The 69,064-nt window shown below is 49.2% G+C and overlaps 1 protein-coding gene across 1 annotated transcript; it reads left to right on the forward strand.

Annotated features, from left to right (window-relative positions):
* Positions 1–684: 684 nt before the first annotated feature.
* On the forward strand, positions 685–46,166 carry Vav1 (vav guanine nucleotide exchange factor 1). Its single transcript, XM_041669123.1, has 27 exons — positions 685–956; positions 18,335–18,451; positions 18,906–18,964; positions 19,055–19,123; positions 19,435–19,543; positions 19,632–19,727; positions 20,980–21,048; positions 21,210–21,313; positions 21,890–21,989; positions 23,904–23,999; positions 24,590–24,658; positions 24,777–24,863; positions 24,947–25,032; positions 25,796–25,928; positions 28,670–28,779; positions 29,459–29,560; positions 29,916–30,013; positions 30,098–30,120; positions 30,289–30,334; positions 31,001–31,137; positions 31,472–31,537; positions 33,141–33,172; positions 35,418–35,534; positions 37,347–37,434; positions 39,433–39,547; positions 42,213–42,364; positions 45,876–46,166. Exons 1-27 carry the CDS (start codon positions 753–755, stop codon positions 45,927–45,929), a joined length of 2,538 nt encoding a protein of 845 aa, XP_041525057.1. The 5' UTR covers positions 685–752; the 3' UTR covers positions 45,930–46,166.
* Positions 46,167–69,064: the final 22,898 nt, after the last annotated feature.

The following is a 69,064-nucleotide window of genomic DNA, read 5'->3' on the forward strand; positions in this document are numbered from 1 at the left end:
TCTCTGTCTCACTCTGCAGCTCTCACAAGCTTTCCGTCCCTTCGCCCTTGATCCTTGGGTTGGCAGTGGTATAGATGCTCTCTCTGGAGCTGAGCACTTACTAGTCAAGAAGTAGCATCAGCGAGCGATGTAGTCAGTCATTAACTTATATCAGCCGGTGGGCACAGTGGAAGCCGTCTGAGGCAGGATGGAGGTCTGCGTGGCTGGGGCACAGGGAGTGAAGGACACAGAGGACACAGAGGCTGGAAGGGGTGGGGGCAGGGTAGCAGGGCCTTGTGGGGTGCAGAGAGGACTTGGGTTTTGATCCTGTGGAAGAAGGCAGTTAGAGCCATAAGGGGCTATGGGCAAAGGAGGAGTGCCCTTTGGAGAAGGTGCCCTTGGGGGCTGCAGCGGGGACAGACTGTGAGAGACCGGGGTCTTACACAGGGGACCTGGAGGAGCTAGAGTAGGTGACAGCTTAAGTGCCAATAGGCGAGATGAGGCAGTGGCTGATTAGTCCTGCAGGTGCCCAGGTCCACTCAGTGTGGGTGGAGAAAGGGGAGGTCACACCAGTGCGTGGAAGGCGTGGGGGCGGAACTGCAGGTGCTCCCCTCCGCCCCACAGCTCCTCCCCACCCCCAGCCCCAGGGCGACAGTTACAGTCACAGAAGAGGAAGTGGTGTTGTAGTTGTCCCCACTGGGGCAGGCAGCGGCAGCGGTGGTGGAGGCGCGAGGGTGCACGGGGCCTCCCCGAGGGGGAGGCAGGCAGCCACCATGGAGCTTTGGCGACAGTGCACCCACTGGCTGATCCAGTGTCGGGTGCTGCCTCCCAGCCACCGAGTGACCTGGGAGGGGGCCCAGGTGTGTGAGCTGGCACAGGCTCTGCGAGATGGTGTGCTCTTGTGTCAACTGCTTAACAATCTGCTTCCCCAAGCCATCAACCTGCGGGAGGTCAACCTGCGGCCCCAGATGTCCCAGGTGAGCCTGCTGGGTGATGCCAGGGCAGGGCTGGGTTGGAGGGGAGCACTTTATTAGGTCTGGGTCTGGCTAAGTGGAGGTGCTGAGCAGAACAGGGCCCTGCGTGGGTTTACAGACTCTAGGTCGGCTTGCATCTGTGTTGACTAACAAGGGGGAAATCCCTCCAACTATAGGCTAACTGTTGAGACCCACATAGAGGGGCCCTGGGGTACCCGGGAGCCTTGTGGATAGCCAAAAGTGTGCATGAGGTTGGAGCCACCAGACTCAGGCATTGAAGAGAGAGGTCGTCAGTTGCTTCTCCCCGACCTGTGGCTCCTCCTCTTCCGTCTCTTCTGATCTCCCCCCCCCTTCCTCCTCACATCTTCCTTCACCTCCATTTCCTGCCAGGGCTCTGGGCTGTGTTTCATGGGGGGGGGGGCTGCATTTTTATCCCCTGTGGCTTCCTAGCTCTGCCCATCCTACAAAGGGCCCGCTAAATGCAGGGCCCAGGCCTGGGTTCCCAAAAAAGGTCCCTGGCGACCCTGAGACCTTTTCTGCCCTCCCCACCCTTCAAGGGGAGGCATGCTCAGAAGTGCCCTGGCGAGTTTAGGAAATGTATTCAAATCCTTATTTGAATGTGGCTGGGGTGACGGCGAAACGTGACTGGTGGCTTTGTGCTCTTTTCCCTGCTTTCCCAAGGATGCTGGGTTTGGGTGGGGGGCTGAGAGCATTACAAAAGGAAGATATAGGTTCAGGTCAGAGGGGTACATAGCCTTATCATGGGAGCAGAGGAACACTCACTGTACCCAAGGGAACATGGCTTTGCCCTAGGGTCTGAAGGACACAGCCCTGATGTAGGGACATCTACCATCTTGCCCTCAGTCTCTAAGGCCAGCACATCCAGTTCCTCCAAGTCCCAGGAGGCTGCCGCTGGAATGATGAGCTGCGGTTGGCTGGGACTGGTCTCTTTCCTCTTGTGAGGGGTCCCATGTGGTTGAAGAAGGAAATCGCTTTGAGAAATGAACTGCTGGGGTCTCTAGAATGTCCCCTGGGGTTGTCGGTAGTGAAGCAGTGGCCCCTGGAGCCATCACAAGTTCCCTGAAGGGAGCAGGAAGCACAGCACCCACTCACTGCCCTCCATGGACATCCCTCTGGCTGGCTACAGGCCATCAGAGATTTGACTATATTTGCTTGAACTCCAGTAGCTTTAAGGGCTTGAGGAAGTAGCCATGGGACATGTAGGGCCCCAGCTCTGGCAGGACTCGGGGTGCCCTGTGATGTGGCAATCGCAGCTGTTGGGAAAACAGTTGAGTTAAGGATGAACTTTCACCCCTGAGCATCATAGCTAAGGCTGATTTTCTGAAGGGCCAGTGTGAATGGTGTTAATCCCCAGAGGACCGGCTATGTTCCCGCAATAGTCCTAATATGTACCAGACAATGCTGGGAACTTGGCTCTAGCCCCCAAAGAGTTCTTAAACACAAGGAGACAGAAAAAGATAGTCTCGGGCCTGTGTGTTCTAGGGATGTGGGCAGGACACTGCCTGAGAGAATTAGGACTTATATAAGAGGGATATTTAGGCTGGGTTTTGAAGAGTCAGTATGAGTTTACCCATTGCTCTGTTGTATGAAGCCCCAGGCTGGGCTGGGGTTCACCCTGACCCTCCCTATCTGTCTTCTCAGCGGTTTCTAGCCTTGCTTTTCTCTGCCTTCCTTAGAAATTCTGTGTCTGGTGGAGATGTGTGTGAGAACCAATGGGCTATGCTCAATATGCCAGAGGGAAGTACCCAGAGAGGCTGCCTTTGGGTCTCTGGGACACTGTTTAACAGAATGAAGCCAGGGACAGAGTGACCCATGGGATGTGGAAGGCAGAAGGAAAATGAGAAGGAGTGGCTGATAGAAACAGCAGAAAGCAAGGTGTGGAGGTTGGAATAAAAAGACTACTCAGTTCCTCCATTTCTTCATCACTCTCCTTTGTCCAGCAAGAAGGGAAGAAATAATATATACACCATCTATCCATCTACCAACCCACCCATCCACCCATCATCCACCCATCCATCCACCCATCTATCCACCCATCCACCCATCATCCATGCACCCATCCATCCATGCACCCATCCATCCATGCACCCATCCATCCATCCACCCATCCATCCATCCACCCATCCATCCATCTATCCATCCATCATCCATCCATTATCCATCCATCCACACATCCATCCGTCCATCCATCCACCCATCCATCCACCCATCCATCCATCCATCCACCCATCCATCCACCATCCATCATCCACCCATCCATCATCCACCCATCCATCCATCCACCCATCCATCCATCCATCATCCATCCATTACCCATCCATCCATCCACCCATCCATCCATCCATCCATCATCCACCCATCCATCCATCCATCCATCCACCCACCCATCCACCCATCCATCCATCCATCCATCCACCCATCCATCCATCCATCCATCCATCATCCACCCATCCATCCATCCATCCATCCACCCATCCATCCTTCCACCAGTTCATTCATTCACCTGTTCTCCTATCCATTCACCCATCCACTTACCCACCCACCCTCCACCTATACATCAAGCAGGTACTGTGCAGGGCAGGCCCCTCCCTTGGCGCTGGAGACTATGGAAGTGGGACACATATGCTCATGTTCTAACACACCTATTCTGAAGGAGGGAAATGAATCAAAGAGAAAACACGGACAGGTGTACATTTTAAGTGGCTAATACTTTGAAGAAAGTTATGCTTGGAAAGCTATTCTGGGCGGCACTTTTGAGTAGAGAGTCTGGAGAATCTCCATAGAGCAGAAGCCTGGGGGCAGGGAAAGATGAACCCTGTGGATATGGGGATGGGGACCCCAGCAGGGGATGCTGTCTGTGCTCAGGGTGGTGGCTGTCCCAGCGTTGCTGGTGGAGGTCAGATTGGAGCATTTTCAGACTGGCTGGTGCCCATGTGGCCTAAGACCCACAGAAAGGATGACAATGTCTTGTTTAGAAACAGAGGCCCAGATATCACAAGCGTTCACTCCTCTGTGGGAGTGTGTAATCCTTCCACGCAGATCTTTGAGGTTGGAGGCCTGAAGAGAAAGAGGTGGTTTGGGGAAAGATCCTTCATGGCGTGAAGCTCGTTAGACTGCAGGAGAATCAGGAGTTGGGGTAGAAGGCATTGAGAAGCCCTCAGTCCTAGCAAACCATTCAGATGGTGTGTACCCATGTACACTGGCAGAGCCCTTGGGCGGCATACCTGAACTGGAAGTAAAAGATAACAGGGTGATTGGCTTGGACTTAGTGGCTTGGGTACAGCATTTGCTGTGCAAATGCGAGGGTCTGCAGGCACATTGAAAAGCCAGGCATGACTGTGGGCACTTTCCTGTGAGCCCAGTGCTGTGGGCTGGCTGGCTACCGGCCTAGCTCCAATAGCGACTCCAATAGAGACTGACCCAATCAGGTGGGTAGTGATAGCGCAGCCATCTGCCCTCTGATGCATGCACAGGTGTACATGCGCACACACAGCTGAAAGCGGACCGTGGAAACACACGTGCACAGTGTAGCACGGAGAGAGTGCGGTGCTGTCTTTTGTGTGGCAGTCAGGGTCCGGAGGTCAGTGAGCACAGCAGGACCTTCCAGGCGTTTGTGTGATTGAAATAGTGTAATGATGCGTGGGAACAAAACGTAACTCCCAGATTTCAGTGCAGCTCAATGGAGAACCGCAGTGTGGGGCCCTGACATTGGTGGTCTGAGTTCCATTTCCAGCCGCTGGATTTTGGGGAAGTGTTTTATTTACTCTCCTATTGCCAGGATCAAACACCATCACCAAGGCAGACTATGGAAGAATTGATTTGGGTTTACGGTTCAGAGGGATAAGAGTCCACACGATCGAGGAGGGAGTCATGTTGCAGGAAAAGGGGCCTCCTGCCTCCTACAGCAAGCAGGAAGCAGAGAGAGCCATCCCTGGTGAGATACTTTCTCTAACGGGACCAGACCTCTTAAACCTTGCCAGACAATGCCGTCAGTTGAGGAGCACGTGTTCAGATGTCACAGACAGGAAAGGAGGGCTGTCCAGGCGCAGAGTCTCAGGGTACAGATGATATGGCAGGGAAGGCCTGGTGGCAGGGAAGGCACTGCTGGTCACAAGCCATCTACAGTCAGAGGCAGAGACACGGTCTGGTGTTTGCATTCTCCCAGCCCAGGGGATGTTGCAACTGCCCCAACCTAGACAACCCCCCACAGACAGGCACAGAGGTAAAGTGAGCTCTCATAGGTGTGTTTGGAGGCTTGACTCCTACCTAACCCTGTATCCAGACAAGTTGATGACATTAAACATTACAGGAAGTTACTGAAAATCTCCATGACTCAGTTCCCTATTTCTGTTTCTCTTTCTCAGCTGCAAGGGAACTTAGGACTTCCTGAGCTAGACCAGTGCTCCACCCCTGACCACGCCCCCAGCTCATCACTGGGGGATTCTGTATGGGGCTCCACCCATGACCACGCCCCCAGCTCCTCACTGGGGGACTCTAGGTGGGCTTCACCCTGACCACGCCCCCAGTTCCTCACCGGTTGTTGATTTCATCTCAAGGTCAAATGTCAAGTTTGGGTGCTGTGGTGACTGTCACAAGCATTGTGTTTGGGTCACAGACCCTAGTTTTGGTTCCTCAGACACCTGGTTCCGTCTTCCTTCCACCTTCCTCAGACAGTCTGCTCCAGCCACAGGCCTGTTAGCCTTTCCTCTAAGGCATCAGGCAATGCGTCTCGCCTCAGGTGTTCGGTGCAGAGTGTTTCCTGTCTGGAACACTGTCCGTGCTACTATCCACCTGGCTTCCCCCTCACCTCCTTCAAGCCTTTGCTTAAACGTCTTTCAACAAGGCTTCCAACACGTCACTAAAATCCCACCTTTCCTGGCACTGTGCAGCCCACTGTCATTTTCCTTGTGTCTGTGCCCTTGTGTGTATGCCCATCCGTGTGCAGTCTGGTACGTATGTCTGTGGGGGCACAGTGTCTTCCCCAAGTGCTCTTCTTCCTTCTGCCTTCAAAGATCTCTTTTAAAGGTTTTCAGTTGTGAGTAAGTCTCTGCGGGAACATGCGCATTCCTATGCAGGAGCTGTAAAGCCTGAGGCACTGCATCCCCGCCCCCCCCAGCTGGAGTTCCTGGCAGCTGACTTGGGTCCTCTAAAGAAACATGCTTTTAGCCATTTTGCCATCTCTCCAGCGCCGCCATCATTTTTGAGACTGGCCTGTGATGGCTGGGATCCTCCCGTCTCTATCGTCCAGTGCTGGGACTACAGGCATCCCCACCACACCCAGCTCTCACGCTGGTGCTTTGGATTTGAACTCATATCTTCATGCTTGCACCACGAATGCTTTACCCAGAGTCATTGCCCTAACCCCACCCCCTAGTTTTCTCCTGTAGTGCTGCCCACCATCTTCTGATAAGCCATATGTAGTCCCTTGGTACACAAGAGACTAGCTTTTTTCATGGAGTCCAAAATCAACCTGTGATTTAATCTCCTGCAGAAAATGCTGTGCCATTTTGATAGAAGCTGCTTGTGCCCTCCTTTGGCGTTGGCACCGTCTATAGGTGCCTGTCCTGAGCTGTTAGAAGGCACATGCCATGGAACCAGCCACTCTATTGTTTAGGGAGTGGTGATGAGAGCAACCATTCTGTGAGCTGAGTATAGCACAATTTATTAAAAATAAAAAAAAAACCAAACCCTGTGTTTATAAAAAATAGAGTCTCATGTATCCTGGGTTGCTCTCAAATTCACTGTGTAGCCAAGGATGTTTTAATTTTTATTCTATTTTATTTTGTTTTATTTTATATTGTTTTGGTTTTCTTTTCTTTTTTTCTGAAGCATTGTCAGTAGAATTGCTTTGGCTTTCAAGACAGGGTTTTTCTGTGTAATAGCTCTGGCTGTCCTGAAGCTCCCTTTGTAGATTAAGCTGGCCTTGAACTCAGAGAGATCATTCTGCCTCTGTCTCTTTAGTTCTGGGATTAAAGGCATGTGCTGCCATGCCTGCCTTTTTTTTTTTTTAATTAAAAATAAGATGGGAAGCAACCAAAGAAAGGTGACTTCTTTTGGCCTACACACATGCACGGGTGCACACCCCCCCCCCACATGCATGGATGCACTTACACACATGCATGTGTGCACACAATACACTCATGTGCACACATGCACGTGCTCGTACTGTACACATGCATGCCTACATGCACACTGACACACTACACACCACCCCCACGGATTAAATTTGATTTAAAAAGAAAGCGGAAGAAAGGAAGAAGGCAGGAAGGAAGTAGCTGCTGTCTGCTCAGCTCTCTCCTAAAAGAGCGAGGGTTCTACAGGAACAAGGGTGGGGATGGGGCAATGAGGGGGAATGAAGCTGCCATTAGTGAGCTTGCGAAGCACTCTGTTTGTTCATACTTCCCAAACCGGAGGGGAATCTGTACAGCTATGCAAATCAACCATTTGTAGGGTCAAAGGGGCTGCAGAACCGCTCCTGGCTGGGAAGAGCATGTAGCAGGCTCCTGCTGGGCCAGACAGCCCTCCACTGACGCTAACAAACATTCTCGAGTGCATTCCAGGTCTGGGTGCCGAGTAGCAGCTGGAAGAAAAAGATGAATGCATCAGTGCCCTCAAGAGGGTGACACTGTGCTAAGAAAGAGTTAAAAACATCTGAGGGCCAGTGAGATGGCTCAGTGGGTAAAGGCACTTGCCGCCAAACCTGACCACCTCAGTTTGATCCCTGAGTCCCATATGACCTCCATGCACGCAAATGACATGTACAATGAATGAATGATTCTTTTCGTCCCCCATATCTGACTGTGCTGTGTCTGTGAGCTTAACCAGCCATGGCTCAGAGACATCCACATTTTAAGAGTGTGGCTGGGGAGACCTAGTATCCAAGTTTGAATTCCCAGCACCCAGGAAGAAAGCTAGACCTTGTGTCCACCTCTTAACTCAGCACTGAGGAGACGAAGACAGTGATCTTGTGGTTCACTGCTCAGCAACCTAACAGAGTCCATGAGGTTCAGCCAATGAGAGACTCTGTCTCAAAAAAAAAAAAAAAGGTGAACTGGGCCTGAGGAAGGACTTGCAAGCTTGGCCTCTGGCCTCTGCATGTACAGCCAACTGGATGGAAGAATGGGATGAGCATCCTGCCTGTGTTCGTCACCATGACTGTCTGGCTTGCAGTCCCCTCAGCTCTCTCCACAGCTGAGATAAGTCACGACAGGAGGGTGCACAGGTTCGATGCGGAGAAGGGTCGAGAAGGAATGGGGGCCCCTGTGTGCTTTCATGCCTGGGGAGACATGGTCCTGGAGACAGCCCACGTGCATGTACAGAGGACCAGTGGTAGCTGCCCTTTTAAAAACAGGGGTGTGGGGGCTAGCAGGAGGCTCAGGGTGTGAAGTGCTTGCCACGCAACCGCGAGGACCTGAGTGGACTAGGCGTGACGGGGTGTGTCTGCAATCCTCGTATTGGGAAGGTTGAGATAATAGGATTGCTGGGGTTCTCTGACCAACCGGAACAGCCTAGTGGGCCAGCTCCAGGTTGAGAAAGAGACTGTCCCCCCAAAATAAGGTGGGGGATGAAGAGATGGCTCAAGAGTTGAGAGCACTGACTGCTCTTGCAGAGGACCCAAGTTCAGTTCCCAGCACCCACATCAGGGAGCTCACAACCACTTGTACCTCCAACTTCAGGGCATACAGCACCCTGTTCGGCCTTTTCTGGCGCCTGCAGTCACGTGGACGTATCCACACACAACCCTTCACTGGGGAAACCTAGGCAGGGGCTCCGCTCCTGACCATGCCACCAGCCCCTCGCTGGAGGATTCTAGGCGGGTGTTCTACCACCAGCCTTTCATTGGGGGATTCTCCAGCCCCTAGACGTTTTTATGTTTTGAGCAGAGTTCGTCAGGAGTACAGGCTGCACCACGGCGTGTGTCTTGCTGGAGAAGTTGGACGATTCTTTAAAGTTGATGCGCTTATGCGGTTGAAGGTCATGCTGTTGAGCGTTCTAACCTCAGCGTCCATCCCCTTCTGTCTTGCTGTGGTTGCTGGCCGAGCCCTGCCTTCCCCCCCACTACCCCAATGCTGTACACTTGCCCGGTCTTGTAACTTAATGCCTCAGCTGACTGTACTTCCGACCACACACTCACCAGGGTTGTCACCAACCCGTATCCGGATTGCTTTTGTGAGAGCCCCTCCTGTTGCAAGCGCTGTGGCATCAGGGCCTATTTTCCTTGTCCACTACTGGGTCTCTGTGCTGGGTAAACAGTAAACAATGTATGCTTGCTGAGTCAACTAACGACTGCGTTTTGCGGGTTGGGCTTTGTGTTAGTTCTCAGTTCTAGAGCAGAGAGGAGGTTCTCTCCTTTCTCTCTTACTCATCTCTCTCCTCTCTTTTCCTCCTTCCCTTTCTCTGTTCTCCCAATCCCTTCATCTTCACTTGTCTCCTCCTCTTTCCATTCCCTTCCCTTTGTTGTGTGACACTCTTCCGGGGGAGACACGAACACATGTCCCCATACCCCAGCCAGGGAGCTGACAATAGGAAAAAGCAAGGATACCACCAAAGTCCATCTTGGTGAACTGTGAATGTTCCTGGGGCTGCTTACAGGAATGCGAGTGAGGGGGTCACTCACAGGAGCAGAAATGACTCAGAGACAGTTGCCTCACTGAGGCCCGGCATGGACGGTGCTTGCTGGAAACCTGGAGGGCACCGCACAGCCCACAAGCAGGGCAGTCTCTTTCAGTTGCCCTGTCCTGTCTGAACTTCTGCGCAGTTCAGCCTTATGCAGTCCTTATAGCTTGGCCTTGGGAAGGGAGGGACTTAGAGAATCTTGTCTGTTTTAGGAACTTCCTGTTGTTTATTCCTGAGCTTAACGTGTTTCTCTGGAGGATGGAGTGTATCACCTCCTCTTAGGGCATCCTGTGTCTTAATGAGCTTCCTTTCAACGTGGAAGGTTTCATCTTAGAGGAAATTGCTACACAAACACCCTCTTCTCTCCTCCTTTCCCCTCTCTCCCCTCTTCCCTCCCTTCTCTCCTATCTTTCTCTCCTCTCCCATCTTCCTATCTCCTCCTCTGTCCTTCCCTCCCCCCCCTTTGCCTTGTTTCCACCCATTTTTGACACAGGGTCTCTATGTGTAACCCTGGCCAATCTCGAACTATGTAGCCCAAGCTTATCTCACTTAAAGCCACCCCTCTGCCTCAGTTTCATGAGGTTGAGATTACAGGTATATGCCACCATACTGCGATTTTATTCCTGGTTTCAGTTGGGGAACTCAAATAATGAAGATTAATATGACCTGCCCAAGGCCCCCTGCTTACCTACGTTAACCAAACACTCCCTCTGGGTGGAGACTAAGGGCTTGCTGGGGTATGCGGGGGGGGGGGGGGGGGGCGAAGACGAGAGGCAGCCTCACTCTTTAGTCCGTGTTGAGGGTGCACCACCAGCCCCTCCACTTCAAAGCTCTGGACAGGATACACAGCGTGGCCACCCTCTCAGGCAGCCATGTGGCTGTCTCAGTGATCCAGACAGAGCCTGGAAGATGCCATCCAGCTACCCTTTTCTATCTTCCCCAGCTGGGCTTGGTAAGGCATTTCCTGTTTCCCGTGGTCTCCCTGGGTTGGGGTTGTGGGTGTGGAAAGCATAGAAGACAGAATTTGTGTTTAGCCTGGGTGGCTTTTCCCAGCCCCCAGAAGAGGCCCCTAGCCCCCACTGCTACTTCCTTGAACAGAATTATCTCTATTTTGGGCAGAGGCACCGGAGAGCCAACTTCCGACTTGACAATGCCTGGTTGCTGATTTGCCTAAGGCCTTGTTGCCCCCACTCCCCCAACCACCATGGCTCTCTTTCATCCTGAAGAAAGAGGGAAGCTGAGGGGTTGTCCCACAAGACAGGGAAGAGCCTTCCACATGCCTCCTGCAGTGAGCGAGCGACTGGCTTCTTGGCCTCCTCTCACCTTCTCACATGGGAAGTTCTTCTCGTGGCCTAACCACAGTCACTGGTGCCTTCTGAAGGAACCCTGCTCTCTCACTAGCCACTCTGAAGCCCTGGAAGGGGCGATGAATCATACCCACTTTGGAGGGGTCATGTGACTGGAGGGAAGGCAGTCTCAGAGCTCAGCTGATCCTCTGAGGTTAGGAGGGGGTTTCCTGTTTTAGGCCAGCCAGACACCTCTCACCCCTGGTGGCCTGCTGGCTGTCTGGGGTTAGCCCCAGGGCCCACAGGACTTCTGGTGTGTATAACTTCTGTGCTCCTCTGGCCTCTTGGATGTCCCTGTGAGGGCTTGGCTTTCATGCCCTATCGTGTCCTCCACACTGGTCACAGGTGTGACTCTGGGCACATGACGTCCCTTGGCGGGACGCAGCTTCATTCAGCAATTTTCATCTTTGGTGCGTGTGCCTGTGTTTGTACATATTTGTGCATGTGTTTGTGTTTCCATGTACCCGTGAAGGTGTGTGTGGAGGCTGGAGGACAGCCATGATGTCTTCCTGAGTCAGTCTTCATGGTGTACTTTAAAAAAAAAGAAAGATTTAACCCTATTATCACTATTATTTTTTTAATATATGCATTTGTGTGCCCGTGTGTGAGTGTGCGTCTTCATGAGTGTTCATGGGTGCAGATGCCTGAGAAGGCCAGAAGAGGGTGTCAGATCCTCCAGAGCCGGAGTCATTAGTGGTTGTGATATGGGCTAGGAACCAAACTTGGGTCCTCGGAAGACAGTCTCAGCTGTGGAACCTTTCCCCAGCTGCCCTCTCCCCCCATTCTATTCAGCACAGACACTCTTATCAACTCAGCAAGGCTGGGAGCCTCCTGTCTCCACCTGCCCAGTGCTGGGATTACTAGAGTCTCAGCGCATTCTGGGTTTTGGGCATCGGACCCAGATCCTTGCTTTACCAACTGAGCCAACTCCCAGATTTCCTTCAGTGACTTGGAAATGAAGATGTCGTCTTTGACGGTTTGATATGTGCACACAAGTAGATGTGATCTGTCTCTTAGATCCTTCTTTTTCAACCAGTCCTGCTTATACTTTGAAATCTTTTGTTTTTAGTGGCCCAGGGAGTTGTGTCAGTGTTTCTGACAGGAGTTGGGGGTGAGGGCCACATCCCCACCAGCTGAAGAAAATTCCTCTCTCTTCCTCAGAAGCCATTAGCTCCCCAGGGAGGTAGGGTAGGGTCCTCAGGAGACCCTCCCCCTCCTTTAACATAACTTCTCTTGAGCCCCACCCCCAGTCCCAGGTCTTTAAATAGTTTTCCAAATCTAAGAGTGAGTCCTTGAGTGACTCCGTGGATTGAACACTTCTCCGGCATGCATGGGAGTCTTGGGTACCACTCACAGCACTACGAAAACCTAACCTGGGGGTGCACTCCCTTATCCCCAGCATGCCAAGAGGTGGAGGCAAGATGATTAGGACCACATCCTCATCCTTGGCTATACAGTGAATTTGCGGCCATCCTGGGCTACATGAGAACCTGTCTCACAAACAGGAAGAAGGGCTCACGGAGGAAAGCAGTTACCAAGGAAGTGTGCAGGCTGGAGCCTGCTTCCTAGAACCCAGTGGAAAGTCAAAAGGATGTGAGGCAGCCCTGGGGTGAGATGGGAGGTGGAAACAGGGGAGACCCTGGAGGCTCGCAGACACGGAACAACAGAGAAACCCTGGCTCAAGCACGGTATACGTCAAGCAGCAACACTGAGGTTGTCTTCCAACTTCCAGACATGCATACCTGAACCAACACACACGCATGCAAGCAAATACATGCACACATGCAAATTCTAAACAAAGGAGATTTTAGACTTCGCTAGGCAAAGAACAACTGGGTTTTGCTTCACTAGTTACTCAGTAGGTTTGCAGTGAGTTAATGACCCACATCCATTCCTGCTGTCATTTTACACTGATGCCACACGGGCCAGGAGCTGGGGAGCAACGGTTGCTGAGGCCTGAACTCTGCCCTCATGACAAATGGTGCATTTTACTGAGATTCCACCATCAGGGCAGACCAGTGTGGCATGATGTGACCAATACCATGTGTCCATTAGTAGAGACAGTAGGCTGATGGTGGCAGAGCTGTGCACACCAATCATGGTGATGTTTGTGATGATGATGATAGAAATGGTGACAGTGTTGGTGATAGCAAACAACGGTGGTAATGATGATGGTGATGGTGGCGCTGGTATTGATGGTGATGGTGGTGGTGATGATGATGGTGATGATGGCGCTGGTTTTGATGGTGATGGTGGTGGTGATGGCCATGGATGATGCTGATGATAGTGATAGTGAAGATGGTAATGATGATGGTGATGGTGGTGGTGATGGTGGTGGTGGTTATGGTGCTGGTTTTGATGGTGATGGTGGTGGTGATGGCCATGGATGATGCTGATGATAGTGATAGTGATGATGGTAATGATGATGGTGATGGTGGTGGTGGTTATGGTGCTGGTTTTGATGCTGCTGATGGTGGTGGTGATTATAGTGCTGGTTTTGATGGTGATGATGATGGTGATTATGGTGCTGGTTTTGATGGTGATGGTGGTGGTGATGGCTATGGCTGATGCTGATGATAATGATTGGTAATGGTGATGGTGGTGATGATGGTAATGATGATGGTGATGGTGGTGGTGATGATGGTGGTGATGTTCCTGACTGTGATGACAATGACAATAATTTCCTGATGCTGCGGGCTCACCCTCGGTCAAGCTCTTCGCCTGGTCTATCACCGAGTCACAAGATGCCGTAGACATAGCTCTCACCTGCACACGCCTCATCTCCACTTACCTGCTTATCTGTGTGCGGCAATTACTTCCACAGCTTGATAGTACGGTTCTCGTAGGCTCTTTGGGTCAGGAGTTCTGAAGTGGCTCTGCTGGGCAGTTCACCCTTGAGGTTTCTTGTGAGGCCACAGTCAAATGTCGACTGAGACACTGTCATCTAACGGTCCACTTCCCAGGTGGCGCAGCCATGTAGAACCTCAGATCTCCTCCACAGCACTGATTGAGTAGCCTTTCAACATGGTTGTGGTCAAATGATGCAAGAAGTCAAAGAGAACCCACAAGGCCACCATGCCCACTCTTGAAGAGTCCCTTATCGCTATGTTCACTAATACTCTTAGACACACAAGGCCATCTGCTTCAGCATGGCAGGGGATCACAGGAGGGATTACTGCAGTTTCTATGATCACTTGGAGCTGGGCACCATGATGACTATCTTGGAGCCTGGCAGCCATTATCACACTGTTGAAATCACTGTAGATTTATGATGATAACTTTTGAGGACAGAAGAGATAGTGGGTAAAGTGTGAGACCTGAGTTTGGATCCCCAGGACCCGTGTGGAAAGCTGGGAATGTACCTGTAATCCCCCTGCACTGGGGGGCGGAGTCAGCCAGCTAGAGAGCTGTGGCATCAGAGACTCTGTTTCAGTAGAGAAACTGGGGCGTGAACGAGGAAAGCAGTGCCAAACTGCCCTCTGCTTGCACACACAGTACACCTGCACACACATGCACACACAGGACACCTGCACACACAGTACGCCTGCACACACAGAACACCTGCACACACAGTATACCTGCACACACAGTACACCTGTACACACAGTACACCTGCACACACATGCACACACAGGACACCTGCACACACATGCACACACAGGACATCTACACACACAGTACACCTGCACACACCTGCACACAATGCACACATGCACACAAGGACACCTGCACATACATGCACACACATGCACACACAGGACACCTGCACACACAGGACACCTGCACACACATGCACACCTGCACACATAGGACACCTGCACACACAGGACACCTGCACACTCATGCAACATTTCTGATATTTTTAGTGTCTTGCAAGGCCAGCAGCCCCACGTGAATTTGCCATTGTCAGAACATCTTGCTTAGTGTTGATAATGCTATGGTTTTCTACACAATCTTATGAGTCATGTGCCAAGTGTGATAACTAAAAAAAAACAATTTTAGTAGAAATTTGCATTGAGTTTATAGCTCAATTTTGGAAATTGTTGAAACACGTCCTCCCCCATCCAGAGCTCAGGGGACATCTCAGAAGAGGAGCGGGGAAGAATGCAAGAGCCGGACAAGGATGCTGTGATGTCTGTCTTCTGGGCATGACAGTCGTATTCCTCATGACCTGGCCACAGCTGTGGGTCCCTGCACAAGGCCGAGCCAGCAGAGATGCGTGGGCGGCCGGTGCTAGTCCACCCTTTCTGAGGAGCTGTTGATGGTGCACAGTTTCTGGGGGTGAAGAATCATTCTTTGCTGAGAGTGTGGTCACTGGTGGGTTTCTCGTGTTCCTGCGCCACGCCCATATGGGCAGCACATAAATTGAACTTAGTGGACTGTAAAAAACAAAAAGGACATGAAGTTGTGCGAGGACCATGTTGGGGGTGGCTTGGAGGGATTGACAAGGTGGACACAATAATATTTCATTGTATGTGTTTATGAATTCTCAAGAATAAAGCAAAAATTAATATTAAGAGAAAAAGAAATATTGGCAAATACCACTTTCTTCTTTTTTTTTTCAAGATTTATTTATTGTGTATATAATGGTCTGCCTGCAGACAGAAGTTGTCACCAAATCTTATTACCGGTGGTTGTGAGCCACATATGGTTGCTGGGAATTGAACTTAGGACCTCTGGAAGAGCAGTCAATGCTCTTAACCACTGAGCCATCTCTCCAACCCCCACTTTATTCTTGATATTAAAAATATTTGCTTTGTTTTATGTGTTTGAGTGTCTTGTCTGTCTGACTGTCTGTCTGACTGTCTGTCCGTGTGTCTTGAGCATTCTTGGTTTCCATGAAGGACACCAGGTCCCCTGCAGCTGGGCTGCATGGATGGTTGTGAGCTGTCCTGTGGGTGCTGGTCCTCTACAAGAGCAACAAGTGCTCTTAGCTACTGAGACATCTCTCCAGTCCCGATTCTTTTTCTATTGTTTTAAATTGAGCTATACATTTTTCTTCCCTCCCTTCCTTCCCTCACTCATCCCACCCTCCATCTGCCCCCCCCCAGCTCACAATTTACTCAGGAGATCTTGTCTTTTTCTTCTTTCTGTGTACATCCATGTATGTCTCTCTTAGGGTCTTCTTTGTTGTCTAGGTTCTCTGAGGTTGTGAACAGTAGGCTGGTTTTTCTTTGCTTTATATCTGAAAGCCACTTATGAGTGAGTACATATTTGTCTTTCTGGGTCTGGGTTACCTCACTCAGTATTGTTTTTTTTTTCTAGTTCCATCTATTTTCTGGCAAATTTCAAGATGTCATTATCATTATTATTTTTTAACCACTGAGTAGTACTCCATTGTGTAAATGTACCACATTTTCCTTATCTATTCTTCAGTTGAGGGGCATCTAGGTTGTTTCCAAGTTCTCAGCCCCGACTTTTTTTTTTTAAGATTTATTTATTATGTATACAACATTCTGCTTCCATGTATGCCCGCACACCAGAGGAGGGCGCCAGATCTCAGTACAGATGGTTGTGAGCCACCATGTGGTTACTGGGAATTGAACTCAGGACCTCTGGAAGAGCAGACAGTGCTCTTAACCTCTGAGCCATCTCTCCAGCCCCCTCAGCCCTGACTCTTGAGAATTTTAAACATGGACACATTGAGCTATAAACACACCTCCATCCACCCCTCCTGCTCCTTCTGTATCACATCCAATACACTTCCTCCCAACTTCATGTTGTTTTTATAACCACTATACCCGGTTAGTGTTGCCCATGTGTGACATATTCACTGGAGCTTGGCAACCCCACCAATGACCCCATCAATAAAGAGTGATTCTCAGCTGGGCGATGGTGGCGCACGCCTTTAATCCCAGCACTCGGGAGGCAGAGGTAGGCGGATCTCTGTGAGTTCGAGACCAGCCTGGTCTACAGAGCTAGTTCCAGGACAGGCTCCAAAGCCACAGAGAAACCCTGTCTCGAAAAACCAAAAAAAAAAAAAAAAAAAAAAAAGAGTGATTCTCAGGGGTGGGGCCTCCCAGTCTGTTCTGGGGTCAGGCTGGCTTGGTCCCGTACAGGCACCTACAACTGCTGTCAGTTCCCAAGAGATGCTTGTCACACCCGTCAGACAGCGTCTCTCAGCGTCCCTTCTGTCGTCTGGCTCTCGTGGTCTTTCTGTCCCCCCTGAATGGCATTGCTGAGCCTCAGTTGGGATGGCATTAATATAGATGTGTCATTGAGGCCTGGACAGCCAGTCTCTTGTTCTCAGCACAGAGTAATTTTCCTATACGATGCTTAAGTCTTTGGGTTCTCCACACAATCACTTCTCGTTACTGCAAACCCGTCTGCCACCCACATCCTTACCGAGATAACGAATGTGTCCCTCCTCTGTGGCTCTTGGAGCCGATCTCCACCCTCCCTGCTGCAGCTGCCGATAAGTTCCATCACCACCCCTCGCGCGTGGTCTAGAATTTTGGCAAACATTATCTTATCTTAAAAACAACATGTTTAGGGCTCAGAGAGAGTGCTCCGGGGTAAAGGCGCTTGCCACCAAGCCTGATGATCTGAGTTTGATGCCCTGGACCCACATGGTGGAAGGGAGGAACCGATTCCACCAAGTGTTCTCACTTGCTCACACACAAATATATGGGATAAAAATATAACATCTCCTGGCTGGGTGTGGGTGACACATTTAGGCACTCATTACTACCTGGAGGCAGGAGGATATGTAAGTTCAATGCTAGCCGGGGTTACACATGTAAGTTCAGTGCTAGCCGGGGTTACACATGTAAGTTCAGTGCTAGCCGGGGTTACACATGTAAGTTCAGTGCTAGCCGGGGTTACACATGTAAGTTCAATGCTAGCCGGGGTTACACATGTAAGTTCAGTGCTAGCCGGGGTTACACATGTAAGTTCAGTGCTAGCCGGGGTTACATATGTAAGTTCACTGCTAGCTGGGGTTACACATGTAAGTTCAGTGCTAACCAGGGTTACACATGTAAGTTCAGTGCTAGCCGGGGTTACATATGGGGTTACACATGTTAGTTCAGTGCTAGCCGGGGTTACACATGTAAGTTTACTGCTAGCCAGGGTTACATATGAATTTAAGGCAGGCATAGTTTTTGCTTATTATCATTGTCACTGTGGGTGTGGCTGTACACGCATGTGTCACAGCATACGTGTGGAGGGCAAAGGACGACTTTGTGGGTCCGTTCTCTCCTCTCCATGTGGGCTCTGGAGCTCAGGGCCTCGGGACTGCACAGCGGGCACCTCCACCTGCTGAGCCATTCTACTGGTCCTGCTTTATTTTTATTTACATACGTATTTATTTTTATATCTAGTTTCCAGTTTGCCTGTGTGTGTGTCTGTGTGTGCACAGCCCATGGTGTGTTCCATCCTCATTTCTCTTCCCCACAGTTCCTTTGTCTTAAGAACATCCGGACCTTCCTGTCTACTTGCTGTGAGAAGTTTGGCCTCAAGCGCAGTGAACTCTTTGAGGCCTTCGACCTCTTTGATGTACAGGACTTTGGAAAGGTGAGTTGGATTCCCAGTGTCCAGAGGTTGGCCTCAGTCTGTTTCCATTATTACCTGATGTGTATGTGTGTGTGTGTATGCATGTGTGTGTGCGTATGCATGTGTGTGTGCCCGTAGATTACTGCAGGCACTGGTAGCATAGCCAGGTGGGCCTTCCAGGATGCTGCCTGAAGCATGGACTTGGGGCCTGTGGGATGAGTTTAAGGATCTGCCCACCTGCTTGCTGTGTGGCCTAGGCTAAGTAGTTCTGCCTCTCTGATCCCCAGTTCCTCCTATGTAACAAGCTATTGCCTCGCCCTGCTGGAGTGATCACTTGGAGAGGCTTTGCTTGTGGTGTAGGGATGTAGAGGAGAGGCTGAACTATGCTCCTCAAAGTCTCAAGGGACAGCTCCAGTGCTGGGAGCCTGGGAGTGGGCATGAAAAGGGATTCTGAGCAGCTGTGTCCTCTCCGCAGGTCATCTACACCCTGTCTGCCCTGTCATGGACCCCCATCGCCCAGAACAAAGGAATCATGTGAGTAGCACTCAGGACTGTGGGTCTGGGGCCTCCCTGAAGCTCCTGCCCGTTGTCCCCCTGGTCTGCTTATGCCTCTCTGTCTCCCAGGCCCTTCCCGACGGATGACAGCACCGTGGGTGACGAGGATATTTACAGTGGCCTTTCAGACCAGATTGAGTGAGTATTGAGGCCTGATGTGCGCAGGACACAGTGGAGATTGGAGCCTGAGGGGACATGGATCTTTCTGGGGTTTGAGGGGACATGGATCTGCCCCAGGATTTGAGTGACACGCATCTAACTTAGGGTCTTAGGGGTCATGGATCTGTCCTAGGGTCTGAGGGGACACAGATTTGTCCTGGAGTCTGAGGGAACACGGATCTGTCCTGGGGACAGATTTAAAGGCTTGGGGGCATCATGGATTTAGCCTTGACTCTGAAGGGATCTGGTGTGTCCTTGGCTTGGCAACACGGCCTGAATCTTTCCCTCAGTGACACTGCAGAGGAAGATGAGGACCTTTATGACTGCGTGGAGAACGAGGAGGCAGAGGGGGATGAGATCTATGAGGACCTCATGCGTTCGGAGTCCTTGCCTACGCCGGTGCGTGGGTCCGGAAAGGGCTGGGCAGGTGGACAGGGAGAGCACACCAGTAGAGCGCTCCATCAACCTCTGTCATCCCTGTCCACAGCCCAAGATGACTGAGTATGACAAACGCTGCTGCTGCTTGAGGGAGATCCAGCAGACCGAGGAGAAGTATACGGACACGCTGGGCTCCATCCATCAGGTATGCTGTGCCCATGGTCCCTGCCAGGGATGTCTCCTCCCTGTCTTCCCCAAAGCCCAGGCTGCCCTCAAACTCACGAGCATGTGCCACCATACCTGGCTCCATTGTTAAAATCCCAGGTTAGTAGGGGTGGATAAATACACTGAGCAGCCAACTCGGTCATGTGTCAAATCCAGCGATGGGCAGTCGGTGCCTCACACTCTATACCTCAGCTGTTGACTTTGGATTTTCCACTCTCCCCCACCCCTAGGACCCACGAATCCACCTTCTGTCTCTGGGTTTTCCTGTTCTGGACATTTCCTGTCGCTAGCCCCACACTGGGTGGCCTTTGTGTGTCTGGTTCTGTCACCTCGCACAGCATCCTTGAGGTCCCTCCACTGTGTCAGAGCCTGCTCGTCGTTGAGCAGTATTCCAGTGTGTGGAAGAACCACACTTGATCTCTCATCTGCTGGTGGATTTTGATGGTGTCCACCTTAGGGCAATTAGTGATAACTCTGCCTTGGAACCGGGAGACAATTTTTGTATGGACATTTCCTTTCTCTTGATTTTTTCTTTAATGTTTACAAATTTATTCATTTTATTTTGTGGGTGAGTGTTTTTACCTCGGTGTGTGTGTGTTCACCACATGAGGGTTTGGTGCCTGGGGAGGTTAGAAGAGGGTGCTAGGTCCCCTAGACTGGAGTTACAGTTTAAGAACAACCACCTGGGTGCAGGAATCCAACCAGGTCCTCTGCGAGAGCAACAAGTGTTCTTAACCACAGAGCCATCTCTTCATCCCTCAGACTTTCTTTTTGTGAGACGTATGCTCACCGTGTAGCCCAGCTGGCCTGGAAGCACGGGGGTGGCCGGCATGTGCCGCCATGTCTGGGTCTCCATTTCTTTGGTCTGTCTCTTTCTGTCTATCTGTCTTTCTTTTGCTCACCTGCCCCAGTGTGTGTCTCATTCTCTAATTCTATGTTTCTGCTCCTGTCTCTATTTCTGTTTCTGCCCATTTCCATGTCTCTGGTACACTTTAACTGTCCCCCCTCTCTATGCCTCATTTTTATCTCTATGTGGGTGTCGGTGTCCCTCTGAACCATTTCTGTTTCTGTCTCCCTCTCTCTGTCTGTCTCTTTCTTCCTTGCTGTTTCTGTCTGTCTTGTCTGTGTCTGTCTCTCAACCCCTTGCTGTTTGTGTGTCCCCTGCCTTGTCCTTTTTTCTGGGTGAGCTGGTGGAGGATCCTCTTTCTCTTACCTTCTGTGACTCTCCTCAGCACTTCATGAAGCCCTTACAGCGATTCCTCAAGCCTCAAGACATGGAGACCATCTTCGTTAACATGGAGGTGAGCCATCAGGTCCCCAGACCTCTTTGCCTCTTTCCCAGGAAATAGTCTCTGGCTGTAACCTGCCGTGGGGCATGTGTGCCACTCTCTCCTCTCCTGTCACTCTGTGCCTGTGCCCAGGCTTCAGCCCCATCTCTTCCTTCCTCTTTCCCTTGGGGCAGGATCTGCTCTCTGTGCACACCCACTTCCTGAGGGAGCTGAAGGATGCCTTGGCCGCCCCAGGAGCAACAATGCTGTACCAAGTCTTCATCAAGTATAAGGAGAGGTGAGATGTGGCTGACCAGACCCTGAAGGTCACAGCCGTGCCAGAGCGGGAACACTGGGCGGGGTTCTTCACTGAGTGAGGGATGGAGGTTGAGTGAATCCAGGGCTTGGGGGATTCCAGGTGAGGCCTCTGTCCATGACCAGGACCCTAGCCCTTCACTGGGGGTTAACAGACAGGGGCTCTACCCTGACCATGCCCCCAGCTGGCTTTCCCAGCTCTTGGTATTTTTACTTCTGCTGAGTTTCCTCATCTGTGAATCTGCGTGTCCAGGGTTGCAGTGAGGATCGGATAAAGCACTGAAAAAGGTCCTTAGCACAGGGACTGGCACACAGTAGGTGCTTATAACTGTGACGTCAACAACCGTTGGCCACAGACTGTGACAGTTTGGTCAGAGCCTCAGCTGCACTCTGGTTTACTGTCATAGTAACCTTCTGGGAGGTACTGTTGCCAGGCCTGTGTTAGAGATGGGGAAACTGTGGCTCGGGGTTATGCATTTGGATGAAAGAGGCCAGAATGGGCACTTAGATTCCCCAACCTTATAATCATCCTTCTGTGGTGTCTCACCCTGGCCCGCAGGTTCCTTGTTTATGGCCGTTACTGCAGTCAGGTGGAGTCAGCCAGCAAGCGCTTGGATCAAGTGGCCACAGCGAGGGAGGATGTGCAGATGAAGCTGGAGGTGGGGCTGTGCCACCCCTGAGGGTTCCCCCGCTCTGCTCTATGAGTCTCGGGGAGCACGGGACAGACGGAGTTGGGTCCACTTTGCACAGTTTACAATCCTTTGTGTATGGGGTGTGCAGGTGTATATGTGTCTGTCCATTCATGCGTGTGTGTGTGTGTGTGCGCGTGTGCATGGATGTCAGAGGACAGCTTTGGCTCTCACCACTCACCCTGGTTTTTGAGACAGGGTCTCTCACTGCTCTTGAACTCACCTAGTAGACTAGCCTGGCCAGGGAGCCCCAGGGACCTGTGTGTCTCTACTTTCCCAGAGCTGGAATTAAACGTGGTCACCACCATGCCTGATGTGTGTGTGTGTGTGTGTGTGTGTGTGTGTGTGTGTGTTTGGAGGCCAGAGGTTGGTGCCTGGTGTCCCCCATTATAGCTCCCCATCTTATATTTTGAGACATGGTCTCTAACTGAGCTTGAAGCTCACTGATTGACCAGACTTGCAGGTCAGTGAGCACCGAGTATCTGTCTGTCTCTGCCCCCTGCCAACACCCCCTGTCCCAGTGCTGGAGTTGGACATATGTGGCTCTCCACGTGGGTGCTGGGCATTTAAACTCATGTCTTTATATTTGCATGGTAAGCCTTTTTCCAACTGAACCACTCCCCAGCCCCTAGCTGGGGGTCATTGAAGGGAGATGCTTCCAGAGGCCATGCAGAAAAAAGAGATCAAGGAAGACATGACCCTCAACTCTGAGCCTGTACCCCAGTAGAGCCTTGACTTTGGGATGACCAGTCTTGACCCTGAACCCAGCTCTGACTTCACAGTGAGCTCTGATTTTGAGTTGACCCTGAACATCCGTGGTACCCCAACTTTACCCTGAGACCGTGATTCTGGGAAAGCCCTGATGCCAGGCAGTGTGGCCCATGGATTCCTCTCCCTCCCACACAGGCTAAGTCCAGCACAGGAAGCCTCTGTCAGCTCACGGCATCCCCTGACCTTATTCCCTTGTTGGGAGATGCTGCGCTCTGGGTGGACTGTGGCGAAAGGCATGGGAATAGAAAGCTACTCAAATGTAGATCTATCAAAGTGCGCGTGTGTGCGTGTGCCTATGCACATGTGTCCATGCTCACATAGTAGCTAAAAGTCAGCACTGGGTAGCTTCCTCTACCACATTCCAGCTTCTTTCTAATTTAACTTATTTTTAGTTTATGTATGTGTGAGTTTTGCCTGCACGTATGTTCACGTGCACCTCTTTCCGGCAGTGCCTGTGGATGCCGGGAGGCGGCATCAGACCTCTTGGAACTGGAGTCACAGATAACTGAGTCTCTGTGTGGGTGCTGAGAATCGAACCCAAGTCCTCTACCAGAGCAGTTGGTGCCCTTAACCACCAAGCCATCTCTTCAGTTCCTCTTTTACACTTATGCATTCCTTATTGATTTGCTCTCTCCGTGTGCACGTGCCAGAGTGTGTCTGTGAGGGTACCCGGGACTGGACTCAGATTTCAGGTTTGGTGGCAAGCCTCTACCTGCTGAGCCATCTCGTCAGCCCCTGGGCCTCTCACTGGGACCCGAGGCTTGTTCATTTTGTTAGGCTGGTCTTGGGTGAGCACCAGGGGTCAAGCTGTCTCTGCTTTCTCAGTGCTGAGCTCACAGCTGCCTGCACCAACACGCCCAGCTTATTTATTTGTTTTCACTGTGGGTTGTTTCTGGGGATGGAATTCAGTTCCTCGTGTTGGTATGGCAAGCACTTTACAGATGGAGTCATCTGTACTGTGGTGTGTGTGCCTCTCCCCTGCTGCCCTTCCCCCTCTCTGCTGCCTCTCCCCCTCCCCTGCCTCCCCTCCTCCCCCCTCCCCTGCCTCTCCTCCTCCCTTTCACCCCTGCATTCAACTGGTTCCTATCATGCTCCTGTTTTCTGCCCTGCCAGGAATGTTCTCAAAGAGCTAACAACGGCCGATTCACCCTGCGGGATCTGCTCATGGTGCCCATGCAGCGGGTGCTGAAGTACCACCTCCTCCTCCAGGTGCCAGCTCAAGGCGGGGTTCCTGGCTGTGGCTGGGTGCCTTTCTAAACTCCTTTCTCTTGCTCAGTTAAAAGTGCCCGACAAAAACATCCTTAAGGGAGAAAGCGCTTAGTTGGCTCACTTTCCAGGTTATAGTCCACCATCTTGGGAAGTCAAGGCAGGAACTGGAAGCAGCTGACCATGTCCACAGTCAAGGGTGGAGCAAACAAATGCATGTTCCTTCACTTATGCTTGGTGCAATCTCTGCACCAACACCGGTCCAAGACTCAGAACCCTGGGAGTGGAGGCACTCACAAGGGACAAACCTTCCATCTATATGAAGATAATTGAGATGGTCCCCCACAGACACGCACACAGGCCAAGCCAGTGTAAACAGTCTCTCCCTGAGACTCTTCTCAACTGTCAACATGACAATTAAAATGAATCATTACAGCATCCTAAGCTGTGACTAGAGGATAGGGGAGAGCTGACTTTGAGGGGTTAGCTTTTGGGTCATGCCCCAGTCTCTAGAAAGCCCTAGTGGGTCAGCATCAGTTTTTCTGGGGACTAGGTCCAGGCCCAGGTGACATCTAACTCCTTGGTCCACACAGGAGCTGGTGAAACACACGCAAGATGCTACGGAAAAAGAGAACCTACGACTGGCTTTGGATGCCATGAGGGTAAGGGACTGGGTGCAACCTCTCTGCCTCCTGGTGGGGTTGATCCTTTACTGCCCATGGAAGGAACTGGGCCAGGGGTGCAGGCAAGAAAGACTGTTTTACCGTGTCCCATTCACAGGACCTGGCACAGTGTGTGAATGAAGTCAAGAGGGACAACGAGACGCTGCGGCAGATCACGAACTTCCAGCTGTCCATCGAGAACCTGGTGAGGGGCGGAGCTGGGAGGGCTAAGGATGTGGACCCACAGGCAGGGGATCATGCTTAAACCTCACTCTACCCACTGTGCAGGACCAGTCTCTGGCCAACTATGGCCGGCCTAAGATTGATGGCGAGCTCAAGATAGCCTCAGTGGAACGGCGCTCCAAGACGGACAGGTGGGTGGAGCAAAGTTGAACCTAGGGAGGAGCAGAGATTGTGGGTGGGTCCAGTGCTTAGGTGGAAGGTGGAGCGGCTTCAACATGAGTCCAGGGTGAGTAAATGCTTGGGCAGGAAGTGGAACCTGATTTCTAGACAGGTGGACGAGGTCAACACACACTTGAGGTGAGCCTGTGTAGGGCCAGGGTCTCTTATTTGTAAGAGAGGGTCTTACCATGCAGCCCTGACTGGCCTTGAACTCACAGCCTCCTGAGAGCTGGAATTAAAGGCAAGAGTACCATAGTTATATGAGGCCAGGTATTTAGACAGACAAGTAGGTAGGGTCAGCATGGATCTAGGGTGCAGTCTGGCCAGAGAGCATGGCTAGATGCCTAGATACACAGCTAAGATGAGGGTCAAGATATACCTGAAGGATTCTTGGTAGGGCCAGCTTCCTGAACAGATGTGTGAGCAAAGTCCCTAGATTTGGAGAGGAGCCTGGATCAAGTAGGCGGTGGGGCCCGATTGATAGATGGAAGGGTTGGTGGAGTCACCTTAACTAACTTGGAGCCTCCATCGATGTGCGGTTGAGCGAGGTTGGATAGGGCTGCGCCAACTTGGATCACCTGGGTGAGGTTAGGACACGCTGCTGAGCTTCTCTGAGTTGGTCAAGGTCAGGGCGAGAATCCAATGCAGGACGGGAGAGGCCCCAAAGATGGGGGCTGGAGCGGGAGAGGGAAGTTGGGAGGGGTCAGACCTGGCCCCTGACCTGGCGCCTTGCAGGTACGCCTTCTTGCTGGACAAAGCGCTGCTCATCTGTAAGCGCCGCGGAGATTCCTACGACCTCAAGGCCTCGGTGAACCTGCACAGCTTCCAAGTTCGGGATGACTCCTCCGGGGAGCGAGACAACAAGAAGGTGGGCTCTGTCATAGGCAGCTTGGCCTTGGGGTTGCCTGCATGTGGGTGTGAGAGAGAGAGTATCTAACTATTTACTTTTTAATCTTTTCATTTAAAAGTTCTGTTTTGTGTGTTTGTTGGAGTCCAGAGGCAAGCTCAGGTGTCATTCCTCAGGGGCCATCCACCACCTCTTGTTTTTTTTTTTTTCCTTCACACTGGCTGACCAGGGAGACCCAAAGAGTCACTCATCTCTGCTTCCTCAGTTCTAGGATTACAAACACAAGACATCACTGCACACACACACACACACACACACACACACACACACACACTACTTTGAGATGGGGTTTCTCTGTGTTCTAGCTATCCTGGAACTCCCTCTCATTAGACCAGGCTGGCCTCGAACTCACAGAGATCTGCCTGCCTCTGCCTCCATAGTTCTGGAATCAAAAGCGTGCACCACCACCGTTTGGCCACTCCTGATATTTTTAATGTAAGTTCTGGGGCTTGAACTCAGGTCCCCGAGCACTTTATGGACTGAGCCACTGCCCTAGTCCAACACTGAACCCTTCAGTATCTGCATCATTCTTCTGGGTGGTAGGATTGAGGCAGGCATGGTCTTGGTGTTGCAGGCTTGTAATTTTAGCTACTTGGGAGCCTGAGGCTGGAGGACCCAAGTTCAAGGCCTGCCTGGTTAACAAAGTGAGTTCAAAGTCAGCTGGGCAACTTAGTGAGCTCCTATCTCAAAAGAAAAAAAAGCAAAAAAGGATTATAGGATGTGCTCAGTGGTTGAGCGATTGTGGGAGGCCGTGAACTCGTTTCTATACTGCTAAAACAATAGTAACTACAAACTAGAAACAAAAACCTCTAAAGACAAAACAAACAACAAACATCGACAACAAAAGAAGCAATAAGCCCAGGTGTTGTCCCTCTGCCATCACAGTTACATTATAGCAACTACGGATAAAAAGGAAACAGATTCTACAAAAAAAGTAGCACCGGTCCCACACAATGACCGGGGTGGGAGAGAGGGAAGTGGGCTATTCAAGATTCCATTGGTCAGAGTGTGGACTTTTTGAGTTGTATGCCAGGCTTTTTCTTTGGTGCCACCAGCCAGCTCCCAAATCGTGACACAGAGACTTATTAGTTTTGAATGCTCGGCCTTAGGTTTGTTTCTAGCTGGCTCTTTTAAGGTACCCTGTTTCTCTTTATCTAGTTTTGCCTCGGGGCTTTACCTCTTTTACTTTCTTGCTCTCTCTATTTCTGGCTGACCGGTGGCTGCTTGGCTTCTGGCCCCAAGTGTCTCCCTTGTTCTCTCCTCTCTTCCTCTCATCCCTCTTTCTCTTGAGTCTAGATCTCTCCTATTTATTCTGTCCCCCTGCCATCCCTCCGTATCCTTTTTCCTGCCTAGCTATTGGTCGTTCAGCTCTTTATCAGGTGCCTTAGACAGGCAAGGTGAACCAGAGGCAACACATCTTTACATAATTAAACACACATCCTTCCCTTGCTAAACAAAGGCAGCAACACACCTTTATACAGAGTAATATTCCGCAGCATAAACAAATGGAACACATTTTTGCCTAGTTAAAATAATATTCCACAACAGAGTTGAAATCTCCCTCTTTGATCAGCTCTCTCTTCCTTTCCTCTCTCTCCCTCTACTTGGAGGATGAACACACAATGACTTGGTGTCTTTCTGCAGAAGGCTGTGTGTGACTGTGGGCTTGTGGATGTGTTTGGATGGTCTGGACAGCCTGTGTGAACACAACCATGTGTATGTCCAGCAGAAGGTTGTGTGTGGCTTTGGGCTTGCAGATGTGTTTGGATGGTCTGGACGGCCTGTGTGAACATACCCATGCGTATGTCTAGCAGCTAGAGCAGTTCATCACCTTGATGGATGAGGGACAGGTGGGATGTAGTCCTGCCTTCTGCAGGGGTTCAGTCTGAGATCTCTTTCTTGATGGATGAGGGACATGTGGGATGTAGCCCTGCCTTCTGCAGGGGTTCAGTCTGAGATCTGTTTCTTGATAGATGAGGGACAGGTGGGATGTAGCCCTGCCTTCTGCAGGGTTCAGTCTGAGATCTGTTTCTTGATGGATGAGGGACAGGTGGGATGTAGCCCTGCCTCTGAAGGGGTTCAGCCTGAGATCTGTTTCTTGATGGATGAGGGACAGGTGGGATGTAGCCCTGCCTTCTGCAGGGGTTCAGTCTGAGATCTGTTTCTTGATGGATGAGGGACAGGTGGGATGTAGTCCTGCCTTCTGCAGGGTTCAGCCTGAGATCTGTTTCTTGATGGATGAGGGACAGGTGGGATGTAGTCCTGCCTTCTGCAGGGTTCAGCCTGAGATCTGTTTCTTGATGGATGAGGGACAGGTGGGATGTAGTCCTGCCTTCTGCAGGGGTTCAGTCTGAGATCTGTTTCTTGATGGATGAGGGACAGGTGGGATGTAGTCCTGCCTTCTGCAGGGTTCAGTCTGAGATCTGTTTCTTGATGGATGTGGGAAGGTGGGATGTAGTCCTGCCTTCTGCAGGGGTTCAGTCTGAGATCTGTTTCTTGATGGATGTGGGAAGGTGGGATGTAGTCCTGCCTTCTGCAGGGTTCAGTCTGAGATCTGTTTCTTGATGGATGTGGGAAGGTGGGATGTAGCCCTGCCTTCTGCAGGGTTCAGCCTGAGATCTGTTTCTTGATGGATGTGGGAAGGTGGGATGTAGCCCTGCCTTCTGCAGGGTTCAGCCTGAGATCTGTTTCTCCACGCACAGTGGAGCCACATGTTCCTTCTGATCGAGGATCAAGGTGGCCAGGGCTATGAGCTGTTCTTCAAGACGCGGGAGCTGAAGAAGAAGTGGATGGAACAGTTTGAAATGGCCATGTGAGTTTCCTTCTCCTGTTGCTTTGTTCGCTCTCCACACCACAAAATCAACAGCAACAATGAGCTAAAAACAAAAGATAAAAATGAAAAACCTAGAACAATAGCGGCAACAACAAACGAAAAACAAAAGGACAAAAATAAAGAACCAAGGCCTCATCATCTTTCTTCTCTGCCTTTTCCTTCATTCTCGACTCTTTCTTCTTCCGTCCTCCGGTTCTTACTCCATGTACACACTCCACTCCCACTTTCCCGTTTTTTTCTCTCTTTTTATCTCCTCCTCTTCCTCTGCCTCCTCCTCTACCTGCTCTTCGTTCTATTGAGGTGAACGTTACATAACAAACCCCAAACATCTTGTAGCTACAATTCCATGACACTTAAACACTTGTGAAACCTGTAATTACCACCTCTTAGCTCAAAACCCTTTCACCATCCTCAGAGGAGACCCTGTACCCCTTAGCCATCACTCTCCACCCTTCTCTTAGCCTTTGGTGCCCGCCCACCTGCTTCCTCTCCCTGTTGATAGTCACAGCACCTTGACTCACAATAGCCTGAAGGTGGATGCAACTCAAACATCCACGCATGGATGCCCAGATATACTGCCATGCCTTTATTCTGAGAATGCTCTTCATCCATGTGCAGGATGACGTATTGGTTCTTTGCTTTCAAATTCTCTTTCCAGCTCCAACATCTACCCAGAGAATGCCACAGCCAATGGGCATGACTTCCAGATGTTCTCCTTTGAGGAGACCACTTCTTGCAAGGCCTGCCAGATGTTACTCAGGTGTGTATGTGGGAGACCCTGCGCCTGGGGCTTGCTCAGACTTCCCTCTGTAGAGAGAGAGTCTTCACTAGTCACTCTCTTGACTTCGCTTGAGAGAAGGGAAGCCCTACTGTGGTCCATTACTCCTCTTCCACCTGTCTTCCTTCTCCTCTCCCCCCTCATCCTTCTTTTGGATAGTGTCTGCCTTAGTAGCCCAGGCCAGACTTGGATGCACTATCTGCTTCATCCTTCCAATGCTGGGATGACAGGGGTCCATCACCAAGCTTGGCCTTTGCTTTCTTTCAAAGGACACGTGTTGGTGCTTAGGGTACCAGTAATACCCCATGACTCCCCCTTTATCTCTCTTGTATTCCAGAGGCACATTCTACCAAGGATATCGCTGTCATAGGTGCAGGGCACCTGCACACAAGGAATGTCTGGGGAGAGTGCCTCCGTGTGGCCGCCACGGGCAAGGTATTTCTAGGCCAATGTGAGGGAGGCGGGCTGCTTCTCTGTTGGGGGATTTTCTTCTGAGCTATGTACTTTTCCCTTCCGTAGATTTCTCAGGAACTATGAAGAAGGTAAGATCCAATTTCATTCTGTACTTGGGAAGTCATAGAGGCTCATGAGAGAGGAACCAGGAGACCCTAGAAATGGGCTTTGCCATCCTTGGCTGGGCAAGTACAGTGAAGCACTAAAGATTCACCTGGCTGGGAATAGGTATCTACTTCCGCCATCTCTTCCTCTAGGACAAGCTACATCGAAGGGCCCAGGACAAGAAAAGGAATGAACTGGGTGAGTGTGCAGAGTGCTGTGAGGGAGCAGCTGGATGCTACTCCAGGAGTGGGAGGAGGCAGACCACATCTCAAGCTGCTCACTGGGTGAACTAGGCAGGGCTCCACCCTGACTATGCCCCAGCCCCTCACTGGGTGAACTAGATGGGACTCCACTCCCTGACCATGCCCCTAGCCCCTCACTGGGTGAACTAGGCAGGGCTCCACCCTGACCATACCCTCAGCCCCTTTGGGGGATTCTAGAAGGGACTCCATTCTGACCATATCCCCAGCCCCTCACTGGGGATTCTAGGCGGGGCTCCACCCCTGACCACACTCCTAGCCCCCTCACTGGATGAAGTAGGCAGGGCTCCACCCCTGACCACACTCCTAGCCCCCTCACTGGATGAAGTAGGCGGGGCTCCACCCCTGACCATGCCCCCAGCCCCTCACTGGGGGATTCTAGGCAGGGGCTCTACTTCTAGTCCGCCCTGTGTACATTGCCTAATGTGTACACTGCAGTGGGAATGCTGGGACCTGGGGTGGACACACTTGAGTAGATGCTGCTCAACTTGAGTTCTAGTTTCTCCACACCCTCATCACCACTTGGTGTTATCAATCTTATTCAATTTAGATGCAGCTTTAGTGCTCTATCAACCACGTTGTTCCATTTCCTTCCACCCTCCAGGTCTGCCTAAGATGGAAGTGTTTCAAGAATATTATGGGATCCCTCCCCCGCCCGGAGCTTTTGGAACTTTTTTGCGGCTCAACCCTGGGGACATTGTGGAGCTCACTAAGGCAGAGGCTGAGCACAACTGGTGGGAGGTATGGACGGTGGCTGTAGGAGGGAGGGGCAAAGGATGCGTGCAAGTGCTGCAGAGGGCTCAGGGCTCCATGTCGTGAGGTTCCGGAGTGGGTCCCCGTGCGACAGGGTTGGCCACCTCCTGGGAGCTGGAACTCCCTGGCAGCTCTAATGGCCACACAATGTCTTTAATTCTATGGGTTAATTTTTTTATCTTGGGGTGCTTGGGTGGATCTCAGGACCTCAAGAGTGCTAAGTAACCCCCCCCCCGTGTCACACACACACACACACACACACACACACACACTAATGGATACCTATTAATTCTGCTCCTGCGTTTGTCTCCTGCTTTTCTAGGGAAGAAATACTTCTACCAATGAAGTCGGCTGGTTCCCCTGTAACAGAGTACGCCCCTATGTCCACGTGAGTGCCTCGTTCTGGATTGTGAGGGTCAAGGGTCAGGTAGAGGTCTAGCAGACAGACCCATCTAGGGAGGTCACCTTGAGATTCCCCCAGGGGTCATCCATGTCTGTCTTGCCCCTACCCATCCTGTCCACATGGCAGGTCACACCTTGCTGAACCAAGCAACCCTGGAGTCAGCATGCAATTGCTAATTGTGGAAGCTTATTGCTTTTTCTGTGAGAAAACCCACACTTTTCTTGGGGTGTTGTATGGGACAGGCAGAGGCCCAGAAGGTGGGCCAGTCCCTGCCTTCTTTCCTAAGTACTGAGCCAGGTTCTGTGAAGTCATATGGCCTCCTTCTTCCTGGTCATGCTCCTGATGGGCAGATCTGTCATTTCCTCTTCAGCAGTTCCCTGTTCATTATTAATTTTTTTTCCAAAAAATTACAGTTTTAAAAATCAATTCTTGGAGCATTTTGTACATATGTACAATATGTTTTGATCATATTCAGCCACCATTCATCCCCCTAATTCCTCTCAGATGCACTCATCCCTACCAACTTTGTTTTCTCTTCCTTCCTTCCTTCCTTCCTTCCTTTTTTTTTATTTTAAATAATTCTGAGTTATCCAGGCATGGTGGCACATGCCTTTAATCCCAAGACTTGGGAGGTAGAGGTAGGTAGATCTCTGTAAGTTTAAGGACAATCTGGTCTACAAAGTGAGTTCCAGGTTAGCCAGAGCTAGACCTGTGTCTATACGCCCGCCATGCTAGGCATGCATCTATACGCCCGCCATGCTAGGCATGCATCTATACGCCCGCCATGCTAGGCATGCATCTATACGCCCGCCATGCTAGGCATGCATCTATACGCCCGCCATGCTAGGCATGCATCTATATGCCCGCCATGCTAGGCATGCATCTATATGCCCGCCATGCTAGGCATGCATCTATACGCCCGCCATGCTAGGCATCTCTCATATCATGTAGACTTTTGTCCATGATTGAAGGAAATGAATACCATGCCTGGTGTCCTAGTTTTATTTCTATTGCTGTGATAAAACACCATGACAGAAAGCAACGTGGGGAAGAAATCAGCTTATGATTCCAGGTTACAGCCCATCACTGTAGGGAAGTCAAGGCAGGAACTTCAAATGCTGCTCACATCACACTGACAGTCAAGATCAGAGAGAAATGGCTGCGTACTCGACTCAGTTTATCCTCCATATACAATTCAGGATCCCTGTCCTAGAGAATGATCCACCCATAATGGGCTGGGCTTCCTACATCAGTTAACACAATGAAGAAAATCTCCCACAGACACATCCACCGGAAGCTTGATCTACAGTCTCTCCTTGAGACTGTCTTCTCAGGTGATTCTAGGTTGGGTCATGCTGGAAAAGTAGCCATCACATTTGATGTGAGGCTAATAAATGTGTATTATATGTGGTATATAAACACGAGGGAAGCCAATTGTGTCCTAGGGTTGTTTCCCCATGAATAGCACAGTTCCTGGAACATGGCACCCATTTAGCAGATGCTAGTGGAGTGGATGTGAGTGGGTGTCCCTGAAGTCTTCCAGGTAAGGGCTTCTTCTCTGAGTCTGGGTTTTTGTCTGTGTTCCCAGGGCCCTCCTCAGGACCTGTCTGTGCATCTCTGGTAAGTACAATTACATTTCCTTATTTTAAAATGGGGTTTTGTGTATGTGTTTGGTGTTTGGGGGGTGTCAAGGGAGAACTAAGGCTGAATGTGGAGGCTTTCAGAACAATTGTTAATTTATTATTTGGATCCCAAGCACTTCTGAGTTTACCCTGAGCTAAGAGCTGCTGGGGAGTGACAGGGGAAAGGAAGGTGACTCTGGGCCATTACAAAAGTCACAGTGACAGTCAGATGGTGGTGGTGATGATGGTGGTGATGGTGGTGATGATGGACATGATGATGGTGGTGATGGTGATGGTGGTGATAGTAAGGGTGATGAAGATGTGATGGTGGTGATAATGATGGTGATGATGATGGTAGTGATGTTGAGAGTGATGATGAGGGTGATTGTGAAGGTGATGATGGTGGTGGTGATGATGGTAGAGATAGTGATGATGGTGGTGATGATGGACATGATGATGGTGGTGATGGTGATGCTGGTGATGGTAAGGGTGATGAAGATGTGATGGGGAGGGTGATGATGATGGACATGATGATGGTGGTGATGGTAAGGGTGATGAAGATGTGATGGGGAGGGTGATGATGATGGTGGTGGTGGTGATAGTAAGGGTGATGAAGAGGTGATGGTGGTGATAATGATGGTGATGATGATAGTAGTGATGATGAGGGTGATGATGGGGATGATGGGGTGATGGTGGTGATGATGATGGTGTTGCTGGTCATGTTGATGGTGGTGATGGTGGAGAGGAGAGTGTGACTGTGGTGCATGTGATAGTGGTGGTAGTAGCTGTGGTGAGAGTGACAGAGACGGTAGTGGTGACAGTGATGGTGGTGGCAGTGATGATGACGGTGATTATATAGAAATAGGTTACATTATGTATACCCACAATATATAAAAATGTAGTTAAATACATATAAAATTATACATTACATGTAATTGTGTTATTCATGCTACATATATAATAATAATAGACTTTACATATAGTTACACATATAAATATGGATGCTTCAGCATGTATTGTATAAGGAGACAGACATGGCCAGTGAAACAGCTCAGTGGATAAAAGCACTTGCTGCTAAGCTGGGGGACCTGAGTTCAGGGAGCAAAACAAGCCTTTGCATCCCTGGTGAGAGGAGAGGACTGGTGCCAAGCTCCATAGGCAACACAACAGCCATAAAGACATTGAAAGGACACAGGTAATCACATCACAATGCACTCATATTTACATCTCTATCCAACACAACAGCCATAAAGACATTGAAAGGACACAGGTAATCACATCACAATGCACTCATATTTACATCTCTATCCAACACAACAGCCATAAAGACATTGAAAGGACACAGGCAATCACATCACAATGCACTCATATTTACATCTCTATCCAACACAACAGCCATAAAGACATTGAAAGGACATAGGTAATCACATCATGCTATAGTTATATTTGCATTGGTATTTGGTAGTTTTTAGTGCATTCAGAATAGACTGTAGTCTTCACCTCTGGTTCCAGAACCTTCTAGCAACTCCCCAATCCCATTCCTACAGGCATATTTCTTCTGACTAGCCCCAGCATCCATGAGTCTGTTTGGTCTCTGGACCCTCCTGCTGTGGACATTTCCCACATGGAGTCCCATACTGTGTGGCCTTTGGTGTCTGGTTCTTACACTGAGTGTGGTGTAGGTCACACTGTGGCCCTGGTTTCATTCCTTTTTCAGTTGACTTTTTCTGGTTTTTAAAACATTGCATTAAATACTATTAATTTATTTTTGGGCTTCCCTTAAATATTCTTTTTACACTTATTTGTGTATGTACATGTATACATATGTATGCTTGTGCATGTATGTGTGCATTTGTGTGTATGTGTGTGTGTGTGTGTGTGTGTGTGCAGGTCAGAAGATGTGTGTATGTATGTTTGTTTGTGTGTATGTATTTGTGTGCAGGTCAGATGACAACTTGCGGGAGTTGGTTCTCGTTTCATCCAGAAAATTTCCTGGATTGAACTCAAGTCCCGAGGCTTGGCAGAAAGTTCCTTTACTTCTGAGCCCTCTTGACGTCCTTTCTCTTAACCTTTGCATATGAGGCTGACACCCCACTCCGTTTCAACCCTGGTGCTCACAGAGATGAATGTCTAGTGTGAGCTCGGGGAAAATGCCCATCAAAGCAAACAGGGACCCCCAAAAGCCTGAACTGCACCCCAGTCCTTCACCCCTTGGCATGACTGACTCAGGTCTGTCCCAATAGGTATGCGGGTCCCATGGAACGAGCAGGAGCCGAGAACATCCTCATCAACCGCTCTGACGGGACCTACCTGGTGCGGCAGAGAGTGAAAGATACAGCGGAATTCGCCATCAGCATTAAGTAATTTCTCCCTCCCTGCCCATGCCCCTCTGACCTGGGCGCCTCCTTCTCTGCTCATGCCCCCTCTGACCTGGGCTCCTCCTTCTCTGCCCATGCCCCTCTGACCTGGGCTCCTCCCTCTCTGACCACGCCTCCTCTGACTTGGGCTCCTCCCTCTCTGACCACGCTTCCTCTGACCTGGGCTCCTCCCTCTCTGACCACGCCTCCTCTGACCTGGGCTCCTCCCTCTCTGACCACGCCTCCTCTGACCTGGGCGTGCCAAGGATGTCTAGGCTTTTACCTCAAGAAAGTGTATCTGTCTACTTGCACCTTTTATTGAACTACTGCATTCTACAGATTTTTCTCTCCATTACCTTGTCCCCTCTTCTTTTCCCCTCCCCTTGCATTTTTTTTTTTTTTTGCTTCTCCTCTTATTTGAGGCCAACACTTTGAGCTTTGATGTGTGTGTTAGCTGTGGTATTTGTCTTCCTGTGTCTGGCTTATTACGCTTCAGAACATCCCCCACTTCCTCTGTGTTGTAAAGGACAGAATATCATCCTTTCCATGGCTTGATCAATTCCACTGCATGTGTCTGTCATAGTTGCTTCATCTACAGACTCCTTAGTTGATTCTGTGTCCTGGGTGTTGTTGACAGTTCTGCAACCAACACAGGCATGTTGGTGTCACACGGATATGCTCACCGCTTGTCCTTGGCATATGAAATCTAGCTGCTTAGGTCTCATGGACTCCATGCTTCACCGACTTGTGTCCTACCATTGAACTGTGACTTTCCCTTGCATTATTTATTGTGGACATGTATGTGGGCATTTACCCATGTGTCCACATGTGGAGGCTGTAGGCTGAGGTCAGGTGTTTTTAAGAAATTAAAAAGCGCATTTATCTATTTGTGTTGTGTGAGGGCGTGTCTGCCACGGCCTGCATGTGGTGGTCTTTGACAGTTTGCGGGGTCAGGTCTCTCCTTCCACCGTGCAGGTCTCAGGGATTGAGCTCCTGTTGCTAGTCTTGTGGAAACCCTTTATGCATTGAACCATCAACAGCCCTTGCTTGAGGTGTCCCCCCGCCCCCCCGCCCCTGAGACAGGCTTTCTCTGTACAGCACTGACTGTCCTGGAACTCACTCACTCTGCAGACCAGGCTGCTTCCTGAGTGCTGGGATTAGCTGTGTGTCACCACCATGCCCAGCGTCTCTTTCCATTTTTGTTGTTCTGTAATTCACCACGATAACAAAGCCCCTTTTCTTCCCATCCTTCCTATTCTGCCATCTTTTGTGGGGAGGCATGGTGGTAGGGGCACGGGGCTGTGGGGAAGGCCACCCACATAGACCGACCTGGTGAGGGCATTCTCTCAACTGGCGATCCCTCTTTCAAAATGACTCTAGTGTGTGCCAAGTTGATGTAAAACTAGCCAGCGCAGAGATGAGTGCTGGGTTCACTTTCTCTTTTCTTGTTTGGTTCAGAACTTCAGTCCCTGGGATGTTGCCACCCACATTCAGGGTGGGGCTTGCCCTGTCAGTTAACTCTCCCTCACAGACATGCCCAGAGGCTGTCTATGGTGGTTCTGGGTCCTGTCAGGTTGACACTCAGGATGAGCTACCTCAGGGAGAAAACAAACAACAGATAGAAAAGAGGAAGAACAGAAGGCTTAGAGTAGCAGAGACCCGGAAGGGGTGGATTGCACTGTTCCCGTCTTTAGATGTGAGGGCTCCCCTTCCTCTAAGGAGTCCATCTTTGGGGCTTCTAGCCTGGGCAGAGGCATGGGAGAGATCCTCAGACTCAGGACTCAGCCATCTGATTTTCCCTCTCCCTTGCTCCAGGTATAACGTCGAAGTCAAACATATTAAAATCATGACGTCAGAGGGGCTGTACCGGATCACGGAGAAGAAGGCTTTCCGGGGCCTTCTGGTAAGGGCCACTGCCCCCACCCCCACAGAAGCCGTTCAGAGCGCATGAGGCCTGTGTCTGCCTCTGTGTCTCAGGGTCCTCACTTTGTAGTGAGAGAAACCCTTCCCAGGGAACCACCGACTGTGAACTCATCTCCGTAAGGACCCACAATGTGGAACAGACAGGACAGGATAGTGTCAGGTGCTCACAGTGGAATTTGTTGATGTCCAACAGACTGAGCTGGGGAGAAGGTTTATGGATAAAGTGTCTGAGAGCCTGAGTTGGATCCCCAGAACCCATGTAAAAGCCGGGTATGGCGGTGCTTGCCTGTAACCCTAGTCTGGGGAGTTGGAGACAGACAAGAGGATACCCAGGGCTTGCTGCTGAGATTGGTAGGCAACCAGGAAGTTCCAGGCTCTGTGAGAGGCCCTGTCTGAACATATACGGTCTCCGAGTGTGATAGAGGTGGACCCCTGAAGTCCACCTCTGTTCTCCAAATGCATGCCCATACCCCACACAGATGTGTGCAAACTCACCCCACCTCCAGTCAGCCCACCCTCTGCCTTCCTGTTCCACAGGCTACCAGAGCCCATAAGGTTACAGGTCTCCAAACTGGCCCCTTGTGACCCGAGCGACTGCCTGTCTTGTTGAGAATTTATGAGCGGGCGTTCATGGTGGTTGGTGTACCGTTAATTCTTTTTATCTCCCTTAAGGCATTTAAAACTGATTGGTGTAAGTCACGTGGGCCTGACCCATGATCAGTAGACTTTTGAAAAAACTGAGGACATGGACAGAAAATTCACAACTTAAAAAATTACATTTTATTTATTTACTATTTGTGCGTGTGTGTGTGTGTGTGTGTGTGTGTGTGTGCGCGCGCGCGCACTGGACCTGTGAGGGTCAGAGGACTCTGTTGAGTCAGGTCTATCTTTCCACCATCACATGGGTTCTGGGGCCTGGGGATGGAACGTGACCCACTGAGCCATCTCACTGACCCTGCGCACCAATTTTTTTAAAAAAAATGATACTGGCATTTTTTAGCCTGGAGTTCTTGAATGGGACACTGGGTGTTTGTGAAACACCCTTGAATTCAGGCCCTGCTGATTCTTTGTCATCAGTATGAGCCATTTGTGGGAGAAATACCCATAAATCCAACAAACCGGGAAGCCGAAATCAAATCTAAAGTCTTTTGCGGAGGTCAGATCTGAGCTACGAATCTCAGCAGCCACTCATGATTAGTGTCTCTGTGTCTCTGGTTCTAAAATGAGAGCATGCCGGCAGGATGACTCCGTGGGTAAAGGGAACACACGTGGTGGAACGGGAGAGCTGAGTCCTGCAAGTTGACCTCCGACCTTCATATGCTCTCTGTAACCCCCCTTTCCAGCATGCTCAACGCTCAGGGTTCCCCGGAAGCCTTTACACTGGCTGGTGACTACGTGATTATTAGTTTTAAAGGCGTGCGTGGGCACCGACGGGAGGCCTTGACTTTGGTGAACCTATTTGTTAAACTTGGCAGGAAGTAAAATGAACTGGCTGCTTGGAGAAGCGGCCTTAGCCTGAGGTGGTCTACTGTTTACTCTGTTCACTGCTGTGACCAAACACCTGGCGAAGAGGGATGGACAGGTTCTTCCAGCTTAGGAAGGCTGGGGACTGTCCTGGAAGGAGGCCTTGTCACACTGCGTCCTTAGAGAGACCAGGGAGATGGATTTTGGTGCCCAGCTTGCTTTCTCCTTTTCATTCTCCCTGGGGTGGCAGCCATGGGTAGTGCCACCCACATTCAGGTGGCTCTTCCCACGTCATCTAACTCAATGCAGTCAGGCCCAGAGGTTTGCCTCTTGGGTGAGTCTAGGTCCTTCATACGACCCATCGCAGGGCCCCTTCTGCAGACCATCCTTGCTGTTGCAGTAGAGGACGGCGTTCCCCATCACAGGGAGCTGATTGGACTGCGGACGAGAGCTACACTGTGCTCTGCTGTGGGCTGGCCAGCGGGATAGTGACTGTTCTGTGTTATTTTCCCAGGAACTGGTGGAATTTTATCAGCAGAATTCTCTCAAAGATTGCTTCAAGTCGCTGGATACCACCTTGCAGTTCCCTTACAAGGAGCCTGAGAGGAGAGCCATCAGCAAACCGCCAGGTGGGAGGATGCCCCAGGCTGGAGGATTGCACAGCACCTTCTCAGGGTTCCAGGGCCGGCCTGCCCCCCTTTTGGTTTTAGTAACTATTTTCCAAATGCTTATTTACGTGACTTTGTGTGATGTTGGAGGTTTCTCCTTTTATTTGTTAAAAGACTCGTTTCTCTGTGTGTCCTGTATGTTGCATGCGTGTCCTGTATGTTGCATGCGTGTCCTGTATGTTGCATGCGTGTCCTGTATGTTGCATGCGTGTCCTGTATGTTGCATGCGTGTCCTGTATATTGCATGCGTGTCCTGTATGTTGCATGCGTGTCATGCATGTCGCATGCATGTCATGCATGTTGCATGCGTGCCATGTATGTTGCACGAGTTTCCTGTATGTTGCATGCGTGTCATGTATGTTGCATGCGTGTCATGTATGTTGCATGTGTGTCCTGCATGTTGCATGAGTGTCCTGTATGTTGCATGCGTGTCATGCATGTTGCATGCGTGTCATGTATGTTGCAGAGCAGGTGCTGGGTTCACGCGCGTCCGTGGGAAGAAGAGTGAGTTTAGCCTTTTGTGACTGCAGGGGCATTCAACCTCTCAGGACGGAAGCACTTTTCCTTGGCTCAGGCATTTTTATGTTGCTCCATATTTACAGTCTACCTGGTTGATCTCCATATGTTCAGAGCAATCTGAATGATGTTTCCAAAAATACAATGACAAGTGTAAATTCTTGGTTCATGGGGTATCCCAGTTTTCTGGTTTCCACAAACCAAGCTTGCATAGGCTTTGTATTCTCGGCAAACTATCAGATAGGATTCACATAAGGTGACAAGAGGTATCTGCTAAACAAAAGATGGATTAGGGCCAGGTACTGGCACTCCAGAGCTAGACGAGGAGTAGCCCAGTGGGGATTGCTGCTGGATACTAACACTCTGGTACCAGGCAAGGTGTAGTCCAGTTGGAATGCTGCCGTGTGTGTGTGTGTGTGTGTGTGCCACATGAGTACTGCCTGAGTTAAGTTTCTATTGCTGTGAATAGACACTATGACCACCTCAACTCTTAGAAAGGAAAGCATTTCATTGGGGTGGCTGGCTTACAGTTTCAGAGGTTCAGCCCATTTTCGTGGTGGGGAGCATGGTGGTATGTAGGCAGACATGGTGCTGGCTATATCTTGATCATAAAACAAGACATGGACAGAGGCACTGAGCATGGCTTGGGATGTGTGAGACCTCCAGGCCCACCTGCACAGTGAAGTACTTCTCCAACAAAGCCACACCCACTCCACCAAACCCACACCCATCCCACCAAAGCCACACCCACTCCACCAAAACCACACCCACTCCAACAAAGCCACGCCCACCCCAACAAAGCCACGCCCACCCCAACAAAGCCACACCTCCTACTAGTGCCCTCCACTATGAGCTTGTGAGGGCCAGCTGCATGCAGACTAATACAAGAACAGTTCTGTAGTGTAGATGGCCTTGTATCCCCTGGAGCTAGAGCTATAGGTGGCTGCGAGCTGTCCAGCTTGGGTGCTGGGAACTGAACTCAGGCCCTTTGGAAGAGTAGCAAGTGTTCTTAATCACTGAGCCATCTCTCCAGCCCCTGTTTTTAATTTTTTTTTTTGGTTTTTCGAGACAGGGTTTCTCTGTGGCTTTGGACCCTGTCCTGGAACTAGTGCTGTAGCCCAGGCTGGTCTCGAACTCACAGAGATCTGCCTGCCTCTGCCTCCCGAGTGCTGGGATTAAAGGCGTGCACCACCATAGCCCGGCCTGTTTTTAATTTTTAATCATGTGTATACATGTGTGTCTGTGTATGGCTCTGTGAACTTGAGTGCAGTGTCCGCAGAATCCGGAAGAGAGTGCTGGATTTCCAGGAACTGGAGTTACAGGTGGTATTGGGTACTGGGAGTTGAATCCCTGATCCACCTCTCCAGCCACTCTTAATTACTTTTTAAAATATAATCAACTCTCTCTGTGTATCTGGGCTTAAATATGAAGGTTAAGGACTCAGATGTAAGAAATCGACTTACATAAAACACTATTAAAATGATTTAAAACCTGGTCTCACCAGGTATGATGGTCTTCTTTTTTCTTTTATGCCCCGACAATACTGAAGCATGCATGGGCAGCCCATATACGGCGGTTCTGTTGAACTTGTCCATAGTGGGTTTCATGGTCTAAGTTGATGAGGATGACTGACCAGGTCCCTTCCTCAAGAGGGCACCAGATCTCATTACAGATGGTTGTGAGTCACAATGTGGTTGCTGGGAATTGAACTCAGGACCATTGGAAGAGTAGGCAGGGCTCTTAACCACTGAGCCATCTCTCCAGTGTTTTATGTGCTTGCTCATGTGTGCTCTGCTCACTTTCTCCACTCTTATTCTGCCTAAGACCCCTCCCCACACGCACTCTGTCTAGGGAATGGTGCCACTCATGGTAGGCTGGATCTTCCCCATCAATTTGCTTTATTAAGACAACCCCATGGACACGCCCACAGGCCAACACAATGCGGACATCCCTCTCAGAGACTCTCTTCTCAGGTTATCCTAGGTTAACTATCACAGAAGCCCTTCATCTAGGTGACACCATCCAGAGAGCATGTCTGCTCTCTGCACTGTCCCAAGATGATGCCTGCTGTTTATCTCAGATGCTTAGGCGTCTCATTTTCTCTTCACAGCTGGAAGCACCAAATATTTTGGCACCGCCAAAGCCCGCTATGACTTCTGTGCCCGGGACCGATCAGAACTGTCACTTAAGGAGGGTGACATCATCAAGATCCTCAACAAGAAGGAACAGCAAGGCTGGTGGCGTGGGGAGATCTATGGCCGGGTGAGGCACGGGGGGGATGGTTGACTAGGTGGGGTATGTGGCGTGTGGCTTGGCTGTGGGGGAATAATGTGTGGCTCCCATGCTCAACCCTAGTCAGAGGATCAAAAGGACACTGAGATTTAGCATATTTTCCCTGCCCACATTTATTTATTGAGATACTACTATGAATAGAGATTTTTTCTGGGTGCAAAGGGAGCATTATATAATTGCTATCTTTATGAAACAATGTTTAGTGAGATCATGAGGACCTCTAACCAGACAGTCACACCAGAGAGTGGACAGGATGGTGACAGGAAATAGGACCTGAGGGAGCTCCTCACCCACCATTCTAGACATTAGGGTGATGAGAGGCTAGGTGGATACGGAATGGAAAGATTAAATGGATAGAATGACAGCCAGCAGGCCGGAGAGGTTCTCAGCTGGTAAAGTGCTTTCATTACAAATTTAAAGACTGAGTTCAATCCCAGAACCCATCATCCATTAGTTCATCCATTGCTCAGAACCCACCCATTCATCCACCCACCCACTCATCAACCCACTCATTCATTCACCTATGCATCCATTGGCCTACTCATCCATCCATCCATCCATCTATCCATCCATCCATCCATCCACCCACCCATCCATCCACCCACCCACTTTTCCATCCATCCACCCACCCATCCATCCATCCACCCATCCATCCATCCATCCATCCATCCACTCATCAACCCACTCACTCAATACCCATGCATACATTGGTCTACTCATTCGTCCATCTGTCCGTCCGACCGTCCATCCACTCACCTATGTGTACATCCATCTATTGACCCGTCCTCCCCTTCCATCTTTCACCCACCTACCATTTACATAAAAGGAAAAATGAGTGTGTTGACATCCTCATGTAATCTTGGTGCTGAGAAAGCAAAGATAGACAAGATAACTGGGGTTCACTGTACAGCCAGCCTCACTTAATTGGTGAGTTCCAGGCTAATTCTTATTATCTCTTGATCCTGTCTCAGGAAACAAGGAGGCAAGTACCCAAGGAATGAAACCCCATATTGACTTTAGCCTACACACACACACACACACACACACACACACACACACTCACGCACACACATCTAAGCAAGTGTCTTAGGGTAATTACTGCTGTGATGAAACACCTTGATCAAAAACAAGCTGAAGAGGAAAGGGTTTATTTCACTCACAGGAGAATATAACAGCTCATCATCGAAAGCAACGAGGGCAGGACCCTGGAGGCAGGAGCTGCTGCTGAGGCCATGGAGGGCGCTGCTTACTGGCTTGCTCTTCATGGCTTGCTCAGCCTGCTTTCTTACAGAACTTAGGACCACCAACTCAGGGATGGCACCTTCCAGCTAGAATTTACAGTGACATTTTCTCAGTCGAGGCACCTCTTTTCAGAAAGCTTGTGCTTGTGTCAAGTTGACATAAAATTAGCCAGGACAGTAAGGTTGGGGAAAATACAGAAGACAAATTCCCCCTTGGATGCCAAGGACTTGGAGTGAGAGGGTGACTGACAAATACAGGAGATGCGAAGGTGGGATCTGTCTCGCTCATTGCTATGTCTCATGACTTGGCACACAGTAGGTGTTCAACTACTATTGAATGCATGGAGAGGCAGACTTGGGGTGAACCATAATGCTCTTTGCTCACTCTGGTGCTAGGTAGGAGAAACATGTTCGTGAAGGTGCTTCAGGCCAGCTTGCTTTGGCTGAGTTTCTACTTTGTACTGTGTGGATGGAGACCCTTCTCCACGTCATCCTTTGGTGAATTTGAGTATCTGACATTCTTTCTTGCTTGAAAGGTTTCTCAATATTTGTTGAACGAAGATAAGGACACTGGCTAGAACTTCTGTTCTACTGGGGGAAATGTTGGAGTCCAGCCTCGACTGGGTTTGCACGTTCCAGCGTAGAAATGTATGGATTAGAAATATTAGATAGGAGAAGCAGAGATATGAAAGGAAAGAAATGGAGATGCAGAATAGAACCGGGAGGGCAATCCAGTGAATGCTGAATTTGCCCACATTTACTTTCTATGTGCTTATAAACACCAATCCAAAAGACGGGGAAGTAAGCAAAAGACTGCTTTACCATTATACAAAGAACAAACAGAGCAATTGCATCTTCAATACCTGAAATATCAAGCATTGGTATCCCCATTTAAGCATTCTGTTGTTTAGGCAGGACAAGAAGCGACTATATCTTAGACAAAGCATCCTGTCTGCAGCGACTCTGAGTCAAACCTCCTGTCATAGCCTTGAAGGAGCAGGAATAAGCTTGAATCTCTGACCTTTGGTCAAGGTGGAATGGAACCACCTCTGTAGGCCATCTCAATGCCCAAGACACCAGTTAGTCACACCCTAGGTCAAGATATCTTGTTTGTAGCCACATCTTAAGTCAAACCTCTTGTCAACAACCTTAGAAGAGCAAGAGTAGGCTTAAACTCTTCTTCAGTCAAGGTGGAGCAGACTCAGTTCTGTGGGCTCCTACAGGGAAACTGGTCACAAAGCTCCCATGATTTAGAGAAATACTTAGACTTGATAAAAATATTTGTTGTCACATTTGGTGAGTTGTGGTAGACAGTTAGGGGTTGAAAGTGCCATTTAGAGTATTTAAGAATGTTTGGGAGCTGACAGGACTCATCCAAGCATCCGTTTGCAAGTCACCCATCTCTGTGCAACCATCCTCTCTGTTTATCTGTCTGTCTCTTCACCCACCCATCCTCCCGTCTGTGTTCATCAAGCTATCATCCACCCACAATCCATCCATTTGTCCACTCATCCATTAATCATCTTTCCATTTGTCCATCTATCACCCCACCCACCCACCAACTCATCCACCAATCCATCTATCCATTCATCATCCATCCATTCACCCATCCATCATCCATCATCCATCCATTCACACATCCATCCACCCATCCATCCATCCATCCATCCACCCACCCATCCATCCACCCACCCACTTATCCATCCATCCATCCATCCATCCATCATCCATTTATTTATTCATTCATCCATCCATGCATCACTCACCCACTCACCCATCTATCTGTCTTCTCAACATTACAAGAAATATTAATAAAGTGTTTACTGAGCACTGGAGCCTGTTCTAGGCTCTTGGGAGTCTGGTGAGTAGAAGACAAAACCCTCTACCCTTGTCAACTTTATATTGTGATGGGGGAGGGGAGTTGGCTTATCAATTAATCCTGCCAATAAGCAGAATATGTAATCATTCATGATTACATCTTGATTACATAATGCTGATGGGTTCTCTGGAGAACGATCAAGGAAAGGGTGGTAGTTGTGTGTGTGGAGTGGGTGGGGCTTACTATGTTTGGCAGGGTAACTGGAAAGCTTTACTTACATATGAGCAGAGACTTGTGAAAGGTGGAGGGCCATCCTCGGGCATGTACAGGTGTGAAGGTCCCAAGGCAGGAGGGCTCTAGTCTACTGTGATGAGGACTGAAGATGACTAGTTTTCCTCATGGGGTTCTCTTCTCCTTCCAGATTGGCTGGTTCCCTGCCAACTATGTGGAGGAAGACTATTCTGAATACTGCTGAGCCTGGTGCCCTGCAGGACAGAGAGAGAGGCAGATGTACGCTGAGCCTAGGACGCCGGCAAGGTCGAGGGGCCATGAACAGTCCTTGGTGGCAGAGCTTCCGGATGGAGAGCAGACAGCCAGTGGCCAGCTGGCAGGCTTCCCAGGATGAAGGATGGTTAATTTATAACACACTGATTGTCTCGAAGGCCCCAAGGAAGATGGGGCTTGAGGCAACGCTTCTAATAAAATGAGAAGAGCAGGCATTGGTGTGCTCCAGACCATCTGTAAGGGGAGCCACGGGGTGGGTGCTCATTGACAACAGTTCACTCTGCAGCAATGTCACCGTTCTCAGCCTTTTACAGTATAGGTTGAGAGGGACCTGGGATTCCTTCCTAGCAGGAGAGAGTGCTGTGCTTACAGGCCTGGGATTACAGAGATCAAGTCTACACCTCTCCCTCCCTTCTTTTCTGTCCTCTGTGCTGAAGCTGGACATCTTGGCCCTAGCGTTGTAGGCAGACACACTACTTCTGAGCTCCTCAATGGGGATTCTAGGTGGGGCTCCACCCTGACCACACCATAGTCCCTCACTGAGGTATTCTAAGTGGGGCTGCACCTCTGACCACGCCCCTGGCCCTCACTGGGGGATTTTAGGTGGGGCTTCACCCTGACCATGCCTCTGGCCCTCACTGAGGGATTCTAGGTGGGGCTCCACCCTGACCATGCCCCTGGCCCTCACTGGGGGATTTTAGGTGGGGCTTCACCCTGACCATGCCTCTGGCCCTCACTGGGGAATTCTAGGTGGTGCTGCACCCCTGACCACGCCCCTGGCCCTCACTGGGGAATTCTAGGTGGTGCTGCACCCCTGACCACGCCCCTGGCCCTCACTGGGGAATTCTAGGTGGTGCTGCACCCCTGACCACGCCCCTGTCCCTCACTGGGGAATTCTAGATGGTGCTGTACCCTGACCACGCCCCTGGCCCTCACTGGGGGATTTTAGGTGGGTCCCCCCCTGACCACGCCCCTGGCCCCTACTAGGGGATTCTAGGAGGGAGCTCCACTGCTGTGCCACAACCCTAGTCATTTTTAGTCACTTTAAAATCTTTGAGACAGGGTCTTGCTCTGTAGCATAGACTGGTCTTGAACTCATTCTAGACCAGGTTGACCTTCAACTTGTCATCCTCCTGCCTCAGCTTTTTGAACTGCCTAAATAACAGACTTTTTTTTAAAAAAAAAATCATCATTCCTTTTTTGTTTTACCTCCCAATCCCAGTTCCCCCTCGCTCCCCTCCTCCCACTCCCCCAACACCTCCCCACTGCACCACCCCCCACTCTTCCCATGGGGAGTCAACAAAGTCGGTCACATCATGTTGAGGCAGGACCAAGGCCCTTCCCCTGTTGTAGAAGACAGCTTGTTTGTTCCTGGCTGCCCAGACTTTTGAAATAAGTAAACAGAAACTGTATTAATTCAATCACTGCTTGGCTCATTAGCTCTAGCTTCTTATTAGCTAGCTCTTCCATCTTAATTTAACCCACTTCTGTTAATCTATGTATTGCCATGTGGCTGTGGCTTACTGGCAAGGTTCTGGCATGTCTGTTCCTGGTGGTGGCTACATGGCGTCTCTCTGACTCTGCCTTCTTTCTCCCAGCATTCAGTTTCATTTTCCCCACCTAGCTCTATTCTACCCTATCACAGGCCAAGGCAGATTCTTTATTCATTAGCCAATAAAAGCAACACATATACAGAAGGACCTCCCATACCATTTCCTCTTTTCTGTTTAAATAAAAAAGGTTTTAAATTTAGCATAGTAAAATTACATATAACAAAACAGGTATCAAGCAAGAATTGCAGTTAAACTATTTATATCTATGTTATCTTTTATCATAACTAAGGAAAACTATAACTATTTATTCTTTAACTCCACCAAAGACCTAGAAGGATATAATATTACCTAAGTTAACAGGAAGTTCATTGTAAGCAACTTCCAAATCTCTAGAATTGACAGAGACATCTCATTGTATGGACAGTCAACCAAAGTTCTTCTGTATTGTTAGGGCATCCAATCTTCAGCTGACAGGCCCATAGAGTCTGGCAGACTTTTCCATAAAGCAGGAAATTTGAAGATCTGTTCTGCCTTGTAATGGCAAAGTCCATCAGTTGCTTTCTTCCGTGTCCTGTAGAATGTCTGGCAGACTCTTTCCTGAAGCAGAAACCCTGAAGATGATCTCACCATTAGGCAAGTTCAGCAGTCTTTTTTTTTTCTTCCGTGAGTCCTGCATGTCTAGTTCATTAAGTAGTCCAGGCAAGAGCAGTTTCTTGCCCAAATGGCTAGCAAACTCCATAAGGAGCCTCTTCGATGCCCATCTTCCTCTTGAAGTAATTGGTGCTGTCAGCAGATGTGTCTAATTGTCATGAAAAGTCCTAAGTTTTTAAAACATTTTAAATTCCATATTCTGTAGTTTTTGAAAGATTTGAAGATTATCTAACTGAAATATATATATATATATATATATACTAGCTAGCGTGGCTACAAGCTTGACTATTATAGATGATTATCTATTAACCTATATTTCTTAATTATACATTGTATTTTTAAATGAGCTATACAAACTCAATACTTTAATCAAGAACAGAAATATGTATATAAATTGATCTTTAATTTGTATCAACAAACCAAGATCCATACCACTGCAAATCTCTTTAGCATATCTATCCCCCTTTAAATGTAAACAAACATTTATAAACAATATTTGGGAATTTGGGTGTAGTTCTCTCCAAACTGCTTCCTACTCGTTGTTGGGTGAAATAATATTTGAGGGTGTTCATGGCAACTTTTCAGAAGGTCTTGGTGCATCAAACTACATTAGTCTGGAATTAATTTACAGGTTCTCATCTTCTGTGGAAACAAAAACAGAACCTCTTTTCTAAAGTAACTTATTCTTAGACTTAAATTCTGAAGTCAAGGTGCCTTTATGTTTGGTTTAACTTATCAGCCCATACAATGAATGTCTCTCTGTACTTAGCTCCTTCACAGTTAAAAAATTCAAAGAAAACACAGTAATATACATAATCCAGACTCTCTGTGTATATTCCATCTTTACATGGCTTATTTTTCTTTATTCCTATTATTTTTCTACAAGTTTACTTTGTCTCTTTAAAGACTTTGTTTTATTTTTTTTAAAAACTATTTACTTCTTTTTATAACTCTCTATACTCTTTTTCTTCTCTCCTCCAAGCCTATGTACATTTTTAAAACACACCATGTCTCATTTAGAGGTCTTTTATGTCTGAATCTGTCCTTATTACATATCTATAAACCTTTTCTGTTCTGGAGAGCTTTGAAAATGCTAAGCATCTTGGTATCAGTGGCCTTGGGTGCTGGCTCCACCTCTCTCAGGCTTTATATATGGTGGAGGTAATTCATCATAGGTTCTAGGACCACCAGGTGGGAGCCATCCTCACTACCTCAACTCTGGGTAGCACTGTGCAGCATATAAACCCTTTTTATCTGAGTAATAGCTAAATCTCTCATGCAGTGTACTGCACAGTCTGGACACATCTCTGTGGATGGCAGTGGGAATCCACCATGCTCTCCTGCTTGTGCACACCTAGCAGGCTCCATCCCACCACCTGTTCAGGCAGGGAGTGCTGAGCCCTGGGCATGGTCTCAGCTAGTTTTCTCCCCACTCCGAGTGGTTACATAAGCATCTGGACTTGAAGTGGGTGGCAGGTATCAACCCTAAAAAAGAGCCAAAGTTTGTGCTGGCAGCATGGACCACGAAGCTGCTGTTTCAAAACCACATGGTTTTTTGTTTTTATTTTTGCTACCGTGGAATCAGGAAGACCTCTTTTAAAGAAGCCACTAGCAAACAGAGCAAGAAGTTGCATTAAACTTTTGTTTTTTTGTGACTAGGATTCTTTTCTAAACTTTCTCAGGTTTTACGTGGATTTAGTCAGCCACATTGGAGCGCCAATTTGTTGTAGGAGACTGCTTGTTTGTTCCTGGCTACCCAGACTTCCTAAGTAACCACACAGAAACTGTATTAATTAAATCACTGCTTGGCCCATTAGTTCTAGCTTCTCATTAGCTACCTTTTACATCTTAATTTAACCCATTTCTATTAATCTGTGTATTGCCACATGATTTTGGCTTACAAGCAAGGTTCTGGCATATCTGTTCCTGGCGGTAGCTACATGGTGTCTCTCTGCCTTCTTTCTCTCAGATGCAGTTTAGTTTTTCCCACTTACCTCTATTCTACCCTATCACAGGCCAAGGCAGATTCTTTATTCATTAACCAATAAAAGCAACATATACACAGAAGGACCTCCCACATCATTCCCCACCACATCTAGCCTGAGCAAGGTATCCCTCCATAAAGAATGGGCTCCAAAAAGCCAGTTCACACACTAGGGATAAATCCTGACCCCACTACCCAAGCTGCACAATTGTCTCCCACATCAGAGGGCCTAGTTTGGTCCTATGCAGGTTCTCTAGCTTTTAGGCCAGAGTCTGTGAGCTCCCATTAGTTTGGATTAGCTGTTTTTGTGTTTTTCCCCCATCATGGTCTTGACCCCTTTGCTCGTATTATCACTCCTCCCTCTCTTCAACTCTGGGAGCTCGGCCCAGTGCTACATCTGCTTCCATCAGTTACTGGATGAAGGTTCTATGATGGCAATTAAGGTAGTCATCAATCTGATTACAGGGGAAGACCAGTTCAGGCACCATCTCCACTATTGCTTCGAGTCTTAACTTGGGTCATCCTTGTGGATTCCTGGGAACTTTCCTAGCACCAGGCTTCTCGCTAACCCCATGATGACTCCCTCTGTCAAGATATCTCTTTCCTCGTTCTCCCCTCTGTCCTTCCCCCAACTTGGCCATCTTGTTCACTCATGTTCTCCTCCCCCTTCCCTTCTTCTTTCTTCTCTCCCCTTCCACCCTTCTCCCTCCCTCATGCTCCCAATTTACTCGAGAGATCTTGTTGATCTCCCCTTCCCAGGGGGATCCATGTATGTCTCTCTTAGGATCCTCCTTGTCACCTAGCTTCTCTGGGGTTGTGGACCATTCTTGATTTGCTTTTCTTGTAATAGAAGCTAATATTTTGAGTTCCCTCCTTCCACATTGTGCTGAGCAAAGGAAACAATTTTCATATATACTCTCTAAAAATCCAGCTAAAATCCTACAGTCCTTGGCCCTGGTGTGCTGGGGGACATCTGGCTTTCTTCTGTCACCTTGTTTCCTGCAGGGATCATTGCTTGCACTGGAGCCTTGACATGTGCCAGACACTGGCTGAGTTTTCTTTGCCTGCCGCATAGAACAGCTGCCCTCGGGTTTACCCAGGGTCATTTCCCCATTGCCCTGGTGTAGGTATTCGTCATGACCTATGTCCTAGTTTGGTTTGTTGCTGTCACAAACAACCTGACTAGAAGCTGCTTGGGAAGGGAAGGATTTGTGTTTGGCTGCACTTCCAAGTCACAGTCCATCACTGATGGAAGTCAGGGCAGGAGCTGAGTTGGGAACTAAAGCAAAGGCCATGAAGAATGCGCTTAGGGCCGAGCTGGCTTTCTTACAGCCCAGGACCTCCTGCCTAGGGATGGAGCTACTCATAGCAGGCCACTATCAGTCAAGACAGTCTCTCTCAGACAGGGTTGCAGGTCTGTCTGGTCTGGTCAGTCCTTCAAGTTAGACTCCCTCAAAGCAGCTGTGGTAAGTTGGCAGCTAAAGCTAACTAGAACACTGTTTCAGTCTCCAAAGTGTCTCATTAGTGTGGCACTTACTCTTCTCATCAGTGGGGTAAAATAGACTGACCAAAGCCATTTAAGGCAGGAAGGTTTACTGTGGCTCAAGGTTGCAGGGTACTGTCCTTCTTGGAAGGGAGGGCATGGTGGCAAGTGTGTGAGGTGCTTGGTCACAGGGCATTCACAGGTAGGAAGGGGAGATATGAGTTCTCAGTCCAGCACCCAAGCCCTTAGATGTGTTATGGTAAAAATAAAATGCTGTAGGTCCCTGAGTGGCAGTAGTGGGCAGTGGGCATGAGACCACGGTGGGCCATGCAGGCAGCCAGTCCCATGAGGAGCCTTAGCCACAGTGGATGAGAGACAGAGACCTATTAGGGACGTCATGCAGAGAAAGAGGGTATTTATTTAGTGGGTTATGGAGGGGAAAGGGAAAGTGGGGAAGGGGAAAAGGGAGAAGAGCAGAGAGGCAGAGAGAGAGAGAGACAGAGAGAAAGAGAGAGAGAGAGAGAGAGAGAGAGAGAGAGAGAAAGAGAGAGAGAAGAGAGAGGAGGAGGAAGGGGAGAAGTGAGGAGAAGGGAGGGAGGCAGAAGCTTCCTCTTTGGGAGAAAGATGGAAAGGAAGGAACTTAGGCTGGAGAGCAGTTTTGGTGGTGAGTTTTCCCCTTCCAGCCCCCAACCATAGCCTTCACGGCTACAGTTAAGCCCTTCACTGACATTCATCTATGGTTTCCCATAGCTAAAAACATGGTTGGATGATCCAGGGTTGGTCCTCCTGGGCTAGCACTGCACACACTGTGCAGTGCATTCAATTTGGGGCCTGGAGTCCCTCGGATTTTTCTTTTTCCTTTTCTTTTCTTTTAGACCAATTGTAAGTGTTCCTAGCCACGAGAGACTACTCAGAGCAGCCTCTAGCCTCTCTGGCTTCCGAGTCACCCAGACTGAGGCCAGTTGGGCTTCAACACCCTGCCTGTAGAGATGAGATGTCCTTCTATAGGCCCTGTGGTGTTCATTCACTGTTTTTGAGGGTTTTCACATTTTCAGCTATGAAATATAAACCCTCAGCCTATCAGCTCTGCTGGTGTCCCACTGGCCCTGCTTTTCCTTAAACTATCCCTACTGGTGCTAGCCCTAGTGTGGAAATTGACAAAATTAGTCAGATCTAGAAGGCAGACGTTTTCAATTCCAGCCTTTGCTCCCCGCCATGACTTAGGTACAGCAGCTCAGCAACAGGGCAGATCACACCTCTAGGTCTCTCTTGTTTAAAACTCTCGTGACTCAAAAAAATGTGACTTCTCCATACAACATATGACTGACACAATTTTGACTGAGGTCAGGTAACTTCACTGCCATCTTAACCGAGAGCCAGGTCAGGTGATCAAGTCCCACCATCTTTACTGAGGTATTCCCTGTCTGGTTCCCTGGTGCTGACTCTGTTGCATGTGTGTTTTGTGCATGGCTTTAGTAGGGCCTTCCAAAGCATCCACTTCACCCAATTCCTGTTCACTCTGTGTGTGTATGTGTGTGTGTGTGTGTGTGTGTGTGTGTGTGTGTGAGCATACATGTAACTTAAATGCACCTATGTTTACTGTTAAATGTTGTAATTGTCTGTTCATTGTATCTCATTCAAGACTACAAAGCAATAAGTCTCATGTTTTAAATTGGTGTGTACTTTTAAGTCTCTTAATCCAACCCTGCTTTACCTGTTAAATTGAGAGCCAGTACAGTCAAGCTCAGACCCAGCTCTCCAGACAGATTCCATACTGTAGTTATAACTCATCTATACCTGATAAACAGCCTTCAACTGGTCAGAGATTTGGGGAATATGGCATTTAAATGCTTAAATATTAAAATAATCTTCATAACAAAAAGAGACAGTTTGTCTCCTAGCAGTACTCTATTTCCTCCAAAGAAGACAGAAGATAAATGGGCACAGAACAGCACCCATCCACAATTTTCTTCAACTGCCAAGTGCTGAACACTGGGCAAAACTGCCTTTCATCTAAACTGAAGATCTCCAGACAGTGAACAGAATCACTGGAATCAACAGCCTAGCTGCTCAGGTCAAGGTAGGCTTGTCTTCCTACAGATTTCTTAGCCCACACAATCTTCTGGAGCCTGGCAGGCCCTGTGCTATACAGCAAAAGGCAAATAAGCGATCCTGGATGACCTTGAGGAGTAGCTCTAGGTGCCAACCAAGTAAGTTCTCTGTCATTTTTTTAATCAATAACTCAAGAAAACTTTTACCCTTCTCAAAGATTTCTGATGCAGTTTGACAGCTGAGAGGTTTTGTCATTTAAAAGGACAGCCTCACCAAACAAATTTCATCAAAATACAAATACAAGTCATTAAGGTGTGTACCTGCAAGTTATAAAGGTGTGAGGACAAGTATGCGCTATCCAATTTCTCTCTCATGCTGCCTTCCATAGTCTTAAAAATACTTTTTTATTATGAAAAAACATCTGTCACAGTCATTTTGATACAATGCATATGTTCAAAACCTATGTTTTCATAAACTTGAAGAATTCTTGTGAGTTCCAGGGAGCCAAACTGAAGGATCCACCTTGAACAGGTCAGATACACCCCTCTCAATTCCCTGGTCCTAAATTTTTTCTTTCCTAAACTTAACTTTGTCCTCTGTTCTGCCAGTACCTTAAACAGGTTCAAGAGACACCAGACATTTCCATACCACAAACACTGGACAGGAAAAAAGAGACCAGCTATCCCAGAATGTGACCAGCATCCAGGTTCCCCCACCAAAACAACACCTACAAATAAGCAGGAAGCATCCCAATTCCTTTAACCTGTGGTGTCTAACCTCGCACCTTTTTATTATAAAAAAGAGATGGGAATGTAATGGTCTGTCCTGTCCTTTTAAGAGACAAGCCCCGCCCACTCCCTCTCCCATCCTCTGAGGCAAGCAGATCTTCTGCTTCCAGCCTGAGTTCCTTCCTTTCTATCTTTCCCAAGGAGGCAGCTTCTGCCTCTCTCCCTTCTCCCCACTTCTCCCCTCGCCCCCTGCCTCTCTCTGCTCTTCCCCCTCTCCCCTTACCACCTTTCCCTTCCATAACCCACTAAATAAATACCCACTTTCTCTGAATGGTGTGCCTAATAGGTCTCTGTCTCTCACCTGCCACGTGGTTCCTTGCCTGGGACCCAGCTGCCTTAGTGGCCTGCTGTGGTCTTGTGGCCGGCTGTGGTCTTGTGGCCGGCTGTGGTCTTGTGGCCCGCTGCCCACTGCCGCCACTTGGGGAACCGCAGCATTTTATTTTTACCATAACAGGATGGGGCCACCCACATCTCCTAACCTAACATAGACAGCCCCTCACAGCCATGGCCAGAGGATGGCTTCCCATGTGATGCTAGAATCTGTCAAACCAACAATGTCACCATCACAGTTTTGCTGTCCTAGACTGTCCCGTCTGCCGACAGACCCCAGGTAAAGGATTTGGGGCTATAAGATTTCCCTGGGAGGTGTCACAGTGTCTCCAGAATAGAGTTAGGGGTGCCAAATGAGCTCTGCCTCCTTTACCTTCTGTCTGTAAATATACGCATGTACATGTGTGTGTGTGTTCATATGTGTGTGTAGATGTGCTTGCGTAGATGTGTGGAGGCCAGGGCATAGCCTCAGGTGCTGTTTCTCATATTGTCATCCATTGTGTCTTTTGAGGCAGGGTCTCTCACTTGTCTGGAATCTTGTCAGCAAGCTGCCAGGCAGGAAGACACCTCGGGTGGGAAGGCTGCATCCCTGGTGCCTTTTCTTGGTGCAGGGAGAGTGAGGGCTGTCAAAGCTCCTTCAAAAACTTAAAAACTTCTTAGCTGGACAGTGGTTGTGTACACCTTTAATCCCAGCCCTTGGGAGGCAGAAGCAGGTTGACCTCTGTGAATTTAATGCCAGCCTGGTCTACAAAACAAGGCCCAGAACAGCCAGAGCAATACAGAAAAACCCTGTCTCGGAACCCCCCATCCCCCAAAAAGTTCTTAATTCTAGGACTGGAGAGTGGGGTCAGCTGTTAAGAGCACTGGCTGCTCTTACAAAGGACCTGGGTTCAATTCCCCACACCTACAGGGCAAGTCACAGTCATCTGTAACTTCATTACAGGAGATGTGATGCCCTCTGCAGGTACCACACACATGGTGCACAGACAGACATACTGGCAAAACACCCAAACCCATAAGACGATCTTTAAGAACATTTTTTTCCTGTCTTCCCCGCCCAGATACAAGGTTTCTCTGTGTATCCCTGACTGCTGGAACTCACTCTGTAGACCAGGCTGGCCTCGAACTCAAAGAACCACCTGCCTCTGCCTCCTGAGTGTTGGGATTAAAGGCATAAACCACCCCTGCCCAGCCTTAAAAATGTTTCTTTATTCTTTTTTTAAATATTTATTTATTTATTATGTATACAATATTCTGTCTGTGTGCATGTCTGCAGGCCAGAAGAGGGCACCAGACCTCACCACAGATGGCTGCGAGCCACCATGTGGTTGCTGGGAATTGAACTCAGGACCCCTGGAAGAGCAGGCAATGCCCTCAACCACTGAGCCATCTCTCCAGCCCCCGTTTCTTTATTCTTGAGGATTTCACACACACACACACACACACACACACACATATATATATATATACATACAACGAGATATGGCTGTGTATACCCTACCTTGTCTCCCCTTCAGCTTCATCTGTATGTCACTCAACATTTTCCCCACCTAACTTCATGTCTTAAAACAAACAAACAATCCACTGCCAAGTCCAGTTACTGCTGGCCATATGTGCAGGACCTTATGGTCATCCCCTGGAGTGTGGAACACCTATAGTGACCACACCCTCAGCAAAGAACACCCTGCTCCAGCAGCTCCATGGCCAAGAGCCCCTCAGTGAGGGGTGGGTGAGGTCTGGAGTCTGGGCTGGGCTGGACGGTGGCTGGCTTGGTCTCATGCAGGTGCCCACAGCTGCTGTGAATTTCTGAGAGTCATCGCTATAGCACATCCGGAAGACAGCACATCAAGGCACTCTTCCTCAGCTGCTTCTCGCGTGTTCTTCCCACTTCCCCTGCTGTGATGTTTGCTCTGCCTCAGGGGTGGTGGAGCTCCATCCATTTAGGGACGAGTGCTCTGTCTTGTATTCTCAGCACTTTGACCAATAACGCATCTCTGTACTGACTACTGTCCACTGCAGAGAGAAGGTTCTATGACAGGCTGAGGGCTGGCCCAGGTCTGCGGGTGTGCATATAAATATTTAGAAGGTACTTTGATGACCTGACCATTTAGGAAAACAAAACAGTGCTACCACCACCCCACCACCCCCCACCATGATCACCCATCCCTGGGCCATGACCTCCCATCCCTCGGTCCTGACTTCCCAGCTGAGGGCTTTGATCCTGGGTCACAGTCCTAAGCAGAAAATTGCTCCTGTGGATGGGACCTTCATTTTCTTTTATTTATTTTGCTAATGTTTGTTTTGGGGACAGGGTCTCATGAGTCTCTCACTGGCTTCAGACTCACTATGTAGCTGGGAGTCACCTTAAACTCCTGATCCGCCTGTCTCTTCTCCCAAGTGTTGGGGTGACAGGCGGGTGTCACCATACCTGGTTTGTTGTGTGCTGGTGACAGAGACATGGACTCCCCGCGTGCTGGGGGAGAGTGCTGCCCACTGAGCTGCAGCCTCCCCCAGCCCAGAGGGATTTCTTTTCTCACTGTGCCCTGTTTGGGTTGTGGGGACCGGGTTCAATCTCTTTACCACCTCAGACTGTAGTTCATTTTCTCCTGTCTGTCTGTGTGTTCCCTTGGCTTCAGGCTCCTGTTCATTTTTATATGTTTTTATAGTTGATATTACTTATACCTAATAATTGGGGTTTATTATGACGTTTCCCTACATGGATGATGTATTTGTATCCTCCATCCTCCTCCTTGTTCCTGTTTGGTCAAAAGCGAGACCCCAGCCCTCTAACACCCCTATATCCAAAGAGTCTGGAATGTAATGTTGAGTTGAAGGTGTCACCCAGCCCCTGGCCTGGGAATTGTCAAGCCCTTGGACTCTAACTCCTAGCTGTCAAGCACTGACCCCTCACAGGATTTTTAGGCTCACGCTGGAAAAAGGAACACGTGGTTTCGGGTTTTGCATGTGCTCACCCTCTGTCTAACTCCCCCATCCCCCGCCATGCTCCCGGCCACCCAAGAGCATGGCAGTCACTAAACATGGGCATTTTTGATTCGGTCTGATTTGTTTTGATTGGAGTTCTGTGCACCGGAGGAGAAGCTTGGTTGGGAAATATTCCTAACAGTCTCCACCCTCTCCTGCTGATCTTCCTCTTCCCACCTACTCCTTTCCTGTTTGTTTTCTGATGGAACACTGGTTTCCATCAGGGTTGAGATAAGAAGCCGTTTTCAGGAGTGTGGACTGACTGTGGCCACACCTCTGAAGACCTGTCTGTCCTTCTGGAGACCTTCAGCTGTCTATCAACCCCTGGAAGGGGTTTCAGAGAAGGCCTGGGCATCAGACAGAATCTCGTCAACATACATTATTCATGCCTTGGCGACTCTTTCCTATTGAACAGACTTTATTTTTAAGGTTGTGGTTAAAGACAGCATGCGATCTACCACCCAGCCATTCTGAGCATTTTAACCATTGCTAAGTGTATCCATGCCTCCAGCACCAATACCCACCTTCCAGAAACTGCTCATCGCTGTCCCCCCCCCCCCCCAGGTCTTGGCTGTCCCTGTTTGGTTAGATTTTATACGCAGTACTTTAAGGTTAAGTCAAGAACAAGAAGTTGCCTCTTTTGAGTGACTTTCTCTCCACTGGCTGGGGTCACCCTTAACCAAGCACAAGTGTGGGTGGCCATGGGCATGAGAGGACCTCAGAGTGGACATCAGGCAGGCAGGTGCCCTGCTATTGTACTGAGCATCTCTGTGACTCAATGTTAGACCCAGCTTTATGGGCAGTGGAGAATGGTGCTGGAACATAATGGAGTCTCAGAGGCCGTCTCGCCCCTTGGAAATTAATTGCATATTTGGGGGATGCCTGTGCCCTTCTGTACCAGAGAGACAGGGACATACTTCTTTGAAGGCACAGTAACATGATGTGGCCAGCGAGATGGCTCAGAGGGTGAGAGCTCCTGCTGCACAAACAGGAGGACCTGAGTTTGAATCCCTGGCACACAAATAGAAAGCTGGGCTTGGCCATATGCTCCTGTAACACCAGCCCTCTGAAGGGTGGAGGCAGGGGGATTGCTGGGGCCTGCTGGCTGTCAGCTGAGCTCCGGGGTTCAGCAAGAGACCATGTGTCAGGTGAATCAATGGGGGGTAATAACCTCCTGTGACCTGCACACCTGTGAGGATGTGAACACTTGCATATGTAGGTGTGAACACACACACACACACACACACACACACACACACACACACACACACTGAAAAGCCTAGTCTCAGCACTAAGCTACACTTTGAGCACTCCAGTGTGGTAGTTCTCAACCCGTGGGTCATGACCCCTTTGAGGGTCAAATGACCCTTTCACCATAGTCAAATATTTGAAATCCCGCATATCAGATATTTACATTATGAATCATAATAGTAGCAAAATTGCAGTTAGTAAGCAGCAACAAAATAATTGTGTGCTCGGGGGTCCCCACAACATGAGGAACTGTATTAAAGGGTCGCAGCATGAAGAAGGTTGAGGAACCTTTAGGTGGTGGGGCCCCTGTTCAGGAATTAGTTCCCTAGGGGTTGGTCTAGTTTAGTGCCCAGTCACTTTGTGCTCACTCCCTGCTTCCTGACTGCAAGGCAGGGTGACCAGCCTCATCCTCTTGCAGCCACGCCTTTTCCACCTCCACGGACTGTGTCCCTGTGAGTTGAGAGCCAGAACAAAACAAAAAACAAATCCAAGCTCTTTCTCCCCTGACGTGGGTCCCTGTGAAGTGTTTTGTCCTGGCGATGAGAAACCCAAGCAAGATGGCAAATATTTGGAACAACTGCAGCCCAGCCAGCTGCCATTCATGCTGTTCCGAGGCTGTGGACATTGGGCTGTTGCGGAATAGTTGTACACTGTGTGTATTGCTGTGATTGGTGTAATAAAAAGTTGAATGGCCAATAGGTAAGCAGGAGAGGATAGGCGGGATTTCCAGGGAGAAAAAGGAAGAAGAAAAGGAATCTAGGCTGCGGGGAGTCACCAGCCATACTTGGAGGAGTACAGAGATGAGGTAACACCACATCTCAGAACACAGAGTAACATAAAGGTGTTAATTTAAGTTATAAGAGCTAGGTGAGAACAAGCCTCAGCTAAGGCCAAGCTTTCATAATTAATAGTAGGACTCCATGTTGTTATTTGGGAGCTGGAGGTACAAAGAAAGACATCGGGCTTTGTGGGGATTACGGAGGGTAGGGATACAATTTTACTGCAACATACAGATGCACAGTATGCAAAGGCCCTCATAAAAATAGCCATGCACACCAGGCCATTATCAACAAAATACCCACGAACAGGTACATTCAGCAAAAACACCCCCACAGAGGATGAGGTTCTTCACGGCACCCCACACATCTGGAAGCCGCGTGCATAGGAGACTACAGATCTGGACAGGCCCCAAGTACTCATCCACACACAACAGCTAGATGCCGATGTGAATATTGTCACTACAACAGGACTAACTCGTCTGGGAGACCAGGGTGACTGCGGCAGGAAGTGTGAAAAGGAGAAAGTGGGCTGGCATTCACCCCTCATGCGATTCCTGAACACAGATGCAATGTGACCAGCCCCTGTCACCATGCCTTCCCCATGTGGACAGACTCTTCAGCCTGGACCCAAACAAACCCTCCCTTCTTGTTGTTTTTGAAATTGTATGTATAATTTTTTTTTGAGATTATAATGCATCATTTACTCCTTCCCTTTCCTCCCTCCAAACCCTCCCATATACCTTTTCACTCTCTTCAAATTCATCTTCTCTTTTAAAAACTGTTGTTACACACACACACACACACACACACACACACACTGATATGTTCCTAAATATAACCCTCTTAGTCTGTATAATGTCACTTGTATGTGTGTTTTCGGAGCTGGCCATTTGGTGTTGCATTTGGTGTGTTCTTGCCTGGGGAAGAATATTTCTCTGCTCTCAGTATTCCTCAGCTGCAGACACACATACACTCACACACATACACACACGCGTACCCACACGGGAGGGTGCCTGCACCACGAACGAACACCTGTGCGTGCGTGCGTGTGTGTATAGTTGGGGACCACAGCCACCAGGACAGGACTCTACTCATCCTGGCTTTATTCTGTGGCTGTGATATCATGGCCCACCTCTGAGGGAAGTCAAGGCAGGAACCTGGGGCAGGGACCATGGAGGAAGGCTGCTCCCTGGCTCGCCCACTCCTAGTCATGTCCAGTGAGCTTCATTACACATCCCAGGCCCAGCTGCCTAGGGGTGGTGCTGCCACAGGGGCCGGGCCCTCCTACATCAATCATCCATCCAAATACCTCTCACACTCATGCTCACAGACCAATTTGATATGGCAATCCCTCAGTCAAGACTTCCTGCTTCAGGCTGACAATCAAAGGTAACTGGGACACTATTCACAAATGCTAACCACAAAATATTACCACCTGCATGTCCGTCATAGACACATACACAGAGACAACTTTGTGGTGCTCAGTTTTAATTTAAACGCCACCTAGAGTCAGCTGAGAAGACAGTCTCAGTGAGGAACTGTCTGCACTGGGTTGGTCTGTGGGAGGTGATTTTAACTGTGTTAACTGATGTGGGAAGGCCCAGCCCACAGTGGGCGGCACCATTCCCTAGGTATGGGGTCCTGAACCGTGGAGGAGGGAGCGTGCAGGCCTTCCTTTCTCTGCTCTTTACTGTGGTTGTCATGTGACCAGCTATTCGCAGTGTTTGTCTAAACTGCCTCACAACAACTGGGCTGTAATCTGGAATTGTAAAATCAAGCCAACCCTTTCTCTCCAAAATCCCCCCCCCCCCGTTTTTTTTTTTTTTTTTTGGTCAGGATATTTTATCACAGCAACAGAAACTAAGCCAATCCTCAAAGTGTTCTCCTGCAGCTGCTCTAGGGATTTAAAAACAGGGATGAAGATATATGGAACCCATCAAACCCAGGCAGGACCAAGTCAAAGCAGACGACAGAAAATTAAGGGAAAGATTGCCCCCCGGTGGACGTCGCGGTAATTACAACGTCTGCGGTCTGGTGGTCGCTTGCAAAGAGAAGAGACTGTGTGTCTGTGGGTGTGCACACGTGTGTGTGTTTGCTCACAAGTCCGTGTATATGAGCCCAGAGAGGCCGCCAGAAAGACGCCCTGGTACTTTTGCCGCCTCCATTTATCCTTCTGGAGGGGTCAGCGGCACTACTGGGGTGGGGTGGTGTCTTCAACTTATTTGTAAAGGTTCTTGTTAAATTTATTTGATTTGTGGACGTGCACGTTGAGTGTCACGGGAGCACGTGGAGGTCAGAGGACAGCTCGTGGGAGTCAGTTCTGTCTTTCCACCACACTGGTCCTGGGGATCGAACTCAAGTCATTAGGTTTGGTGGCAATCTCCTTTACCCGCTGAGCCATCTCACCGACCCCCAAATTTTTATGATTACATAATTTTCTTTAAAAATATTCAAAACTTTTAAAAATTGTTTTTTATTGAGTTACATATTTTTCTCTGCTCCTCTCCTTTCCTCTCCCCTTCAACCCTCTCCCATGGTCCTCATGCTCCCAATTTACTCAGGAGATCTACTTCCTACGTGGATTAGATCCATGTATATCTCTCTTAGGGTTCTCCTTGTTGTCTAGGTTCTCTGGGATTGTGAATTGTAGGCTGATTTTTCTTTGCTTTATGTCTAAAAGTCATTTATGATGAGTACATATATTTGTCTTCCTGGGTCTGGGCTACCTCACTCAGTGTGATGTTTAAAACTTATTTTCATCTCTAGCGATTTCTAGGCGGATCTGACCTCCGTGGAAGGACTGGCCCCTCTGTTGGTGGAATTCCGTATGATGTAGTTAGGCACGGGGTCGGCTTGTTCCTCGGATTCCAGCAGGCGGTGTTTTCTCCCTCTCCCTCCGAGTGCTAGGAGGCCCTGGTTTCCAGTCAAGAACACTTTTGAAGCTGGCGAACCCCACAGCGCTCACTTGCAGCCTGTGCTGTCATCTAGCGTCCATGAGAGGTATAGCGCCTGGGTGCAAGTTACGTGGGCAGCACAGCTCCAGATCCACTCACCCCGGCTGTTTCTCAATCGTGCCCTCTTTTCTTTATTTTTCAATTACCCGTCCAGTCTAATTTGGGGGGTTCATGTAGTCCTTAGTGTGTGGCAATCCACTGGAGCATGGTCAACCCACAAGGGTGCTGGGGAGAAGACCCCTAGGAAAGATGCCTCTCCCTTTTTCTCCCTCGCTCGGCAGCCAACTGTTCCCAGCTCCTCTGTCAGGGGTGTGGTCGTGAGTCCCGCTCTCTCCACGCCTCAGGGCTGTCTGGCCAGAGTAGGTTCAGCAGCCGTAGCTGTTTTGCGTTCCTGAGTGCTGGGGTCCTGTCCTTTCCAGAAGACACCGGTTTGCTCTGGTCCTGCCAGACCCCGGGGCTCTCACAGTCTTCCTGTCTCCCGATTCTCACGGAGAAGGTTCCGCTTTATCTTTTGAGACAGGTCCTTCCACGGGCCTGGCGTTCAATAGGTGGGTTGGCTGGCCAGTGGGCCTCCAGAATCCGTCAGCCCCCACACCCTCTCCCCAGGACTGAATTACAGAGTCGCATTCGCCTGCCTGGATTTTTAAGTGACGTCTGCAGAGCATACTGAGGCTCCCTCGCTTGTTCAGCAAACACTTTGCTGACTGAGCCCAGCTCCCCAGATGCCCACTTCCCTCTTTAGAACTTGGGTCTCATTAAGTAGCCAGTCAAGGCTGGTTTGCATTCCTGATCCTCGTGCCTCAGCTTCCTGAGAATCTGGGATTATAAACTTGTACAAGGATGGGCTAATGGGAACATCATGTGTTAATAAAAACTCGGGTTGGGTGCAGTGGCACAGGCACGAAAACCTGATCAAAAGTATGCGTCTTGTGGAACACGTCTTTAATCCCAGCACTCGGGAGGCAGAGACAAGCTGACATCTGTGAGTCCGAGACCAGCCTGGGCTGCAGAAGGAGTTCCAGGACAACCAGGGCTACACACAGAGAGGCTGACGCTATCTGAAAAAACCACAGTAAAGGGGTGTAGGTGGGCGGGGAGAGGGCTCAGCAGAAAAAGGTGTTGCTGCCAATTCTGATGACCTGAGTTGGACCTCGGGACTGTCATGGTGGAAGGTGAGAATCGACTCTTGCAAGTTGTCCTCTGACCCACAGACACACATTCAAATAAATAAATGAAAATAAAAACTGTTGAAGGGGATGCAGAAGCTACCTGCCTTAAGTTTCCATCATTTCTCGCTGAATATGCATCCCAAACTGTTACGGCATACATCATACAATGGATAAAAAAAGAACAGAATAGTCACACAGCCTGTATGACTTGGAGTGGCATTGGCAAGGAGGGAGGGAGGTGGATATGGTGGGATCTTGGATCTTTTATAGTTGGCCCAGCCCATCCTGTGCTTGCCCCACAAATATGAGGACCCATGTTTCTGACTATTGAGTTCTAGGCTGGTGAGAGACCCTGTCTTAGAGAGACCCATATGTATCTGAGCAGTGTAAACTTGACTTAGACAGTCAAGGAAGACAACCAACAAGGAGGCCATGAGTTAGCAACGGTCGGTGGGTGAGGGGAACTCGGGGGGAGAGTAGGCGGTGGTGAGCCAAATGACCAGAATATATTGTATGCGTGTGGGAAATTCTTAGGGACTAATAAGGAACACGATAACACGGCCCACAGAAACAGCTAAACAAGGCTCCTAGGGGCTCACAGAGACCGAAGCAGCAAGCACACAGCCTGCCGGGGTCTGCACAATTATGGTTGTTAGCATGGTGTTTCTGTGGCTCTCCTAACAGTGGCAATGGGGGTCTCTCTGACTCTTTTGCCTGCTCTCCTCTAGCCTTGATATGAGGGTTTGTGCTTGGTCTTATCGTAGCTTGCTATGCTGTGTTCAGTTGGTATCCCTGGGAGGCCTGCCCTTTTTCTCAAAGGAAATAGAGGAACAATGGATCTGGGGAGGGGGAGAGGGGAGGTGTGGGAAGACTGGGAGGGGTGGAGGGAGGGGAAACTCTAACTGGATGTATTGAAAACAAAAAATGAATAACCTAAAAATGTACAATAAAATAGCCAAAGCGGATAGCACTGGAGGAGGACATTAATGCTGACTTTGGCCGGCGCCTGCCCTCGTATGTTCTAGTGCCCCACCCCCACTGGGAAGGATGGGCTGTATTTCATCTTTCCAAGTCCTTTCTGATTCTTAGAAGCTTTGCCTCATCGGGGTCATGGCCTCTTGCCTCACGCTGGCAGTAAACAGGACTTGAAACTTCTTCTTTCTGAGTTTCTGGTAACCATGGCAACTGTGACTCCAAGTAAAGGGACAGCTCTCCCCCAGAACTCAGGGTGGCCCCTTTTTCCTTGATTGGTTCTTTTTTCATTTTTCAAAAAAAGTGATTATTTTATTTGATTCCTCAATAATTTCATTTATGTATTTTTTATTGTTTAGAAAATGAAACATTTAGATTTTTTATTTGAGTGTTTTGCTTACATGTATGTATGTGCACCACATGTATTCTTGGTGCCCATGGCCGTCAGAATAAGGTGTCGGAGCCCCTGGTACTGGATTCATGGATAGTTGTGAGCTGCCATGTGGGTGCTGGGAATTGAACCCGGGTCCTCTGGAAGAGCAAAGAGTGCTCTTAACCTCTGAGCCACCTCTCCAGCCCCTCGTGCTATGTACCTTTAATCATAATCATTCCTCACTCATCCCTGTTGCTTCTTTCAGACCCCTCCCTCAGCTACTCTTTCCCAAGTCTCTCTCTCTCTCTCTCTCTCTCTCATAACCCATTGACTGCAACTTGAACTGTCCGTATACTCCTGGGTGATCAACCTATCACGAATCATACCCCTTAGGAAAGCTGTCTCTCTCCCCCAGCGGCCACCAACTGTCCACAACTCCTTCCCCCTCTGTGCTGCAGGACTGACTGACCTGATCTGGTGCAGCAGCCACAGTTGCTGAGTGTTTGGGGGAGGGTAGGGGTTCTGTCCTGTCCAGAACATAGCAGTTTTGCTCTGGTTCTGCCTGACTTTGGGCTCTCAAAGTCTTCCTGTCTCCTGTTCTTGTCAGCCCAGCTGGTTGTAGCCTGTGGCCTCTCTAACTCCTCTGGGGTTTCTCCCTGTGTGTCCTGGCCTCTCCGGGTCACCATCATCTCCTGGGGTAATGTCTCATTCTGTGTCCTGTTCAGTCACTTTCAGCTCATCCTGCAAAGTCTCTATGATCCTGCATCATTGGGCTTCTTTCCTCTCTCTCCCTTGAATCTGAGGTATTTATTTATTAGCATCTATCTACTAGCCTGTATTCATACAATGCTGGGTTGATGACATATTCATACACACATACAATGCATCTTGATCATATTCACCCCATTGCCCCTTTCTGCCCCCCCACCCCCACTGACTACTGAAGCTCCCCTCTCTTCTCAACCAGCTTCCTCTCTGCTTCTACGTCTTTGGTTGTCAGAGACCCTACGAACTTAACTGGGGTCATTTAGGAGTGTGGCCATCTTGCCAGTGACTACACCACTGAAGAAAATGTCTCTTCCTCCTCTGGAAGCTACTAACCACTTAAGATTCCCGCCCCTGGGGAGATGGGCAGGACCAGTGGCTGTTGAAGGGGACTCTCTGGTCCAGACCTTGTGAAGGTAACGCCAGCTTCTGGGAGTCTGAGTGTAGCGCTCACATCAGGCCCAGGGTCAGTGTCCTGCACCTCTTCTTGTTTCTCTGCCTCTCACATTCTTGCTGCCGATTATTCTGCAGTGTTCGCCGAGTGTTGGGAGGGTGATGTGTCCTATATGCTACTGAACAGTCGATAATCTTGGCTATCAGTACTCTGGCCAGTTATGAGTCTCTGCTGTCACACTCTTGCCACACAAGGCTTCTCTATAGTGACATTTTATTTATGCTTTAATAAAACGTGCCTAAAGATCAGAAGGACAAAGCTAAGCCACTAGAGGTCAGGCAGTGGTGACAGACACCTTTAATCCCAGGAATTTGGGAGACAGAGGCAGATGGATCTCTGTGAGTTCAAGGCCACCCTAGGCTATACAAGCTCAATACAGAAATAAATCCAGGTGGTGGCGGCTCATACCTTTAATCCCAGCACTAGAGGAAATATAAAATGGGAGGAGAGAGAGGTTCTGAGTCTGCTGAGTCTGCCTGGTGTAAGACTTCTCTAGTGGCTTGGCTGCTTTGCTTTTCTGGCTTTCGTGTTGAACCCCAGTGCCTGTCTCTATGGTTTTTATTATTTGTGCTACACTTCTGTTAGCTGAGCTAAGAGCATCACTAACCTAAATAGCTGCTCAGGAAGTGACGTGATGGACATATCATGTCCACTCAGCAAGACAGCAGCAGCAACTTCTGCTCTAGGACCCAGGGGCCCCACCCAGTATGGGCTTCTGACTGGGGTTATCGTGTCAGACATGAAGCCTCATCCCCACCACGAGTCTCAACCCTAACAAGAAGTGGTTGATTCTTCCCATAACAGATGAACCACTACTACTTTTCTGGCCATTGCATCTATGGGGCAGACGATTTCTGTGGAGTTTTGTTGACACTGGAGCAGACTCATGCAGTGTAACTAATTCTCTCTGAAGACCTCGCCCTGCAAACCCACAGAAAACATTGCTCTTTGTTGATTTTTATATTGGGTCTTTCTCTGTGGCCCTGTCTAGCTTAGGTTGGAATTGAATTTAGCAATCCTCCTGCCTCACCCTCCTGGGTGCTCAGATTATGGGCATGAACTATCATGGGTAGGTGTGTCCTTTATTTAAGCTGTGCCTTTTAAAAAAGTTCTTTGAGAATTTCGTCATGTACACAATAGAGCATGATGATATCCCTTCCCATTTCCCCTCAACGTCTCCTCAGATCTCCCCACTACTTCCCCCTTCATCCCCTTCCCTGCTCCCTCCTCCTATTTTCTTCCATTAGTGCTTAGGTTGCACTTTTTTTTATATATCTTAGAGATTATGATATAATTACCCAATCTCTCCCTTCCCTATACCCCTTCCTGCTCCTTCTATGGATTCATGGATTCTCTTTTCATTAATTATTATTGCATGCATGCAGGTAAATGTATGCACATGCATGCACAGACACCAACACGGACACATAGACAGACACACAGACAGATACACACATAGATACATGCACTCTCCTAAACACAACCTGCTCAGTCTGTTTACTGTTATTTTTATGCATGTTTCCAGGGTTGACCATTTGTGATATTAGATAGCCATTTGGTGTACTATGCCATGGAGAAGACGATTTCTCCCGCTCTTAGCATCTCTTAGTTGCTTGTAATTCTCTGGGAAGGGCTGAGACTGCACGGGCTCACCCTTGTCCACTTTGGCCTGTCCGTTGTTGGCCTTGTTCAGTTCATGTTTAGATAGTTGTGTTGGGAGGACTTCATGAGTATAGCTCCTGATGTTCCCAGCAGACACACTCCCACACCAAACTCCCAGATGCTCTGGTTCTCACAGTCCTCCCGCCCCCTCTTCTACAGTGTTCTATGAGCCTTAGGTGAGGAGTGTTTTGTAGATGTACCCAATAGGACTGGGATCCACAACTCTGCATTTTAATGGGTTGTTATTTTCTGTCATGGTCTCTGTCCCCCATTGCAAAGAGAAGTTTCCTTGATGAAGGTGAGGACCCTCCCCCTTGTCTGTGGATATAAGGACAGAATGTCTAGTTAGAGATTATGGTGGTTTAGTAAAGCTGCAGATACAGGTTCTCTTCTCAGATCCATGGCTTCAGTAGCCCTGGGTAGTTAGCTCGGTTTCCAGTGCCAGGCATGCTTCCCCTCTTGCTGAGCTGGTCTTAAGCCCAGTTAGAGAGACGCTACTTACCACCAAGGTATGTGTGCCACTTCTGTGCTCCATGGTGCGTTGTTTTAAAGGACCCTGGAAACCCTCCATCTCAGAGACGCAAGTCTTTGAACATGTTAACACGGCTCATGCTCCTCGTCATATACTCTCGGGCACATAAGATGGCTGAGAGGCAGGAGAGACGGCTCAGCCAGAAAAGTGCTTGCCACACGCAAACATGACTGGAATTTTGACCCTCAACACCCATATGAAAGCCAGGCATGGTGGTTGTGCCTTTAACCAGTGTGTGGGAGGCGGACACAAAAGGACCCACAGAATGGTCTGGTTATACAGGCAAAGACCTTGTCTCAAATAAATTGGAGGAAGACACCAACCTCTGCCCCCGTATGCACTGAGCACATGTGTGTATATATATGTTCACTT

This window comes from Microtus oregoni, unplaced genomic scaffold (assembly GCF_018167655.1).
Source record: "Microtus oregoni isolate MIOR12 unplaced genomic scaffold, Mior012 000019F_ref0000042, whole genome shotgun sequence".
In the NCBI taxonomy this organism is placed as follows: Eukaryota; Metazoa; Chordata; class Mammalia; order Rodentia; family Cricetidae; genus Microtus; species Microtus oregoni.

Excerpts from the sequence above, each read along its gene's own strand:
- Vav1 (XM_041669123.1), top strand. The coding sequence starts at position 753 with ATGGAGCTTTGGCGACAGTGCACCCACTGGCTGATCCAGTGTCGGGTG. Across the intron at positions 31,138-31,471 it reads CTGAGCACAACTGGTGGGAG|GGAAGAAATACTTCTACCAA; the intron begins GTATGGACGGTG and ends CTGCTTTTCTAG. Across the intron at positions 33,173-35,417 it reads GACCTGTCTGTGCATCTCTG|GTATGCGGGTCCCATGGAAC; the intron begins GTAAGTACAATT and ends CTGTCCCAATAG.